The sequence below is a fragment of the Vulpes vulpes genome, chromosome 2 (genome assembly GCF_048418805.1).
Source record: "Vulpes vulpes isolate BD-2025 chromosome 2, VulVul3, whole genome shotgun sequence".
Taxonomy (NCBI): Eukaryota; Metazoa; Chordata; class Mammalia; order Carnivora; family Canidae; genus Vulpes; species Vulpes vulpes.
In genome coordinates this window covers 6,087,695-6,150,726 of record NC_132781.1, presented here as the reverse complement: position 1 = coordinate 6,150,726, position 63,032 = coordinate 6,087,695, and the positions used below count along the sequence as shown (strand labels likewise).

Below are 63,032 nucleotides of genomic sequence, written 5' to 3'. Positions count from 1 at the left end.
GGAAAAAGCAGGCTCCACGCAGGGAGCACGATGTGGGACTCGATCCTGGATCCCGGGATCACACCCTGAGCCAAAGGCAGACGCTCAACCACTGAGCCACCCAGGCATCCCAGATAGCACCTTCTGAGAGAAGTCCTCCTGAACACTGAATCTAAACTTTGCCCCAGGGGCACCTGGGTGGCTCAGTGATTGAGCATCTGCCTTTGGCTCAGGTCATGATCTTGGGGTCCTGGGATCGAGTCCCACATTGGACTCCCCGCAGGGAGCCTGCTTCTCTCTCTGCCTGTGTCTCTGCCTCTCTCTCTGCCTGTGTCTCTGCCTCTCTCTCTCTCTCTCACTAATAAATAAATAAAATCTTTTAAAATAAATACATGAATAAACCTTGCCCCAAACTTGCTCCTAGAACCTTGTTAATTTCCTTCATAGCACGTGTGGCAGGTTGTAATCATTTATTTACTTGTCCCCACTAGAATGAAAGCTGCACAAGGGCAGAGACTGCTTATGTCTCAGCCATAGGTTTATTTTTTTTCTTAAGTAAATTATGTTATTGTAGTATAATATATATTCAAAGAAATGTATATATCCTAAGCATACAAGCTGGGGTGCCTGGTTGGCTCAGTCAGTACAGCATGTGACTCTTGATCTCTGGGTCATGAGTTCAAGCCCCAAATTGGGCGTGGAGCCTACGTAATAAATAAATAAATAAATAAATAAATAAGTGTGCAGGTCAATGATTGTCACAAATGAACACACCTGTGTAACCAGCACTGAGATCAGGAAATAAAACACTCCCAGTCCCTCAAAGTTCCCCACATGACTTTTTTTTTTCCCCACATGACTTTTGAAAGATAAATACTGTATTGGTCAGATTCATTTTTGCCAGTTTTGAACTTTATATAAATGGAATGATCCCTAATGATGCTTGCATCCTAATCCCCAGAACTTTTAAATATTACTTTGCATAGCAAAGGGGACTTTGCAGATGTAATTGAGTTAAGGACCTTGAGATAGGGAGATTACACTGGGTTATTAGGTGGGCTCAGTGTCATCTTTTAAAAAGCAGAAGTCTTGGGATCCCTGGGTGGCGCAGCGGTTTGGCGTCTGCCTTTGGCCCAGGGCGCGATCCTGGAGACCCAGGATCGAGTCCCACGTCGGGCTCCCGGTGCATGGAGCCTGCTTCTCCCTCTGCCTGTGTCTCTGCCTCTCTCTCTCTGTGTGACTATCATAAATTAAAAAAAAAATTAATTTAAAAAAGCAGAAGTCTTTAAAATCAGAAGAGGGAAGCAGAAAGGTCAGAGTGATGTAGTGTGAGAAAGATTCAACCTGCTTTGATGCTTTAAAGATTGATGGCTTTGAAGATGGAAGAAGGGGGCCACAAGCCGAGGAATGTGGGTGGCCATTAGAAGGTGTGAATAACAAGGAAACTGATTCTTTCCTAGAGCTTCCAGAAAGGAATACAGCCTTGGAGACACTTCTGTTTCAGCCAGCCACTGACAGCCACATTGGACTTCTAACTTACAAAACTATTGGACAGTAAATTTGTGTTGTTTCAAGTCATTAAATTTCAAGTCTATAAACTGTTATAGAAATAATAGGATACTAATAAGATTGCTTTTTATGCCTGGCATCTTTCTTTCATCATTTTATTTGTACTATATGATATTTCATTGCATGCATATACCACATTTTATTCATCAACTATTGATGGGCATTTGGGTTGTTTCCAGTTCGGGCTATTATCAGTTGTGCTGCTATGAACATTCTTGTACATGTCTTTCATTAACATACGTACATATTTCCGTTGTACATATATAGGAACAGGATGGCTGGATTACAGGGTATGCATACATGATGGATGCTGTGACGCATCCCTCACACTCCCTTTCAGAACTGAAGGATTTGTTCACCCACCTGCTGGGAAGCCTGCTAGCTGACAGTCCTCAGCTGCCAGCCCTCTCTAGAAGCTGAAAAGAATTCCTTGGCCCAAGATCATACAGCTTCCCATTCACCACCTGCATCCATTCAATGACTTGTGGAATTGGGGAGGGGTATATAAAGCCCTCCCCCCATTGTCACTTGAAATTGTTTTGATTCAGAGTCCAGAGCTGTCCAGAGTCAGGGGAGGCTTTTGTCAAGGCCACATCTCATCCCAACTCCTCCCTAGGCAAACCCTGTTTCCTTCTCCTCCCCTACAAGTGTTGATGCATCTAAAGAAGTTAAACACTTTGTCACATGTTTGTTGGGTCATTTGGTCACTTGAGAAGTGCCTGGTCAAGTCTTTTATCCACTTTTCTACTGGGCTGTCTTTCTTTTGGATTTGTAGATAGTCTTTCTATATTCCAGATACAAGCCCTTTGTTGGATATATTTTCCATATGTATTCAGAGTTGGATGTATTCAGGATGCCTCAACAGTGTCAGCACATGGTGAGTGATAGTAATAATTAGTTCCATGAATGCTTGAGTTTGATACCTCCTTTAGAGAAAGAATGCTTAGAAGGTGAAATTGTGTACGGCTCTAACTGGTGTAACTAGATATAGGATAAGGAAGGAGAGGGAAGGGGAGGGAAGCAGGAGCTTAAAGGGAAACGTCCAGAATGCAGCGAACACACCTCCTGGCCTGAGGTGTCCGGCCACAGAAATATAAACACTCAACTTCTTAAAGGTAATCGTAAATAAGTATCCATTCATTCAACGAGTATTCATGGAAGGTGCCAATGGAGCAGCCTATTCTAGGCACCGAGGAGTCAGCTGTGAACAAGAGACACAATCTGTGCTTTTAGGAGATCTAGAGGGGGGCAGCCTGGGTGGCTCAGCGGTTTAGTGCTGCCTTCAGCCTGGGGCATGATCCTGGAGACCCGGAATCGAGTCCCACATCGGGCTCCCTGCATGAAGCCTGCTTCTCCCTCTGCCTGTGTCTCTGCTTCTCTCTCTGTGTGTGTCTCTCATAAATAAATAAATAAATAAATAAATAAATAAATAAATAAATGAATAAATAAATAAATGGAGATCTAGAGGGAAAGAGTGGCCACAGCAGGTAAACAGAGTAAAGTGTTATAAATGAATGAATGAATGAATGAATGAATGAATTAATACTTACATACATACATACATACATAAATGGAGATTTAGAGGGAGAGAGTGACCACAGCAGGTAAACAAAGTAAAGTGTCATAAATAAATAAATAAATAAATAAATAAATGGAGATCTAGAGGGAGAGAGTGGCCACAGAAGGTAAACAGAGTAAAGTGTTATAAATGAATGACTGAATGAATGAATGAATGAATCAATGAGTAAATACTTACATACATACATACATACATAAAAGGAGATCTAGAGGGAGAGAATGACCACAGCAGGTAAACAGAGTAAAGTGTCATAAATAAATAAATGAATAAATAAATAAATAAATGGAGATCTAGAGGGAGAGAGTGGCCACAGCAGGTAAACAGAGTAAAGTGTCATAAATAAATAAATGAATAAATAAATAAATAAATAAATAAATAAATAAATAAATAAATAAATAAATAAATAAATAAAAGGAGATCTAGAGGGAGAGAGTGGCCACAGCAGGTAAATAGAGTAAAATCATCTCAGACAGTGATGGATCGTGGGAGGGAGGGTGAGGTTAAAGTAGCAAGAGCCCCGCCAGGGCTCCCGGGAGACCCCGCCCCCGGCCCCGCCTCCATATTTGCATACGTGTCCCGATTGGCCCGCGGCGGCCGGCCCCACCCCCCGGAGCGGGCGGCTAGGGAAGCGCGGGGCGGACCCCGCCAAGATGCAGCGGCGGCTCCGGGTGTCGCCGGGCGGGCGAGGGGCAGCGCGGGCCGCAGCCGGGCATTGGGCGCCCGCCGCGGGCCCCGCGCGCTCCTAGCGCCCCGGACGTGCGGGCGGACTCCGGCCGTCCTTGCCGCCGTCCCGGCCGCCGTCCCCGCCCCCCCACCCTTTGTGCCGCCGCCGCCCGGGGCCCCGGCCCCTCAGGACCCCGGCCGGGCCGGACCTCGGCTGCGCGCCAGCTCCGCGTGGGCGCCGGGGGGCAGCCGATGGCGAGGGGGCGCGGCGCGGGCGGGGGCGCTGCAGCCCGAGTGCGCGACGCGGGAGGCCCGGCCCGCCTCCGCCGCATTGTCCCGGGCCCCGCGCCCCGGCCCTGAGCCGCGCCGCCGCAGCGCCCGCCCGCCGCCCGCCGCCCGCCGCCCGCCGCCCGCCGCCCGCGGGGCCATGCGGAGAGCCGCCGGCATGGAGGACTTCTCCACGGAGGAGGAGGAGCCCTGGTACGACCAGCAGGACCTGGAGCAGGGTGAGCGCGGGGGGCGTGGGTGCGGCGGGAGAGCGGGGCGCGCCCGGCGACCCCTGTCCGCTTCTCCATTGTTGAGCAGTATCACCCCGGGGAGGGCTGGGCTGCACCCGGAGCGCGGCCCCCAAGGGTGATGCGTCCGGAGAATGGGGACCTGGAGAGAGGGAACGCTGCCCGGGGAGACCGGGGCCAGACCCGCGGGGACGTGCAAAAGTGGGGGGAGCGGCCTTTCTCTTTCCCCGAACCGCAGGGGTGTACTTCACCCAGCTCACCCACCCCCTCTTGGAGGCAGGGACCGTCCAGGCGCCCCTGGTATTGTTGGGGGCCTGAGTACTGGCTGGAAATCTTTGAAGGCCGAGAGGTGGCTCCTTGGTTATGTTTTGCTGAGGGGAATGGTGTGTGTGTGTGTGTGTGTGTGTGTGTGTGTGTAGCGGAAAGTTATCCCATTCCAAATCCAGTAGCACCCTTCCCTGCCGGGATTCCTGAGCTCTAAGACTCCCAGAAAGTTTCCCCAACTCCCTTACCCTCTACCCAGGGAGCCTATAGGGGTTTGGGGACCCTGCTGGCTAAGAAGCAGCAAAAACTTGGAGTCTCCAATCTGCCTTCCTAAGGGAAAGGGGGTCCCCTGGCTCTTTTACTCCCAGTCCTCTCCCAGATGACTCATGGTTCAGAGGGAACCAGGTTTGGGATTTCTGAGCAATGCACCACACTAGAGCCTCAGTAAAGTGGGAGCTGCCTCCCCCACTCCCATCTGAGGGTAGAGAGGGTGGCTGGAAGGGGTTTAGAATCTGGTGATGAGGTGGCCAAGGTGACATCACTCCAGGCAGGGGGCGGAGCTGTGGGACAGGAAGGAGGAGGAGACCTAAGAGGGTCAGGGCCAAGGTCTGCTGGAACAGAGTCAAATCCACCCTCGCTTCCCCCAAAGTGCCTCGTTCGTGGATGGTTAGAGCTGGAGTGGCAAGGAAACATGTCCAGGGGAAGTGACCACCGTCACCCAGCAACCCAAGCGAGTGTGGACACAAGTCTGGTTCAGTGTGTACTGACACCCCCTGCTCTGCGTCGGCATCCACGGGGGCCCCGGATGCCTAGCTTTGCCCTCTTGTGAGACATCTACCCAGATCCTGGAGTCTTTGTGTCCTGGCCCTGACCCACATCCCCACGTGGCCAGATTTGTTGGTAGATGGGACTGTCCTTATACTCAGAAGCGTGGGTTAATCAGAGCCTCTGGGGGCCAGTATGGGACTGGGGGTGCTGGGCTGAACTCTGTCATACTCTGGAGTCTACCCTCGGCCTCCCTGCTGGAGTGTGATGTCCAGGACTGGCTGTGACACTTTCCTCCCCCATCCTGGGCACCTCTCCCTCTCAATTTTGCATCCCACAAACACCTGTCAGGCTGACACTTAAGTGTCCAACACCATCCTGGGAGCTGGGAATAGTTTCAGCCCTGGCTTCCTGGGTGCACCCAGGCAGGTGGAGGTGGGCCTCTAACCGAGTGTGGGTGTTAGGATGCCGTGAGAGGGCTTCATGGAAGAGGCAGGCCTAGATGGAAAAATTCGAAGCTGAGCGCCTGGGAAGATGGCTTCCCCGGAGGCTGATGCTGATATTGCTGCTGTCTCATTTCATTCCTGCACCCCTAACAAAGTCTCTGGCACGGTGCCCGGCCCAGATGTGGGAGGAAGGAGCCAAAGAGTAGGGGTGGGAGACGACGTGCTGCTTCCGGAGAGCAAGAAGTGTCGAGATTCCAGCTGCGCTGGGCAGCCATGCTCTGGGGCCAACTTAGGGGATGGCCTCATTGGTCTGCGGCAGCCAGCCTTGTCTTGTGGCCCCAATCGTAGCCAGGACCTGGGAACAAGGAGGGAAACCAGAAATGAGGCAGTGTCGGGAGAAATTGGACTTTTTGACCAAAAACAAATGCCCACTCACCCTGGGCGAGGGCAGAAGGCCCTCTTTCTGCAGTGAGAGCAGAGACAGAGGGCCTTCTGCTAGCAAATTCAAAAAGGTTTATGAAAAGGTCCCTCTGAGCTGGAGGGCGGATAGGGGCTGCTTGAGCATTTTAGGTGGAAAGGATGCTAAACCAAGGTACAGAGCAACGTGAGAAGACCACACACAGCTAGAAAGTAGGAGCTATCTAGAGTGGCAGGGGTGGGTTCAGGGGAAGTCTCAGGCATAGCTACTGTAGCACCACCTCCTGGAGCCCGGCACAGAGAGCCAAAGGCACAGAGAGCCAAATGGCGGGGTGAAGCGTGAGCCGGAGACCGGCTACATTGGGGATCAGGTGCCTGTTGCATCCCACTTCTCTGTACAATCCCCAAATTCTCCCTTGCCCAGCTGCTCCCGGGTTTCCTCCAAGTGGCTCAGGAGGTGTTTTGCTCAGCCAGCCTGGTCTCCCCTCATATTTGTTTCCCCTTGTCCTGTGGGCAGGTCCCAATTCTACTTTCCAGAAGCTTGTCCTTCCAGATGCTATTTGACTTGCACGATGTTCTGTCCCAATAGAGGGAAGCGGTTGGGACAAGCAAGGTCCTAGATCCTCACTGTGTTCCTTCTACCCCCTGACACTAGCACCTGTAAAGATAGAAAATGCCATTGATTGTTAGGCACAGGCTCTCGCTCTCTCTCTCTCTCTCTCTTTCTGCCCACCTCCCTTCTTGACCTTGGACCAGGCATGGCTGGCCCTGTGGTATGTCTTTCCAGGCTGAGAGAAGGCTGCTGAGTCACAGATTTCAAGTCCTGGATGCCTGACCTTGAGTCTCAGCCTTGGGCAAGAGCTCTGACATGGCAAGGGGAGGGAGGTGCCCGAACCCCAATTGTGGGAACCCAGAGTTCCTGAGTTCGGGCCCTAAAGGTAAGCAGGAGCCCTGCAGCCCTGCCAGGTGGTAGATTGCCTCCTCCCAGCTGTTTTACCTTTGTCTCCATCCCCTCCCCGCTCCTGTCCCCTGTCCCTTTTCCACCTCTCTGCTCCAGAGTCTGTGGGGCTCCACCCTACCCCAACCAGTGGGGACAGTGGAGTTTCAAGGTTTTTTTTTTTTTTTTCAAAGACATCCCCTTGCCTCCCAGCCATTCCCTGTCAGGCCTCCAGGGCAGCAATGCACATTAGCAGATGCTTAGAGGACAAAACTGCTATAGCCCACTACAGGAGACCCAGAAAACTCCAGGATCTATGCAGGGGAGGTGCCCATTCAGACTTAGTACCTCCCCCGAGCTTGGTCCAGTGTGACCATTAATCTTGCCATGACAGGCAGTTTATTACTCCAGCTTCTACTTCCTGCTTAGCCAGCTCCCCCAGGCCTCCCCTATCCTTGGTCCAGGGGGAGGTGCACCCCCCGGGAACCCAGAACTATCACCAGCCCTTTTCTAGCCTATGTACTTTCCCCAGCATTTGGCTCCAGGCAGTCCCCTGCTCTGCAGCTTCTAGACTTCTCCTGTGATCCCTCCTGGCAGCTTTGACCAGCTTAGCTTGCATTGTGATCCAGTTTCCCTGAGAAGGTCTCTAAGATTCTCCCCCACCCCAAACAGCTTCTATTGTGTTCCTTTCCTCTCCACCCCTGAGTCACTGGGTGGCCTGGTTACATTCACTGCCTTCACAGTGCAAGCTTCTATGTCCCTGGTTTATAGTGACTTGCAGCTGCCCCATCCTGACGGTAGGAATACACACGCAGCTCAGGTGCTCACCTGGAAGGAAGAGCATAACATGCAGTTGTTCTTGCCCTTTCCTCAGCTTGGAACCTGAGGTCTTGAGCTCTAGGTTAAGCTACAGAAACTCCAAGCAGGTGACCCCTGGAGCTTGTCCCCCAGTGCCAACACTGGCGGTGGCATCAGTAGCAATGGCCTCTTCACAGTCCACCTGACAGTTCCCAAAGGAGAAAATCCTGATGACTGTGGCCCTCTGTTCTTTCTCATTTATACCTGAGTTATTTGATACTGTTTGGGGATGAGTCCAACGTTCACCATCTTATTACAGAGAACAGGAAGATGGTATGGCTCCCTCGTCACAAAGTAGGGGATGTCTTGCTGGGCTCCCGAATTTCCACCAACCACTAAACATTACATAGGGCTGCAGTTCTATGATGCTCACATCAAACTTCACACTTTATAGACGGACACCTCTGGAAGCCTTCACACTTTTTAGACATTTGCCAAGCTTATAGTTAATAAATTCATATATATCCCCCTTAGTGGTCTGTATCAGGTAACCAGTTTTTCTTGCCATCATCATCATCAGAAGTGAATTGCTCAAAGCTGAAGGTTTTTGTCTGAGATTTATATGATTATTTCTTTTAAGATTTTATTTATTTCAGAGACTGAGGGGAGGAGAAGAGGGAGAAGAATAGAGACAAGTAGACTCCACCCTGAGTGCTAACCCCGTTGTGGGGCTTGATCTCATGACCCTGAGATCAAGACCTGAGCCAAAACCAAGAGTCGGATGCTCGACTGACTGAACCACCTACACACTCCTGATTTTTTTTTAATGGATGTTTAGGAAAGTAGCTTTTGTTTTCTCTGGCTAAGTTATTGCAGCCTTGCTCCAGGATAGCAGCTTTGCACTCCACCAGGAAACATCTTCGGGTGACATCCGGGCACAGGGCGCCACTCATAGCATAGGCCCAACCTGGAGACTCCACTCTGGCTGTTTGAAAACCTTACCTTTATGTGTGGGAGCAGACTCCAGGCTTGTTCTTGACAGGCAGCTTGGCCTTTTGTCCAGGCCCCATGGCTAGCCAGGCCTTCTAGTTTCCATCAGGTGATGTCAGTCCCATCCCCAGCCTGGCTGAAAAAGAGCCCGAGACTCTGCTCCTATGCCCACTGAGAGTCACTGCTCTCCTGGGCTCTTCTAAGAAGAAAAGCCCCTTCCCCAGACCTGGCTGGTGCCAAGCTAGGGGCTCAGCTGAAACAACTGTATTTATGAAATTCACTGGGGGGGGGGGGGGGGGGGGGCTAGAGAGACCCTCCATGCCCTGGGGAGTCTAGAAGGATCACTGTCTGGACAGGGAAAGCATTAAAAACCTGAATCCCTGGGCCACATCGGCCCCAGCAGAGTTGCCTTTACACATCTTGATCTGGATTTATACCATCAGCCTAGATCGAGGGCTGTTTTAATGAACAACCTCACGGGGCAGCCCTGGTGGCGCAGCCCCGGTGGCGCAGCGGTTTAGCGCCGCCTGCAGCCCAGGGACCGAGTCCCGTGTTGGGCTCTCTGTATGACGCCTGCTTCTCCCTCTGCCTGTGTCTCTGCCTCTCTCTCTCTGTCTCTATGAATAAATAAATAAAATCTGAAAGAAAGAAAGAAAGAAAGAAAGAAAGAAAGAAAGAAAGAAAGAAAGAAAGAAAGAAAGAAAGAAAGAAAAGAAAGAAAGAAAGAAAGAGAAAAGAAGAGAAAAGAAACAACCTCACGATGGGAAAAAGACAGCATTTTTTGGCAGAATGATTCAAATAGGTCTACTCTGTGTCCCGGTGATTCTGTTTCTGGGAAAGTATCTTCAGGATGTAGGCAGTGATGTGCACCAAGATCTATGTACTATAAGTTTTAGTACAGTTTCTTTTTTTTTTTTTTTAAGATTTTATTTGTTTATTTGAGAGAGAGAAAAAGCACAAGCAGGAGGTGGGGGAGAGAAGGAGAGGGAGAAGCAGACTCTGCACTGAGCAAGGAGCCACCATGGGGGTCAATCCCAGGACCCAGAGATCATGACCTGAGCTGAAGGCAGAGGCTTAACTGACTGAGCCACCCAGGCTCTTTTCTTTTTTTCTTTTTCTTTTTTTTTTAAACAGCTTTACTGAGATATAATTTATACACCAGGTAACTCACTTACTTGAAGTGCACAGCAATACAACAGTCTCCACATATTCACAGTGAGGTCATCCCTACTGTCTGCTTTAGAATATTTTCATCATTCTGCTTAACTCTTCTTAGAAATAAAAGAAATAATAAATTTTCCCTTGATAGTAATAATATGCTATTCCCTTTGTTTCTAAGAAGAGTGAGGCGTATATTTGGAGGTATATCTACCCCAAATGTCTAGGTACCTCATACAACTCCAGACCTACTAGAGAGAATTCTTAGGGATTCCTCACCTGCCACTTCCTCTTAACCCTTCCTCCTCCCCACCACACAGCCCCCCTAAGAACAGGCTAGATCCCCTCCCAGCCTCTCTGACAGTGTTCTTTTACCTTCTGCTGGGATGGGGAAGAGTAGGTTCCAATCCTGTAGGGTACAAGAATCATGGCTGCTTGGGGGAAGACGATGATGGTTTTGCTGCCCAGGGAAAGGAAGTTTCTGAGAGGGGCATATGTCACCAGAACCAAACGGTACCCAGCCAGAGCCAGGAGACCTGAATTCTGCTTCCAACATGGCTATAACCTTGAGCAGGTCATTCTTCCCTCTCCCTCTCCAGCCTGTCAAATACCACTCACACGCACACGCACATGCACACACACCACAAAATCTAATACCCGGCAAGCCTTTCTGCTCCTTTCTGCTCCCTTTCTATCTCAGCAAGATCCTAGTCACCCTTCCAAACCCAGCTTGCAATGCCCATTTCCAGAGGCTCCCCCTGACCCCAGGAAGAGTGATCTCTCTTACCTATCATCCCAGGGCACTTACCCCATGTCTGTTGATTCTCTTAGCTCACTCATTCTTTCTTTCAAAGATTATTTGTTTATTTATTCATTTATTTGAGAGAGAGAAAGGGAGGGGGAGAACATGAGCTGGTGGGAGGGGCAGAGGGAGAAGGAGGCTCCCCGACGTGGGGCTCGATCCCAGGACCCTGAGATCATGACCTGAGCCAAAGGCAGATGCTTAACCGACTGAGCCACCCCTCGCTTATTCTTTCAGAAAATATTTACTATGCACCTGCTCTATGCCGAGTACTGTTCTAGGTCTTGGGATATCAGTGAACAAAAAGGGCAAAACCTCTGCCCTGTGAATTTACAGTTAGTCGGGGGGAGATGAATGAGAAAAATGAGCAAATGGCTTGGTAAGTTAGATGGTGGTATGTGCTGAGGACAAAAATGAAGCAGAGAGGGAGTGGGAGGTGGGGTGATGGTGTGATTTCAAATCAGTGGTTGGGGAGGGTCTCCTGGAGAAGGTGACAGTTAAGCACAGATTTGAAGATGGAGAGGGATGAACCCTGGGAGTGTCTGGGGAGAGGACATTTCAGACAGAAGCGACAGTGCAAAGTCGAAGCTCCTGGCTTGCATCCCCTCCCAGGCCTGGAGGCTCCCTCGGGGCAGCTCTATGTCCCAGGTTATCTTGGGGTCCGCAAAGCATAGCCCACAGTGAATGCTCAGAACATTTATGGAAGTCCTCTGAGCTCGTTCAACTGTTCACTGTTATTCTCACCCTCTCCACTAGACTTGCACTTGGCCGCGGAGCTGGGAAAGACACTGCTGGAGAGAAACAAGGAGCTGGAGGAGTCTCTGCAGCAGATGTACTCCACCAATGAGGAGCAAGTGCAGGAGATTGAGGTGAGGGGCCACATAGGCCCTGCCTGTGCTCCCCCACCCATTAAGGACCCCTTGGCCCACGGTGCCTTTGTTCAACTTAGAGAAAGATGCTCTCTTAGCAGACACAGCTTTGGCCCAATAAATAGCCTTGTGCAGTTCACAACTTGTACAACTATCCCAGGCACCCCTATCACACCACCATCTTTACTCCCCACTCTGCAGCAGACAACTTCCCTAAAGCAAACGTGTTCCCAGAGGTGGGAAGAGGTCCAGGTGAACACATTTCCCCAACCCTGTTCTGAAAGGGTACTCAATCTTCTCCCCTCCAGTACCTAACCAAGCAGCTGGACACGCTACGGCACATGAATGAGCAGCATGCCAAAGTGTACGAGCAGCTGGACCTGACAGCCCGAGACCTGGAGCTGACCAACCAGAAGCTGGTGCTGGAGAGTAAGGCTGCCCAGCAGAAGATCCATGGGTGAGGGCCGGGTGGCAGGCTGGGGGGCGAACGAGGGAGAGGTCAGGTCGGGTTGCATGTGGGCATATGATCCAGTGGGTGTGACTCGTGCTCTTTCTCCCAGAAGCGCAGGCCTGGGGACCTGGGATGGTAGTGAGATTGCCCTTGTCACTTTTGGGCAGTTTCACATTCAGGCCACAATCCCTCTTAAAGTGCCAGCTCCACACCAGGCTCTGTTTAGGCGATGGGGATACAAAGAGACTGCCCCACCCCCTGGAAGCTCACAGCCCAGGAGGGAAGGCAGGCATGTAAATATTTCATCGTGGTGCAGCATGATAAGTGCTTAAAGGGTGGAGGAGGGACCAAGGTGACACAGAGGAGAATGGTCAGCTCAGCCTGGGAGGCGTGGGAGAAGGGCGTGTCCTTGGGCACACAGGGAATTCTTGTCTGACCTCAGCACCAGGCAGCAGGGTTGCCCATCTGTCCCCAACTCCAAGTCCCTCCGGGGGCACTGCAGTAAGGAAGACTGGCCCCGTCCCCTTAAAGCCCCTCCCATGTGTGTCCCCCACCAACTCACCCCACCCTCCCAGGCTGACAGAGACCATCGAGCGCCTGCAAGCCCAAGTGGAGGAGCTACAGGCCCAGGTGGAACAGCTGCGGGGTTTGGAGCAGCTGCGAGTGCGACGGGAGAAGCGGGAACGCAGACGCACCATCCATACATTCCCCTGCCTCAAGGAGCTGTGTACCAGCCCGCGGTAGGTGAGGGTGCCGTGGGGTAGGGGGGCAGTCTGGACCCTGCACCATGTCCCCAAGTCCCAGAGGAAGGAGAGGGTGGGCACGAGGCAGCAGGTGGGAATGAGCTGATGCATCGTCAGGCTATTGGAGGGATGGTCCTATTGCCAAAAACTGTCAGCAGCTGGCATTTACTTGAATCCTGGCTGCACGCCCACTGCTTTTAGTGATTTCACTCCGTGGCAACACAGTGAGATATGTTTTATCATCCTCACTGCTCAGATGAGGAAACGGAAGCTCAGAGGTTAGGTGAGCTTATCCAAGGTCACCCCATTAATAAGCTAGAATTTTAACTCGGGAGAAGTTAACACCACACCTTTCAGTTCCCATTAAATCTTTTTTTCTTTTCTTTAGAGAGGAAAATGGGGAGGAGGGACAGAGAGAGAGAGGGAAAGAGAATCTTATGCAGGCTCCATGGGGGCTAACCAACTGAGCCACTCAGGCACCCCCAGTGGCTCAGTCGGTTGGGTGTCTGACTCTTGGTTTCAGCTCAGGTGATGATCTCATGAGTCTCATGGGTGGGTCCTAGATGGAGCCCACGATGGGCCCCACGCTCAGCAGGGAGTCTGCTGGAAGATTCCCTCTGCCACTCCCCTCCCTGCCCCGCCCCACCCCGCCCCGCCCCACTCATGCACACATATTCTTTCTCCCAAATAGGTAAATGAATCTTTAAAAAAAATTTTTTTTCAAATACATACTCTGTACTTAGTGAGTGTTTCAATAAAGGTCCTGGCAGGAGGCAGCTCCTTGCAGAGTAACCCCTGAGAAGCGATTAGTGAAGAGGTGTGGATAAAAGTGTAGGGAAACAACAGGGACACTGCAGTACCCCAGGGCTGCAACAGCAAGAGGCTGTTACCATCCCCAGGCCTGAAGGGGCCAAGGGGAGGGAGGTTACTGGAGGCCAGGAGGTGCTGTGTGGCCGGCACTAACCAGGGAAGGAGCCTGGGGAAGACCTTCCCCGACCTCCCTCTGCTCTTACCCTCTGACTCCTGGTGCCTCTGGCTGGTTGAGCTCAGGAGAGAGCAGAAACCTTGGCTGAAGCAGTTCACTGTGGTCAGCCGGCCAGAGCAGAGAGCAGGGAGAGAAAGGGCAGAGAGTGGATCTAGAGGGAATAGTTTCCCCAGAGGCGGGGAGAGATGTTAAGCATGGGGAGCTACCCAGGACCTTGGCCTTGACCTTGACCTGGTGTCTGGTGGCCCCCTCCCAGGTGTGAGGATGCCTTCCGCCTGCACAGTTCCTCCTTGGAGCTGGGTCCACGACCCCTGGAGCAGGAGAACGAGCGGCTGCAGACCTTGGTGGGTGTGCTGCGTTCCCAGGTGAGCCAGGAGCGGCAGCGCAAGGAGCGGGCGGAGCGCGAGTACGCGGCGGTGCTGCAGGAGTACTCGGAGCTGGAGCGGCAGCTGTGCGAGATGGAGGGCTGCCGCCTCCGCGTGCAGGAGCTGGAGGCCGAGCTGCTGGAGCTGCAGCAGATGAAGCAGGCCAAGACCTACCTGCTGGGCCGGGAGGACCACCTGGCCGAGGCCCTGCTCGCGCCCCTCACCCAGGCCCCCGAGGCTGATGACCCCCAGCCCGGCAGCGGGGACGACTCTGCTGCCCAGGACGGCGTCTCCTCTCCGGCCGCCTCCCCGGGCCACTCGGTTCGCAAGAGCTGCAGCGACACCGCGCTCAATGCCATCGTGGCCAAAGACCCAGCCAGCCGGCACGCGGGCAACCTCACGCTGCATGCCAACAGCGTGCGCAAGCGGGGCATGTCCATCCTGCGGGAGGTGGATGAGCAGTACCACGCCCTGCTCGAGAAGTATGAGGAGCTGCTGAGCAAGTGCCGGCAGCACGGCGCTGGGGTGCGGCATGCTGGCGTGCAGACCTCACGGCCCATCTCCCGAGACAGCTCGTGGAGAGACCTTCGTGGGGGTGAGGAGGGCCAGGGGGAGGCCAGGGCAGGTGAGAAGAGCCTGAGCCAGCACGTGGAGGCCGTGGACAAGCGGCTGGAGCAGAGCCAGCCAGAGTACAAGGCGCTTTTCAAAGAGATCTTTTCCAGGATCCAGAAGACCAAGGCCGACATCAATGCCACCAAAGTCAAGACGCACAGCAGCAAGTGACCCCTTTCCCGGCCTGCAGCCTCCCCCAGGGTCAGGCCATTGGGCTCCTCATGCCTGGGCCACGCAGCCTCTGGTGAGTGAGGGAGCCCACCAGCAGCAATATAGCCTAGTGGAGGCTGCGCTCTGGCCCAGGGAGCATGTGGGGGACGTAGCTTGTTCTCTGTTCACTTGGGAGGTGGTCAAGGACCTCCACCATCCTGCGTCAGCCTAAAGACGCAGCTAAGAGTTTCAAAGCCAAACATTCCCACTCCCATGGGGATTCCCAGCTCCCCAGCCCTTGGCTTCCCGACCCTGGGCCTTGCTCGCAGATTTGTGGCCAGGCTTCTCTGAAAGCCATTCTGGACCACTTGGCTTTTTTTTTTTTTTTTTTTCAAGGTTCAGTTTTTTTGAGAGATTTGCAATGCAAGGTCTCCCTGACCCCTTGCCACAACTGGAAACACTTGAAGGGGGATCCCAGAGCCAGCTGTTGCAGGTTCCAGGGGTCTCCTGGACCACCCACTGCTTCTCCCCAGCTGCGACACGCTGTCATTCCTTAGCATCAGCTAAAGGGTTCTGACCAGGTCAGGGACAGCCCCTGCCATGCAGAGCAGAACACCTCAGCCAGGCCCCGAGTGCCCCCCACTCCAGCCACTCCAGCCCTGGTGAGGCGGGCTTCTCCCTGGGGACCCTCAGCCCACTGCAGATCTGTAGCCAATCAGAGGAGGGGAACAGGGAGCCCCTCGGCAGCCATACATGAACAGTACACCCTGCTTCCCTCAGAGCCAGCCTCCTCGGGTTCCAGCCCTGGAAATGCCTTCCGGCCATTAAGCCTTCCAGGAATCTGGGCAGTAGGGAGCCCCCATCTCTGCACGCCACCTCTGACTTGCCAAGCTTGGCCTCTGCCTGCCCCCATCTCAGGGACCATGATGTGTCTCATTCACTCCCATGCTCCCCACAGGCCGACCCCCGACCCCTCCTTAGATCATGCCTGCTGCCCCCAGAATGTCCCAGGCATATGCCACCAGCCAGTGCTCCCAGCATCTGCCCCTGCCCGTCCCCACTGGGGACTGCCCAATTCCCACCCTATACTGAACAGTATTGAAATGGGACCTGGTAGGGAATGTGTCTCCTCTCTCCCATAAAATGCTGTTCTTAAACCTCCCATCTTTTTTTGAGGGGTGGGGGTTTTAAGGACCCAGCTGGCTCACAGGTTAAACCTTTTGTTAAGGCTTCAGAAAGTCCAGCTTCAACTAAGAGATGTCCAGGCCCCCAGCTTGCCCTGAGCATTTCTCCAGGGTTTCCGGTTCCTTCTGCCACCCACCCTGAGATCCTAGAAATCAGAGGAGCCACACAGCCCAGTGGAAGGCAGCAGCCCTGGCCTCTGTGCTGGGAACCCAGCAGGGACCTTCATGCCTTACCTGTTTCTAAGGGGTAAAGGGGTTTTCTTAACAAGCATGCCCGACCTCCCTGGAGGCGCTTACCCTGCTCTCTGGGCGGCACTGTGATGAGCGCTGTCGGCTGGTCCTTCCGTTCACACATCTTGGAACCCTTTGTCCTTTGGAGCTGGGCAGCTCCCAGCCCTCCGTGTGTCTCTGTCATCTAGGGTGGAGGGGGTAGGGTGGGGAAAGGGCTCCTGCCTGTTTGCTCCCCAGTTCTGTAGCGGCCGACCAGCGTCACCTTTGAAGTATACCCGAGAGAAATATATTTACAAATGCTTTATTCTCTTCTTTAATAAAAAATGCACCAGTATTCTAAAAGCAGAAGTGGCCCTGGAGCCATGGTCCTGTCTTTGTGCATCTCACATACCCACTGTACATCATCACACAGCTCTGGGGATTGAGGGCAGAGGGGAAGTCCCAAGCTTCACTCCCTTGGGATTTGCAGCCAAACAGCCCAATTATTGAGGGTGTTATCAGGGAACTGGGCAGATAAGGGGTGGTGGTGAAGGAAGTAGATTCCAGGAAGAAGGGGTAGATTTGCCCACTCACTCTGCCTGTCTGCTCAGCCCTTCAGGGAGGAAGGAAGATGGGTCTGGAATAGAATTAGTAAAACTGGATTTCCCACCCCAGTGCTGCAGTGAAAAAAATAAAAGCCACCCAATCCCCGAAAGTAAAAGAAGTTCCTTATCATCCCTTTGCAGCAGCTAACTTTTGTTGTCTGTTGACTTCGTTCCAGACAGAGTCAACCGTGGGAGGCAGCTATAAAATCTCTGTTCTACTGATGGAGTTTCTGAGGCTTAGGGTTAAGTCAGGAATTCAAAGTCACATAGAAATATTCAAACCCCGAACTGACCAATTCCACTCTGCAATACTGCGCATTCCCTATCTCTTTGTAATATTTAGTTTTAGAGCCAGTTGGACCCCGGGCCTTCCAGAAAAGGAGAAAGGAAAATCCTGTGCGTCCTCTAATTCACAGCCCATAGGGAAGGACTGGTGCCTGCAAGCTCTTCAGGTGCCAGGACTGGCTTGGTGATGCTTTGTCTCTTCTTCCTTTCTTTCTTCTTGCCACTGAATGTCCCCTTCTTGAAGCACCATCTTAGCCTGTGGAGGACCAAGGGGAGGAAGGAAAAGGCTGGCCTCTGCCTTTAGTGCCCACCTTTTGAAGGGAACAGGTGGCACCTCTCAGGCCTGTTTCTTCCAGAAGGGCCTCTATTCTGGATGGTTCACCACAGCAGCAGGTGAGAGGAGCTTGCCAGCTGCTCTTCTCTCCACCCCAGGGTAGCTTGTCTCACTCCTCTACACCCCCCCGCCCCCTTCCAGAATCCAGGCCACCAGATGGCCTGAGCAGGCTGTGTTTATTTGAGGCCATGGAAACCTACAGCTCCTTTTTTCTATTACTCTGGGTCAGGAGCAGGGCTGGAGCCCAATAATGCCATGGAATGATGCTGACTTTATTATTCATAATCCCTGAGCTGTTGACCTGAGTCCCTGGCTTTGCTCCCTGGAGCAGCTTATTCCTGTCTCCATAGAGATGCCTCAGTTCCCTCTGAGGTTTTGGGACTAAGATGCGGAGGGACCCAGGAGATTCCCCTTACAGCCTAGAGCCTGAAAGGCAAGTGAGTGTCAATCGCCATTCCCTTCCTAGTTTGCATATACAAAGCCAGGGCCTGGGAAGTAGTTTATTCCTCCCTAGGGGCATATTTTGCTAGGTAATTGTGCTTTCGCTAAAAATAAAACACTTGGGACAAATGGGTGGGTCAAAGGTTGAGCGGTTGAGCGTCTGCCTCTGGCTCAGGTCGTGATCCCGGGATCTGGAATCGAGTCTCACATTGGGCTCCTTGCATGGAGCCTGCTTCTCCCTCCACCTGGGTCTCTGCCTCTCTTTCTGTGTCTCTCATGAATAAATAAATAAATAAAATATTTTTAAAAATAAATAAAAATAAAACTTCATTACAAATAACTAGGATGATTAATCACAAATTGAGCTGTTTTCATTAACCACACTGCCTCTCAACAAAGTAACTTCGTCAACAACTCTTTACAAACACTGCTTGCTCTACTTTGAACATTTCTCAGAGTTAGAACTCCTCAGTTTTGAAGTTCATGTCTTAAGAACCCTGCACAAGGGCTCTGCATAGCCTGTCTTTGGCTGCCCGAATCTCCACTCACCTCCCCAGCATTCCTTTATCTCCTGGCTAGGAGAAACTGTCATCATGCCCACAAAGCTGTTTCTTCTGCGAAGGGGTGTGGATCCGCTTTTAAAAAACATTGCTTTCTCCACCTGCCTGCTTCTCCTCCCATCTGGTATTTGCCTTGTGGAGACTTCACACACCTGCTCAACCAGGATTTGCTTAGACTGCCTTGTGAATGAACCTGAAGTTACTAAAACAGCTCTAGCAGACTTCACCTTTCAAAAACACACTCCCAAAGAACTCACCTTTTTTTTAAAAAAAAAATATATTTTTAGGGACATCAGGGTGGCTCAGTGGTTGAACGCCTGCCCCTGGCTCAGGGCGTGATCCTGCAGTCTGGGGATTGAGTCCCGCATCAGGCTCCCTGCATGGAGCCTGCTTCTCCCTCTGCCTGGAAATCTTTAAATTAAAAAAATATATATATATATATAATATATTTATAAATATATATATTATATATATTATATATATATATTTTTTATATATTTATATATATTTTATATATATTATATATATATATTTTTTATTATGTGTTTATTTGACAGAGTGTGAGAAGGAATACAAGTAGGGGAGAGGGGGAGAGGGAGAAGCAGACTCCCTGCTGAGCAGGGAGCCCCAGGTGGGACCCAATCCCAGGGCCTGGGGATCATGACCTGAATGCAAGACAGACGTTCAACTGAGCTACCCAGACACCCCCAAATAGCTCATCTTACAAATATTTATTGAGTACGTATCATGTGCCAGGTTCTGGGTGCTGCAGACCCAGCAGCGAGCCAGTGCCCTCCTGGAGCTTGTTATATTCTGATTGGGGTCAGGCAATAAACTAAAAATAATAATAAGATTGAGTGACGTGAAAGGAAAAAAAGGAGATAAAGCAGCGCAGAGTCAGAGAAAAGGGGATGGAGCCGCACTAGGCCAGGCGGGCGGGCCTCGATGATGGAGAGCGGTCCTGGAGAAGGGCGCAGCCCCAGAAGAGGAGAGAAGTGGTGTTTCAGGGGGACACGGATTCCGGGGGTTCTTCTTGAGAGCTCTCTGCTGGACAACGTGTTTCCCTCCGCCGCGGCGGGCCTCCGCGCTCCCACCCTGCCTCCCGGAGGAGATGCCCGGGGCAGCGGCCCGGGGGCGCGGCTCGCCGCCTCTCTGCGACCCGGGCGGGAACTAACAGCCGCGCGGAACTCAAGTCCCGAGGGAAACAGGCTCGGCGGGACGCGGAAGGAAGCGCCCACCGGAAGTGGCCCGCAGACCCGAACATGGCGGCCGCCGCGTCCCTGCGCTGGGGCCTGAGACGAGCCGGGGCCTGGCTGCTCCCGTGGCCCGTGCGCTGCCCCCGGCGGGCTCTGCACAAGCAGACGGACGGCCCCGAGTTCCAGAGCATCTACAGCCTGGACAAGCTCTACCCGGAATCCCGGGGCTCGGACACCGCCTGGAGGCTCCCGGTGAGCGAGGAGGGCGGGGAGGAAGGAGAGGAAGGGGCGTTTCCCCGCCGCTGCCGGGGACGTCAGCTTGCCGGGGCCGCTTTGGCCGGGCGGGAGCAAACTGGAGCCGCGGGCAGGACGGGGCGGGCGGCGGGAGCGAGCGGGGCGGGGGCCGCGGGACGGGTCCTGCCCCCAGCCCCGCCCCCTGGAGGCCCGGGAGCACTCAGGGTTTCCAAGAGCATCACCCGCTTTTCCGCGTTCGTTCCCGGGCCTCCAAAGCGGACGCGAAATCCAGAGGCTGCCAAAAAGTTTGGAACCATTTGGGAAGTTACATGGTCCGTAGCTTCTAGGAACCCCAGCGCGCCTGAGGAAACTGGGCTTCTCTTCAAGACGCTTTTATTTCCAGCCCGCTGGGTACAGGCTCTTCGTCAGGCCCCGGGCAGGAGAGCGAGAGAGAGGACCTAGCCAGTTCTGGTCGCGTTTCCATCTGCAGGACTGAAAGACAGCATGCATTTATTCACTCACCCATTCAACAAACTTCAAATGAAAACATGTTTGTGTGCACTATGCTGGACATGGAGATAGGGAAGTGGGAAAAAAAAAAACACACAACCACAATCTGAGTGTTTGTGGAGCTGATCTTCTAATGGAGGGAGACAATAAATAAAATCAGAAATACAGAGTGTGTGAGATGGTCGTTAAGTACTTTGGAGAGAACAAAGCCTGGAAGGAACAAGTGCTAAAGAAGAGGGAAGGATTGTTGTTTTAAGTAGGATGGGAAGATGGCATTTGAGTAAGGACCTGGAAGAAGCAAGGCAGTGAGCCATGGGAATAGTGGGGAGATGAACATCCCTGCAGCCACCTCCAAGTGGTAGGTAGCATGCTCCACCTGTTCAAGGAACAGCAAGCAGGGAGGTGTGGCTGAGCAGGGGAGTCAGAGCAGGTGAAGCTGAAGAGGAGAGGGATGGGATGGGGCAAGGCTTGTTCACAGGGTTAAAAGGCCTTTAGCTTTACTCTGAATGCCATGGAATCTATGGAGGATTTGAGGCAAAGGAGTGGAAAGGTCCAGCTTAGTTTTACAAGGATCACTCTTGGGCTCAGTTGGTGGAGCGTGCAACTTGGGGTTGTGAGTTCAAGCCCCATGTTGGGTGTAGAGGGTACTTAAAATTAAAAAAGAAAAGTAAAGAAACAAGGATCACTTTCATAGAGCCTTACAGAGTGGACTGTAGAATGGCAAGAACAAGAAGGCCACTTACAAGATCGCAGTAACACAGCCAAGAGATGATAAGCAGAGAGGAGGCACTAGGACTCATAAGAATTGGTCAGGTGTTAGGTATATTCTGAAACAAAAGCCTGTAGGATTTGCTGATGTATTTTCTATAAGAAGTGAGAATAAGGGGGATCCCTGGGTGGCTCGGCGGTTTAGCGCATGCCTTTGACCCAGGGCATGATCCTGGAGTCCCAGGATCAAGTCCCACGTCGGGCTCCCTGCATGAAGCCTGCTTCTCCCTCTGCCTGTGTCTCTGCCTCTCTCTCTCTCTCTCTCTCTCTCTGTCTCTCATGAATAAATAAATCTTAAAAAAAAAAAAGTGAGAATAAGAGAAGAATTGAAGTCTGAGGTGGAAGAATTGAGTTGCCATTAGTGGAGATGAGAAAGTTGTTTGTTCTTTCTCATTCAACAAAAAGTTTATTGTGTACCTACTTGGTCAGGCACTGTTTGAAGCATTGCAGATAAAACAGAGGCCTTGCTTCCTGGAGGTGATGTTCTAATGGAAGGAGCAGACAGTAAAGAAATGAGGAAGACACATCGGGTAGCGAGGAGAAATAATGACAGACCAGGGTGCTGCCAGAGAGTTTGAACCAGGAAATTGGAAGTGATGAACATAGACGATATTTTCATCAACACAGATGCAGTGCTCTAGGGAAAGGAGTAGGATAGAGAAGAGAAAGGCTTCCAGGGGCATGTCAGTGTTTAAAAGTTGCAAAAGGCAAGCAAAAGAGCATGGGAAAGTCATAGGGAGGTAAGAAGGAAGCTGGTGAGGACAGTTCAGGAGGAAGAGGGAGAACAGGCCCTGAGGAAGCTGGAGCCTGGAGTCTTCCGTGCTGCAGAGAGTGCAGAGGGATGAGGATTTCACTCCCAAGTCATTCTAGGATGAAAAGGGATGAAGTGGGGGGATGGGGACGAGACAGGTGAGCATACCATGAGTTTGGGTGGCCAGAAGAGCCTCAGAGGGCTGTGGACATGGGGCTCACAGACATTACTACTCAGAAACACCACAGGAGAGACACGGAGGTGAGAAGTCCTGAAGTGAGTAGTTCCATTTGACACAAACCGTCTAGGCAGATGGCCTCTCACGTGAGCCCCTGTGGCCCAGGAAGGAACAAGGTGGCCCACCAGGTTTGTTGCTCTGGGTTAGTAGAGCGTGTTCCTTTTGGAGTCTGTCTGAGGCACATGTACTGTGGAGCCTGCCTTGCTTCCAAGAAGCCAGGCCCCTGATGGTTGGTGCCCGATGCTAGCTAGCTAAGGCTGGAGATGTCAGTTCCAGTTTCCCAGAAGAGTGTTTCAGAGGTGATACCTCTGGAGTCTGGGGAAACTTTTTCTGTCATCTTGATATGATTTTGCTGGGGACCTGAAAATATTTGTATTACATTTGCATTGTGGCTTTACGTCCTTTCTTTGATTGCCCTGGACCAGTTAGGAGTCACAGAGCAGGTGATGTTAATTTGACACTGTGTATGTTACATTGCAGGATGATGCAAAGCAAGCCAATAATGACATTCCACTAGGTAAGTAATTTTATTTTATAAAGAATCAGTCACTTCCCCCACTCCTCAACATTCCCTCCAGATCTTTCCAGCTTAACAAAAATAAACTGTCTTTTGGTGTGCAAAAGCAGAATCCTCTCAGTGCTGTTTAGAAGGCCAAAAAATGGTGGTACAGCCACTCTAGAGTGTTGTATAGTGTACGTGTGCAAGCTCTTGATGATCTTGTGGCATGGGCCAGTCTCTACAGTAGATGAGTGGATGGTTATTTGGAAGAAGTTAAGCTGCAGGGACGCCTGGGTGGCTCAGTGGTTGGGCGCCTGCCTTTGGCTCAGGTCATGATCCCCGGATCTGGGATCGAGTCCCGCATTGGGCTCCATGTGAGGAGCCTGCTTCTCCCTCTGCCTGTGTCTCTGCCTCTCTCTGTGTCTTTCATGAATAAATAAATAAAATCTTAAAAAAAAGAAATTGGATATGAGGACTGGCTTGAGAAATGGCAAAGAAAGGGCAGACTTGGTGGCTGGGGAACAGGAGGGTGGGACTTCTCCCTGTAAACTGTTTGCATAACTTTAGAATTGTGTGCAATACAAGGCAAGGCCTGACAGGCAGAGCCTGGGAAACAACAAGCCTTTTTTAGAATCAGAGAGTTTGTGACATCCACAGACAGTGAAAGGAGTAATAGCCATAGGTGCCGGCTCCTTGTGGCTCTTGTTCAGGGTGACACAGAAACAAAGAGGCTAGTTAACTGAGACACAAAGAAGAGGCCACTCTGTGGCCTAGGAGCTGGTGCCTTGCTGCAACTAGCAGTTTGGTCGCCATCAGCTATGCCTTGAGGAGTACATGTGGCTGGAGGTGGCAAGAAAGCCCGTCTCATCAGAACCAAAGGCAAAAAGATTGTCTCCTGACAGCCTCCAGGGAGATAGGTGGGAACCAGCCATGTTGCAGCTCCTCACCTGCCCCAGGTGCTCTTGTGTTGGGGGGCCTCACAGACCTTTTTGAAAGACAGACCCTGCCCTGGCAGCCTCTGTGGATACAGGCAAGGTTGCCGACACGGTGCTGGAACTGTCCCCCCTCAGTACCACGCATTCCTCACCTTTGCAGAGAAATGAATTGATTTGATTTTTCAAGAGGAAGGAGGTCTCTAGGGGCACCTCAGTCAGTTAAGTGTCCAGCTCTTGATCTCAGTTCAGGTCTCGAGCTCAGGGTTGTGAATTCAAGCCCCACATTGGGCTCTGTGCTACGCATGGAGCTTACATTAAAAAAAAGGAGTAGGGGATGCCTGGGTGGCTCAGTGGTTTAGCGCCTGCCTTTGGCCTGGGGCGTGGTCCTGGAGTCCCACATCCGGCTCCCTGCATGGAGCTTGCTTCTCCCTCTGCCTGTGTCTCTGCCTCTCTCTCTATTTCTCTGTGTCTCTCATGAATGAATAAATAGAATCTTTAAGAAAAAATATAGATGGGCGCCTGGGTGGCTCATCTGCCTTCAGCTCAGGTCATGATCCCAGGGTCCTGGGATGGAGCCCTCCATCGGGCTTCTTGCTCAGCTGGAAGTCTGCTTCTTCTTCTCCCCTCTGCCTCTCCTGCTGCTTGTGCTCTCTCTGTCTCTCAAATGAATAAATAAAATCTTTTTAAAAACGGAACAAAGTCTCAGAAGCAGTCCTGAGATGGGCCACCACTGCCCATCAAGGCCTGCTCTCCACTGCCTTGGGGCCAGTTCTTTGCCACCCATACCTCTTGCAGCTCCATCCAGTCTTCTGAAATCTTCCCACTACCATCTTCCCCACTTTCCTCAGACACTGTGAGTCTGCTTTCCACGAATTACAAAAACAGAAGGAAGGAACCTCATTTTACATTTTACAGACAAACAAACCTGAGGCCCAGAGAAGCAGAGGGACTTTGCCAAGATCATAGTGATAGAAGCAAGGTTCCCAGCTCCAGTTCAAGTACACTTTCATCCAGCAGATGTTTCTACACGCTGACGGGGCACTGGACCACACACTGAATATCTGTCCCCTTGCAGCTTACGGTCTGTGGGGATCCCACATCCACCACATTTTGAAATAAACAACAGTAAACTAAGTTTGTCCCTTAGTTTGAGCTTTTGAGTCTTTGCTTTAAAACAAACAAATGGTGGGGCACCTGGGTGGCTCAGTGGTTAAGCATCTGCCTTTGGCTCAGGTCAGGATCCCAGGGTCCTGGGATCGAGTCCCACATCAGGTTCCCCACAGGGAGCCTGCTTCTCCCTCTGCCTATGTGTCTGCCTCTCTCTGTCTCATGAATAAAAAAATCTTAAGAGGGGCAGCGCCGGTGGCGCAGCGGTTTAGCGCTGCCTGCAGCTCCAGGCGTGATCCTGGAGACCCGGGATCGAGTCCCACATCAGGCTCCCTGCATGGAGCCTGCTCCTCCCTCTGCCTGTGTCTCTGCCTCTCTCTAGCTGTGTCTCTATGAATAAATAAATAAAATCTTAAAAAAAAAAAAATCTTAAGGAAAAAAAAAGGCAAAAAGCTTGGGGCAGCTGGATCTAGTGAGATGGACTAGACCAGAAGCAGACAACCCAGGTCATGATTTTACAGCCTCTACTGTGATCCTGGGAAGGACACTTACTCTTGATTTTAGTTTTGACATCTGTGAATAATCTCTGACTTTACTGCTCTGAATGTTACATTAGTATATGTAAAAGCCATTGAAAGAGGGGTGTAATGGGGATAGTGATGTTGATAATAAATTAACAGTTTGTGCATTTTGCCATGGAATAATCTTTTTCTTTTTGGTGTGTGTTCTGTTTTTATAGATCGTTTGACGATATCTTATTGTCGGAGTAGCGGTCCTGGGGGCCAGAATGTTAACAAAGGTACAAGGCACCTTGTTTTCTTTCATTTTAAAACTTGGCTGGGAGATGTACTTGAGTTCTGTGCTTAATTCATATGGAATAAAGGGATTTTTTTTAGCAGAAGCTCAAATACCACCAGTTTATAATAATCCTCTTTATTCTTTTGAATGTGGTCTGATCCTTAGACTCTCAGCTGTGGGTTGCTAGGACCAGGGTTGGCTTGTGGGCCTAAACAAAGGGAAATCACAGTGTGAGTTGGCAGCCAGCTCAGAGAACAGGTTTCCTTCCTTCTCATGGAACCCATCCCCCCATTCTTTTCAGACCCACTAAACTGTAAGAGAAGCACTGAGCATTTAGTTCCTGGAAGTTACTTTTTGTCCAGAAGTGCCTCGCTATGTTTGCAGGCTCATTCCATCACTAACTTTGCATTCCCAAGTTGACACAGGACAGAAACGTCCTTGGCTGGATGTCTTGTCTCCCTGTTTCAGGATCATCACCAGCCACAGGGTGCAGAGCCTACTTGAGAGTCTCAGTGACCCATGCTCTCTCGTCCCTTTATTCACAGTGAATTCCAAGGCTGAAGTCAGGTTCCATTTGGCAACCGCCGAGTGGATCGCAGAGCCCGTGCGGCAGAAGATAGCCATCACGGTAACCACAGACTCCTTTTTCTGTAATCCCTCAGTTGCATTTAAATCTTTACTCTGTAGAACTCAGGTTTTGCTTTTGTTCTCTGCAGCATAGAAATAAGATCAACAAGTCAGGAGAATTGATACTCACCTCTGAATGCAGCCGCTACCAGTTCCGAAATCTGGCAGATTGTCTTCAGAAAATTCGAGACATGATTGCTAAGGCCAGCCAGACAGCTAAGGAGCCATCCAAAGAAGATGCTTTATTACATAGGCTCAGGTGCCAGAAAGTGCCCCAAGCTCCTCTCAGCTGATTCTTGGCCGGGGGGTTGAGGGGTCGCTGCACAGAGGAGACAAGAGGTAGGGGGAGGGCACGACTTCCCAGCAGAAGGTGGGGAAGCTCTGGGAGTGAGAGAGGCCTCCTACCCGAGTGGGGCCCCCACAGTGCTGATCTGCTGCTCTGCTTCCCACCCAGCTGCTAGCAACTGTCATCACTTTGAAAAGCATCGATGGGGCATCTGGGCCTAATTGCAGTCTTTTTGTTTTCAGGATAGAAAACATGAATCGGGAGAGGCTGAGAAAAAAGCGAATAAATTCTGCCATAAAAACAGGCAGGAGGGTGGACATGGACTGAAGTCCCCTCCAGAGTCACTCGGCCCTCTCTGGGGGTCCAGGCTGCAGCAGCCCAGAGCCTGACACCGGCAGGAGACCCTGAGAATGTTCATTTGGAAAGGGGGATGCAGGCCTGAGTTGCAAAGGTCTTCATAGGCAATCACGTGTTATCGAACCTTAATTATCCATTTCATGTATTAGCTGCAGTAAAACTCTGCAATAAATGCGATAGGCTTCACCTCATGCAGAATGCTTCAGAACAGAATTCCAACCTTTTCTGTCCATTGAAATCTGCCTCACAATTGTGGAGCGCACTGGTCAGCGGGGGGGAAACATCAATGAGCTGCGGTGTCTGCACTCAGGGAACATACCTGGGGTGGGAGGGCTGAGACAGGTTAGCAGACCTCTGAGGCTGAGGGGGCTTGAAAAGGGAATAGAATCTTAGTAGAGGTGGGGAGGGACATGCCAGTTGGAGGGAACAGCATGAATATGGGAAAAGAAAAGGCTGGGGTGGAGAACCCAAGGAAGCTATCTGAATGATGGATTCGAGCCAGGGGGTTGTGGGAGGTGAGTCTCGAAAGGGAGACAGAAGCTCTGTGGAGACTCAAATTCAAGTTCAAGAGTTTAGATTTTAAGAAATGTAGGTGACAGGGAGGGGCGCCTGGGTGGCTCAGTCAGTTAAGCATCCAACTCTTCGTTTTGGCTCAGATCAAGATCTCAGGGTCATGCACTCAGCAGTGAGTCTGCTGGTGCCTCCTCCTGCTTGAGCACACATGTGCATGCTCCTGTGCACGTTCTCTCTCTCTCTCCCTCTCCCTCAAATAAATAAAATCTTTTAAAAAAGAAATGTAGGTGAAGGGGAACTGCTGAGATTCTCAAGTGGGAAGGAGTACCACGTGTTAGGTACTGTCACATGCTGTGGGGTTTTAGAGGCAAGAAAAGAACGAGTTGGAACTGAAAATAGGTTTTTGCAATCCTCTGGGTATGGGAAGCACCCAGGCCAGCATAACTATAGCAGCTCACTCTGGTGTGTATTAATTTATTAGAATGTTCTCTATAATTTTGACCTAGTTCACTCGTTCAGCAGATACTCCGTTGTGATGCTCTAAATGCCAGACAATTAGCTGTAGTAGTATATACACTTGATGTGAGCAGGGCCCTCATCATTCATGTGAGTGTAAACAAAGGGTTAAAAACTTACTGATAAATGACTAGCAAGAGTCCCCTCAATAGACTCAGGGCCCAGGAGGGGATGAAGCTCCTATGCAAGACGGTGCAACGTTGATTTGTTTATTCGTTAACAAATAGTGAAAGCCAGGCACTGGTGAAGTCCCAGGGACTCAGCAATGAACAAAAGGAGTCCTTTCTGAGGCACCTGAGTGGCTCTGTCAGTTAAGCGTCTGCCTTCAGGTCATGATCCTGGGGTCCTGGGATCGAGCTGCGCATCGGGCTCCCTGCTCAGCAGAGAGTCTGTTTCTCCATCTCTCTCTGCTGTTCCCCCTGCTTGTGCTCTCTGGCTCGCTCTATCAAATAATTTTTTTTTTTTTTTTTAAAAAAAGCTCTTTCTTCCAGACAATTTGCATTCGGTCAGGTGATGATAAAAGCTGAGAAGAAAAATGGATTCCTGTTATGGTAACAACCTAAAACGTGGTAAATAATTTGTCTGAATAGGCTCTGGGAACCAGAGAAGCAACTAGTTCCAGCTTGAAGGTCAGAGAAAATAAACTTGCTTGAGATGGGGAGGAAGGAGGGGAGGGGCCAGTCATGCAAACAAGGTAAGAGCTTAAAATGTGACCCCTAGGACATTTAGACTACCTCTGCAGAGGCTGTCGGGAAGGTATCTGTGAATGGACAAGGAGAGTGAAGGGAGATGAGCATAGGCTGGCGGACTGACCCATGTAGAAGGCAGGGACCCATCCTTGGAACTGGGGCAGTGGCAACAAGAAAGGAGAGCCACTAGCAGGTGCAAAAGGGTGATGGAGACAGAAGATGGCCCCAGGTGGAGCATGGAGCAGGTGTGTGTCACACGGGTGATGCGTATGGAGACGGGAGGCACAAAGGGTGCAGCCTCGGGAGGATGCTGGGATGGAGGATGGGGGATGAGAATGGCTTCGCCTGTGAGGAGCTGACTCGTGCGGCCTGAGGAGGAAGGCTCTGAGGTGATGCCCAGGAGAGAGGGTGGAGGCCTGGGGCCGCGAGTGAGGGTGCGGTTGGAGGATGCAGGATGGAGCGCAGAAGCAGTGTTGGGGATGGTAAGAGCCATGGAGGATGAGCAGCGCAGAACCTGGGGACATGCTGGGTTAGATGGTGGCAGCAGGGGAACCAGGAAAAGCATCCCTGTGGGCTGACCCTGGAGCACAGTGCTGGACCCGAGGGGCCCCCAGAAAACACTGGTGACACGGGAAGGGACCTGGAAAGGCATTCGGGACACACTGGAGGGGATGAAAAGATAACAGGCTGGGGGACAGAGTAGAGCACAGGGATAGGATCCATCCTTCAAAAGGGCGGGGGGCTGGGCTGCCTGGCTGACTCCGGTAGAGCATGTGACTCTCGGGTCCTCAGTCTGAGCCCCACTTCGGCAGTGGAGCCTACTAATAAAACAATTGTTTTTTAAAAAGGCAGAGGACCGCAGAATGGACACAGGTGACTGCCCCAGCCAATGGCTCCGTGGGGTCCTAGTTGAAAGCAACGTAGAACTGCTTGCCGGTGAGGAAAGGATTTAGCGGGAGGAGGGGGGGGCTGAGCGGAGGCGGCACGAGGAGCCTCCTGGAGGGACTTTGGTTCAGGTAAAGGGGCGCAGGTCAAGGCAGGGCACTGGAGCCAGGTGGGCCCAACCCCCCCCCCCCCTCTTGCTGAGCTTAGGGGAGGAAGAGGTGAGTTTCTGCAGACTTTCCACCTGTCGGAGAGAGAAAAACAAACAAGAAGGTGTCCACACCCCCTGTGCCCTGGGTGCTTGGAGACGGGAGAGGCAGGTTCTGGACGCAGGCACGACGGGGACAAACAGCTGCCTCGGCCGAAGCTTCTGCGGGAAGGGCGGGGAGCTTGAGGGGACCCTAACCCTAAACGGGGGTGCCGTTTGCACATGAGCTCGCTCTTTCCTCGTGTTACGTTTTGTAAACTGTCCTGAAGGAACGGCCTATTGGGGCGAAGGATCGATGTGGCTCCACATAGATTTTAGATCTGATGCGTGTCTGTGACCGGAAAGATTTGTCCCTCCGGGTCCGTGCACTGCCTCGCGATGCTGAAGATCCTATGCTCCGGCTCCCCGCCTGCACTGGTGGCCCTCACGCTCCTGGAGCCCGTCGGTCCTGCACAGGGGACACCGCGGCTGGGGCTCCCGGGGCTCCCTGGGCTCCCTCCCCGCTGCTGACGCCCCGGCGCGGGCGGCCGAGACTAGAGGCCCGGAAGGCGCCACCTCGACCCGCAGGCCCCAGTGGCCTAATGGATAAGGCACTGGCCTCCTAAGCCAGGGATTGTGGGTTCGAGTCCCACCTGGGGTAAGGGCGTCTTTTTGGCGCCGAGCCCCGGCCGCGTTGAAGAGCCCGAAGATGACCGCTCACAACTTTTGCGGGTTCCGCAGGCCGAGACCTCGGAGGCCGGACTCGCCCCGGAGGCTTAAAGGAGCTGCGTGTCCCCAGGGACCGCGGGGACACCTGGGCTAGAGCGGGGAGAGCAGACCGTGCTGACCCCACGGCCCCCGGCACCAAAAGTTCCCGCGGGGAGAGGCCGCCCGCGCCACCCCAGGTGGGACTCGAACCCACAATCCCTGGCTTAGGAGGCCAGTGCCTTATCCATTAGGCCACTGGGGCGCGACAACACGCGGCGCCCACGTGGTCGGTGGTAACGCGCAGCCGCACGCGCGCGGCGCTCCCGCGGGGCTGGACCGCGCCCCCGGACCCGAGCGGCCGCCGGGGGCCGAGGCTCGGCGACGAAGCCGCGTCCCGCGGGGACCACGCGGTGCTGGCGGCGCGCAGGTGCACGGAGAGGAGCGCGCTTCCCGGAAGGCGAGTGCCGAGCGGCCTCGGGGACCCGGCAGGGGACGAGGAGGGAAGCAGACGAACCGCAGACGAGGCCGCCGAAGGGCAGGCGCCCCGCACCCAAAAGGAAGCCGACCACGAAGGGACTCGAACCCTCAATCTTCTGATCCGAAGTCAGACGCCTTATCCGTTAGGCCACGCGGCCGCGACGCCCAGGGGGCCGGCGTGCGCGGGCCAGGTGCAGCCCCCTCGGCGGTGGCGGCGCGGGCGGCGCGGGCGGGACCTCAGGCTGCGTCGTAGGCGCGGCGGGGCCGGAGCCCGGTGCGGCTCCCGCGGCAGCGTCAGTGCTAGTGCAGCCCCAGGTCACTAAATAGGTGTCCCGGCAGCAAAGCCTGCGTGAGGGGACCGCGTGGCCTAATGGATAAGGCGTCTGACTTCGGATCAGAAGATTGAGGGTTCGAGTCCCTTCGTGGTCGAAATGTTTTAATCCTGAAGAGAAAGACATAAAAAAAAATAATCTTGAAGAGAGACCAGCACAACCTCTACTGCGGCTGAATCCCCGGCTCTACCCTAGTTTTAGACACAGTCGGGCCTCCGTACCCCTTCCTGACCGCAGGCCCCCTCACCTGAGGCGGATTGTGACGGCTCCCGGCCAATCCAATTTTGCACCTGGGAGCTCCCGGACCTGACGTCATTACGCCGCCACTGGGCATCACAGTTTAAGAGACATGTGATCGGGCGCCGCTTGCGTGAAGCCCCAGTGGCCTAATGGATAAGGCACTGGCCTCCTAAGCCAGGGATTGTGGGTTCGAGTCCCATCTGGGGTGAGGCGGTCTGGTTGTGGGAGTGGCTTTTTCAAATTACCTGCAGTAAAGTAAAACTTAAATACCACACGGCGAAATCAAATCCTCTTTCTCATTTTCTTTTTCTTTTTTTTTTTTTTTTAAGCGTGTGGATGTCTCGGTTGTCGGTAATTTGCCTTTTCTTTTTGATCTAGCTCGACCGCACTTTGAAAGATAAACCCATGGGAGGGCAAACGCGGCCCCACGCGGTATGTACGCAAACACACCTCGTGAAAGTGCTCTGCAGGATGAGACCCACGCATGAGTGAGGCGCGCGTATTCGGTGTGAGTCCATCACTATCAAGTTAAAAGCGGTGCAGGTGGCAGCCCCCTGCCCCTCAAGCCCCGGAGGACAGGGGCAGGCGGAGCGGGGGTGCTGCCCCCCGCCGCCCTCGGCTCCCTGTGCGCTCGGTCCCATGCAAACGGCAGCCACCGCCCATGGCCCGGCTAGGACGAGGAGACCCCTAGGGCAGCACGGATGTGCACGCGCAGTGGACACCAGCCTCCGGTATCAGCCCAGGCCCGCAGGAGGAAGGTGGCACGGCAGTGTTTCCAAAGGGACTGCCAGAGAGAGGGATCTTGTTTACAATTTACACTTTCATATGTTTATAATCCTTTTGCAAAATGCTTAATTGAGAAAAATATATTATTTGGGGTAGTTTTTTTTTTTTTTTTTTTTTTTTTTTTGCCACTTTGGAGCACACAGCTCCAGGGGAGTTGTGTGGTTGGGCTTTCCAGGCTGACCGTCTCAAACGCGTGCCCCTCGGAGATTCTATGTTTACTCTGGGGGAGGATGAACTGTTCATCACTTTCCTAAGTCTTTATCCCCAAAAGTTTATAAACCACTGTCTGGGGCACCTGGGTGGCTCAGCAGTTGAGCGTCTGCCTTGGGCTCAGGGCGGAACCCCAGGGTCCCAGAATCGAGTTCCGCATCGGGCTCCCTGCATGGAGTCTGCTTCAACCTCTCTGCCTGTGTCTCTGCCTCTCTCTCTGTCTCTCATGAATAAATAAAATCTTAAAAAACAAAAACAAAAACAAAAACAGTGTCCTTGTACTTTTTGTAAAAGAAACAACCCAAACTAGAAGTACAGAATTCTCCTCTCCCTTCTCCAGCATCATCCAGAATTGTTCCTGCTCTCTCTACTCCAGACCAGACATCAAGTTTTATGGATGCTAAGGCCACGTCTGGCTCCCAAGTCCTGCCATGTGGCTGCAGCATCATGGCCCTGGCCTGTCCCACTGGAGCTTCTGCGGGTTTCCCGCTTCAGATATTCTAAAACCATCCGCTGGTTTAGTGAGCTCGGCAGGCAGGCGGTAAAACAAGCAAATTGATGAATAGGATGATTTCAAAATAAAGAGGGTGATGGGGAGCCACTGGCTGAGTACTCCGAGGAGGCCTCAGGGTAAACAGCAACAGCATCATTGGCAATCCTGTCACCTTCAGAGGACTTCCTTAATGTTCTGACCCATTCGCCAGCTACCTCAGAGGGTTGTTGTGGAGTAAATACAATGATTTTCACATCAAGGGAGTAGAACAATGCCTGGAACACAGTATGAGCCCATCATATTTGCTAAGACTAGTTTGCCCCATTATTCAAGGTTTATATGTGGTATTATCCCAGCTAGATGTGAATGCCTGAAGGCTCAAATTTCTTTTCTTTTCCATCAATTCATTATGAATGCTTATTAAGATTCTTCTGGATGAATAAAAAAAAAAAGATTCTTCTGGATCCTGAGCACAGTGCTAAACCCTGGGGAATATAAATATGACTAAGATATGCTGGCACTCAACAAAAAATCTTCCAGAACCCTCTAGATCTTTCTACTCCTTTAGGATTGATTGCATTACTTTTGTCTTCCAAGCATTCTGCATTTACTTGATTTCTCAATGAAATTCATGAGAACAAGGAGTTTCCAAGTGCCTGCATTTTTGTATTGTGTTGTGTTATTGTAATTTATACTTTGTCTATTGTTGGTTTTATGTAACATTTGTTCTGGGATCAGTTGATGTGTCCTTTTTTTTTTTTTTTTTTTGAAGCTTTCTTTATAAAGCCTAACATTATCAGTTCCTAGTATTCTGTTTATATGACACAGAATTTACTATATAACCTATTAAGTGAGCCTTTTTATTATAGTTTGCTATAGTCTCAGTTTTGCAAATGCCAAAAATGAGTTAAAATCTTTGCAACTGTTGTTTCTAGCATTTTTAAACTTTTTTGCTTTATGTATTTTGATGCTTTATATATTTTATTTTTTTCAGCACATCAAGGTTCCAATAATTTTTTCATGTTGGTTATTCCCTTTATTAAGAATTATATTTGACCCATTTCATGTTTTTGTCTTGAATTCTACTTTGCTAGATAGTGACTCTACATTGTTGCCCATCCTTTAAAAATGTGTTACAAAAATTTTCAAACATACACAAAAACAGAAAATAGTGAATGAACCAACCTAGATTTACCAGCAGGATTTTTTCACATTTGCTCCATTAATCCCTTTATCCTTTTTTTCTGACATTTTATTTTTTTTAAGATTTTATTTGACAGCGAGAGAGCACAAGCAGGTGAAGCAGTAGGAGAGGGAGAGGCAGACTCCTCGCTGAGTGGAGAGCCAGAGCAGGGGAGGATGGGGCTCATCCCAGGACTCTCGGATCATGACCTTGAGGTGAAGGCAGACACAACCGACTGAGCCAGCCACCCAGGTGCCCCTTCTGAAGTTCTTTTTTTTTTTTTTTTTTTGAAGTTTTTAAAGTAATCCCAGACATCGTATCATTTCACCCCAGAATACAATCACATACTTCAGTATTCATCTCTTAATTATCTTTTTACAGTTGATTGCTGCAAATCATAATCCAATTAAAGTCACACACAAGATTTGGATGTTGGGTCTTTTCAGCCTCTTTAGGTTATAAAGCTGCCCTGCTTTCCCCTCTTACCTTACCCTGCACCACTGACTTGTTAAAAAACAAAGGTCAAATGTCCCATATTTTGAATTTATCTTTACTTCATAGTGTCATTTAACTTGTTCTTCTATCCCAGGTATTTCCTCTAAACTGGAAGTTAGTTTCAATGCATCAAAGTCAGGTTCAACTTTCTGACAAAAACAAAAACAAAAAACAAAAAACAAAAAACAAAAAACACAAAACACAAAAACAAAAACAAAAACACCTTCCAAACAGTGCTGTGTTTAATTTAGTGTATCAGAAAGTACAGGAGATAGGCTTGGCATCAGGAACGGATAGCCTGCTCACGGTCAAGTTCCTCAACCTTTCATGTAATGGTTTCACCCAGTGAGGAGCTTGGCCTAAAAAAAACTATTTCATTAGGAATTACAAAATAGTGACTTTTCTGATGTTACTTTTTTCCACATTTATTGGCTTGAATACTTTGTGAAGAACTTTAATTATGTCTATTAGTTGAAATAGTTTATTTTTTAAATATTTTGCAAGAGCAAATAAATAATAAATAGATTTTGAGAGAGCAAGTAAGCACACAAGCAGGAGTGGCCGGCAGAGGGAGAGGGAGAAGCAGGATCCCCACTGAGGAAGGAGCCCAATGCGGGGCAGAACTCTGGGATCATGACCTCAGCCGAAGGCAGGTGCTTAACCAACTGAGCCACCCAGGTGCCTGAAATAGTTTTTTTTTTTTCTTAAGATTTTTATTTATTTATTCATGAAAGACAGAGAGAGAGAGAGAGAGAGAGAGAGAGAGAAGAGAGAGAGAGGCAGAGAGAAGCAGGCTCCATGCAGGGAGCCTGATGTGGGACTCAATCACAGGACCCCGGGATCACGCCCTGGGCTGAAGGTAGGCACTCAACTGCTGAGCCACCCAGGCATCCCAATACGGTAGTTCAAAAAGGCAGGATAAATGCATATTTTTTTTCCTTCAGTGCATTTTTTGAATGAATTGGAACCCTTGATACCTTTTTTTTTTAAGGATAGACAGCTTGTGATTGGATTTTGGGTTCACTCAATGCTTTCTAATAGGGGGTCTTTACTAATTCATAATTATCTTAAGTATGTTTGGTTCTGTATTTACGCTACTTTGCTGATTTCTATCTTTAACTCTTGGTATATAGGATGCATTTTTCTCTAGTAATTTTAAAAGCATAGTCCCATTTTACTAGTGATTTTTAATATTTTAAGTTAGCTCTACACCCAACATGGGGCTTGAACTCACAACCCTGAGATCAAGAGTCACACACTCCACTAATGGAGCCAGGCAGGCATCCCACTAGTAATTATTTTCAACATAAAATCAATGCATGCTCAATGCAAAAATTTCAAAGCACTCAGGAGACTATGCAATTTAAAAGTGTCCCAATTCTACCCAAATGTCCTGGATAGACAGCATTTTCAGTTGTTCACTGGTATCTCTTCCATTAAGTCTTCCAAAGGGTCTCCCTCCAATGCTAGGGACTCTTGTTATCAAACTTCCCAGGGACGGCTGTTGGGTCCTTCCTTGAATGGGAGTTCTAACCACACTCCAAAAGCAAACTGAATGTTTTATTAGATTCCTCATGTTTCACTTGTCTGAATCCTTCAATCTTCAGAGAGATGGCTCAGTGCCAATTAATTCACAGTGGAGAGGGAATGTGTGGTATTTAATTCTGTTTTGTGCATTAAAGGCACACCTGCATCAGACTGTTGTAACTAAAGCACCTCTCCATGGAACACATCTTGGCCCTCAACCACATTTTACCTTTAGCATAGTGCCTGCCTGTATGATCAGGGGTGATGGGGCCCAGGCTCTCCTCTGCTTATGTCCTGTAAGACCACACAGCTTTCTAGGCGCTATCAGCCATCATTGCTCTTCTCCATTAGTCCATCTGCCATCTTTGTTAGCAATGTCAAAAGACTGTTGGGTCTGTGCATGCTGCCCTTCCTCTTGCAGGTTTTTCCTACAGGATGTAAGCCTTATCAGGTCAGATGCCTCTGCTCAGAACTCCTGCTCACTTAGAACCTTCCCGGGTTACCACATTTAATTTTCATTATGATCCTGAGGTTTGTGAATGAGAAAAAGCAAGTCCTAAAACAGTAAACAAGTAGTCTAAAACAAGCAATTAAATGCTCAAAAAGAGAAACTAATGACATAGTATGGCTAATTAGCTTAAATTTAAAAAATTTTTAAATGCTAAGAGTAAAGTGGGAGGCAGACCAGATCCTCTGACTTCAAGGGCAATAGAATGCTTTCTACCATCTCACCTTACTTTGTCTTTTTTTTTTTTTTTTTTAAAGTCATCTTTACACCAAACGTGGGCCTCAAACTCATGACCCCAAGATCAGGAGTCACGGTGCTCTACCAACTGAGCCAGCCAGATCAATAGTATGAACATTTTTAAACAAAATGATGATATTGAAATAATTTTCAATGTTCGAATACAAAACTGTAATGTTTTAACTCTGCAACAAAATGTCCTTTCATACCACATTTATGCGAGGAACTGAAGCACAGAAAAGGAGATCCCTGCTTGCTACTCACCCTGCTGTTACATCTGCAAGTTGGACCATCTGTCTGTCCTTGTGTTGTGACTTACTTAGAGACAAGTACAAGGAAGCAGTGCTTAGAAACCAGTGGTTTGAAAGCAAAGAGGAAGCTCAAGAGAGTAGAGGATTCCTTTTTAACATAGTTCAGTGAAATGCACTGTCATCAGCCCTATTGTTGTTAAGATATAAGCAGCCCTGAGGGCTAACTGGCTCCTACATACCCTAACCATTAGGTAACTACACCAGCACATACCTGTAGGCTCATCTTTCCATTTTAACAAAAAGTCCACTTCTAGTGAGGGCATCTCAGAGTTGTAATTATCTCAACTGCAAAGGAGCCTCGAGACACACAACACCGTATCATTATTTTTAATGTCCAATGTTTACAATATGAGGGCCGGGGCTGCTTTCTCCTCAACTCAAGTTTATAAATTTTCAATTGGCTTGTGAGGCCAATAGGGATACTTCTTCTTGTCTAATTTGGTTTCTGGGAAGACTTCATTCAGGTCCTCAATAGTCATCTGATCAAATGGAATTATGTTCTTCATCTTCTCCAGCTGGAAAGAAGGGAATTGTGTCAAGGTAAAATAGGGCCACAGAAATGCAAAAAAAAGAATCCGAGGTAGGTTACTGCTGCTAGGTGAAAGATGGGTGGCCATGAAAGAGAGAAATCATATTACATGCAAAGGCCAAGGCTGATCCTTACCTCTTTTTCATATTCTTCAATCCTGGCCTTTGAGAGGGACAAAAACTCAGCACAGCTTTTCACCTTGAAGAGAAGGGAGATACTGTTTTGAAACCAAATTGTACTGTCCTGACTCTGAGGCTCCCAAGACAAAAGTCCCAGAGCCCCACACTCTTGCTTTCCCACTCTGTATGCAGAATATGTGGCTGCTCTGACTCCAGGGGGAATGCTGGCTTTGAGAAGCAAACTACAGCTTTTCCTAAATGCACGAAGAAGCCCATACAGGAGAACCAGCTTACTCTAGCAGGACTAAGGATCATCAGCAAGTTACTTACCCAGGCAACCTACAGAGTGCCCCTGTTTCACAGACTAAATGTCAGGACAAGCCGCCTAATCACCTAGCCGGATTTCTCTTTTGGTGGAGCCACCTGGGTTCCCACATTTGACTTGGCTTTCTCTCTCTCTTTTTTTTTAAGATTTTATTTATTTATTCACGAGAGACACAGAGAGAGAGAGAGAGAGAGAGAGAGGGAGAGAGGGAGAGAGGCAGAGACACAGGCAGAGGGAGAAGCAGGCTCCATGCAGGGAGCCTCACATGGGACTCGATCCTGGGTCTCCAGGATCACACCCTGGGCTGAAGGCGGTGCTAAACAGTTGAGCCACCTGGGCTGCTCTCTTTTTTTTTTTTTTTTAAGACTTATTTATTCATGAGAGACACATAGAGGCAAAGACATAGGCCGAGGGAGAAGCAGGCTCCCTATAAGGAGCCCGATGTGGGACTTGATCCCAGGACCCCAGGATCATGACCTGAGCCAAAGGCAGATGCTCAACAACTGAGCCACCCAGGCGGCCCCCACATTTGGTTTTCATACTTTCAAGCAAATAGTTAGGTATTTGAATACTACCTTGGATAATTTCCCTACCCAATTCTAACTTCTTGTTTCTAACAGCTTTGTGGAAGTATAACTGGCAAACAATAAAACGCACATACTGCAAGAAGGCTACTTGAGAAGTCCTGATATATGTATCCACCTGTGAAACCATGACCACAATCAAGACAGTGAACGAATTTATCAGCCCCCTCCCTCCCAGTCCCAGGCAACTACTGAAGCACTGTCACCATAGAGTACTTGCATTTTCTACAGTTTATTTTACTGCTTTTATTTTTTTTTTATTTTATTTTTATTTATTTTTATTTTTTTATTTATTTTATTTTATTTTTTTAATTTTTTTATTTATTTATTTTTATTTATTTTTTATTTTTTTTATTTTACTGCTTTTAATTCACTCTACCTTAACCTAACTTCCAATGTAAGAAAACTTTAGAATAAATAGAGTCCAGACTACTTACATCTTCTTTTTCCTCAGCATCCACCTGGACAGTGTATTTATCCTCTGGCACAGGAACCTTCAGGGCATTAAACTACAAACACAGGGACAGTTGTTATTTTTTTAAAGATTTTACTTATTTATTCATGAGAGACACACAGAGAGAGGCAGAGATACAGGCAGAGGGAGAAGCAGGCTCCCCGATTCAGGATCGATCCCAGGACCCAGGGATCATGACCTGAGCCAAAGGCAGTAGCTCAACCAGTGAACCACCCAGGTGCCCCAGGGGCAGTCGTTATTAATACACCGGGGAATCCAAAGAAAGGGCTCAAAGCCACCAATCCTTATAAATAAAAACACATTCTCCATTCCAAGAGGAAACCAGTATGCATCTAGCTAGCATGCTGTAGTAGGAGTATTACCCTGAAAACAGGAACTCAACGTTCTGAGTCCTGTCACTAACTGGATAATTATTATGATGAGCTTCAGTTTCTTCATCTGAAAAGGACAGTTGGATTTTGATGACCTCAAAAATGGCCTCCTAGAACCTTGTACTCCTGAAGAAACTCTGACTTCTCTTTCAAATGAAACCCTAATGGACTGACTGGCAGAAGTAATGTTTATTTACCCCATGGTGATGACGACAGTCTTCTTAGAAAACTGCTTAGTCCTATAGCCCACAATGAACACTGTACCTGGCAGAAAGCAGTTGTTTGAAAAGCTCTGCCAAATGAATAAACAAATAAAATCTGGATACTGAGGTTTAACATGTAAATGTCAGAAGACGTTCAGTGGATGAGACATTAAGTCAAAAAAGAGCAGAAAAAGGAGGAAAATAGTGAAAGGGTAGAAAAGATGTTAGGGAGACAGGTGAGGGGCTAAAAAATAATTGAGAAGACCTGGGATGGAAACTTTTAACTCCACAGCCCTCTGGCTCCCTGATTAAGGCTATACTGGACTGTTTCTTTGGGTAAGAAACTTGTTGCATGAAGACGTTGAATTCTCTGCACATATTTACCATATAAATCTACTACCTCCAGACTTTTGATCACACCCATCTTTCCTGAGCTTCCTTTGGGATCTGACTGTTAACAGCACCCTTGTTTCCATGCTGTCATCCTGCATGTGTAATTACCTACTGTTTTGCTCCGCACCCACAAGCCACACTACAAGACCAGTGCATTGGCCACCTGAAGTCTCTCACCTTCTTCTCAAAGTCATCTACCAAGCCAGCCTTTGCCACATTGGCCTTGTAGTAAGCCCAGTCGATAGCAGGTGGTTTCTCAGGAAGAGTAGCCAACCTGCTCACATGGAAAAGCAGATGTTAATATTGTTCTATGAGCAAGAGAAAATTCACACAGTACTTTCCCTGTTATCCCTATGGCCTAGAGCTATCATCACACTTTTCTCTAGGAGGAAGATCATAGAATGTCAAAAAACTACTTTCACTTGGAAAAATGCATGCATTTTTTAAAAAGATTCATTTATTTAGAGAGAGCTCGTGTGCTTGAGTGGGGGGAAGGGGCAGAGGGAGAGAATCTCAAACAGATGCCCTGCTAAGCAGGGAGCCTGACATGGGTCTTGATCTCATAACCCATGAGATTATGACCTGAGCCAAAACCAAAGTCGGAAGCTTAACTGAGCCATCCAAGTGCCTCTATGCGTGGATTTCCATAAGGAATTCATATGTAATTCCAAATCACTGTTTTGCTTCCACATTCAGTAGCAAGGAGGTCCCTCTCAGAATGGTACTGACCTGGAGGTAAGCATCTCATTCCAGGATTTCAGGGAGTTGGCAATGGCCTTCTGGTTTCGGGGTATGATCTCCCCAAAAGCTACCCAGTCAATGGTTTTTAGAGCAAGTTTTCGCCCAGCCATCTTGAGATCCTGGAAAATAAAACAGGTCAGATCACAACAGGGCTCTTACTGAGAATCCTCTAAATGGCACCTTAAAAACATGCAAATCTTTAGAAAGTTGATCAGCATTCTAAGAGCTTGAGGAGTATATTTATAAACTAAAAGGATCGGGATCAGGATTACTAAATAAGGAGGAAAGTTTAGCTTTTCAAATTCAAGGGATGCAACCTGGCATATAACCACATCATTTCCCCCGAGGCTGTCCCCCTCTATTCTCCAACTCCTACTCAACTGTAAAAGCCCAGGTCTCTAGTGTCTTGCTCTTCATGTACCTTTGGAAATACTTCTAGTTGTACGCACTGCATAAAAGTGATCATTTAAATACATTTCCAGTCTGATTGCATGTGTTTTACTCACATTACCCAGTGCACAGAACCTAAACATATATGTAAGTTTCAGCAAAGCTTAAATAGAACAGAACCTAAGCCAGAATTTCCTCACCTGAAAAACTGAGATAAAATCAGCCCTTCTTACCTCAGAAGGTTGTTAAAAGTACCAAGTGAAATTGTGCACATCAATCTGCCCTACAGTCTTACCAAGTTTCAGGGGCTCTCCACCCACTCCCTACCTGAATGGTAACACCTTCGCTTTCTTATTTATTTCTGATTATCCTCTGCAGCACTAGCACATAACCCTGTTTGTTTTTTTTTTCCTACCAATACCCTTAACAGAGGTATTCAGTACATATGTGAATGTGAAAGAAAACGGAAAGTAGTTACAGCCATTTTTTTAAAACTAAGAAAATCAGAAAATAGACTAAAGTTAAGATCAGCGTCAGACAGTGGGAGAAAGACTGAAATGTCAAAGGCCTTTACAAACCATGGGGTGGATCCCAAAGGAGGTGGAAGAAATTCTCAGGATCTTAAAAAAGGAACTGGTCCAGCACCTGCCCCTTGCTCCCCTTCCCTCTCAGCAATAGCCGGTTTCCAGGAATGGAGGTGATGGGCAGATGACTTTTAAGTAACCTCTACAACCAAGGTGGGTTTCGAACTTAACAACCCAGAGGTCAAGAGTCGTATGCTCCACCCACTGAGCCAGCCAGACACCCCAGCAGGTGCCTTGTAAAGACGCCAGAAGAATAAGCGCCCTTACAAGACTTTTCCAAGCACCAGTGCAGGTAGGCTTCGTAGATGATGGGATTTTTCTCCTTTATTTATTGCTGAATCCCCAGCGCCCAGAACGACAGCCAGGCAGGCGCACAGGAGGTGCTGAGTATCTGTCGAAAGGATACGCGGACCCTGCATTCGAGGAGCCCCGAGCGCTTCGCACGCTCCAAAGTTGGAAGCCTCAGGAGAAGACCGAGTGTCCCCTCAACAAGTTAACATCATCTCGGGGTCACGTTTCCCCCAGACCCCGCACCGGAATGCCGATGTCGGCCGCGCTGGGGACGGACTGAACGACACAAGCTGTGCGGAACGAGACCCGGGTTGGAGGAGGTCAGAGGAGGCAGGGTCACAGCCCGGCGCCGCGACCGCGCGCGGGGGAGGGGAGAGGACGGGAGAGCGCAGCAGAGCGGCGGTGGCGGAGGCAGCTACACCCGGGCGCTCTGCCAGCCGGACGACCGCAGGGCCCGGCCTCCTCGCCGGGAGTGCGACAATGGTCGACGCGAGGACTGCAGGGGGCAAAACAGAGCTGCCCGCCGGTGTCCGGGACCTGCGCCCCGAACTCCACTCACCTTCACCGACCCCGGCAGCCCACAGTCCACAGCAGCAAGGGACGGAAGTGGGTCACCGGAAAGCGTCCCTGAGCCAATCCCAAAGCTGAAGGGGCGGGCCTTGCTGCTCAAGTCAGCCCGTAGAAATGGAGACTGGCTCCGGAAGTCCCGCCCCCGAGGGCGGGCGCAGCGCCTCCCCCTCACGGGTCCCCGGGCGCTGGTTGGGGGCGCTCCCGTCCCTCTCCCCCAGCCCCACCCCCGCCGATGGGCCGGCCCGGCTCTCCCTGCCGAGAGATGGGCCGGCCCGGCGGCGCGCGGGCAGCGGCGGCGGCGGCGGCCCAAGATGGCGGAGCTGCAGCTGGACCCGGCGATGGCGGGGCTGGGAGGGGGTGGCGGGAGCGGGCTGGGCGATGGGGGCGGCCCGGGTCGCGGGCCCCCCAGCCCTCGCCCCGCCGGCCCCACGCCCCGCGGGCACGGCCGCCAGCCCGCCGCCGCCGCGCCGCCGCTGGAGCCGGGTCCGGGACCGCCAGAGCGGGCAGGGGGCGGCGGTGCGGCCCGCTGGGTCCGGCTGAACGTGGGCGGCACCTACTTCGTGACCACCAGACAGACCCTAGGCCGGGAGCCCAAGTCTTTCCTGTGTCGCCTCTGCTGCCAGGAGGACCCGGAGCTGGACTCGGACAAGGTGCGCCCCGCCCTCGGGCGCGCCCCCGGCCTTCGGAGCCCCCTCGTGCCTCCGAGCTCGTCCCCGAATTCCTGCGACACGCTCCTCATCACCGGCGGGCTTTCCGGGCCGGGACCCCCCTCCCCCCACCCCCCGCCAGGCTGGCCCTGGGGGCTGTTCTCCCCATCCTAGTCGCACCCCGGCTTTCCCTCTGACCCCGCCCTTCGCTCTCAGCGACTCTTTCCCCACGCAGTGCCCACCCGCTCCTACGGGAACCCGCTCCACACCCCTTCTCCGTATCCCTCTCTACACCTCTCATGCCCGCCCCTCGGATCTCCACGAGTGTTCCCCTGGCTCCTCGTCAGCCCCTCACTGCCTGTGCCAGATGCGTCCAGAACTGGGTCAGGGTTGAGCGAAGGCATCTTCGTAGCTTTCTCAGACTTCCTCTCGGACCCCTCTGCCAAGTTGGGTGAAAGCCTGGGTCTGACAGCTGCAGGAAGTGCTTCTCGTGATAGCACACTTCTCTCCTGTGGTCCTGGGCCCTGAGCTCATACGTATCTGGTAACAGTGTTTTAGGACCAAATTAGAGCTCAGATACATGCCTCGGAAAGAGATTTGCACAGTTGCCAGTGCAAACCTAAGCTGACTGGTTAAGGCCATCGGGAAATGAAAACTGAAGAATGCTGTTGAGCAAGATGCATGGCTGCTAACCAAAAGTTGAGAGGTGACGGAGACACTTCCAACCCGTTTCCAGTTTGAGGTGTTGTTTATTAACACATTCATCATTTAGTTGCCAACTTAAAGACATTGACCATAGCTTACACCACCTTCTGTCCTGTATAGTACTCAGCCGGTTATATTGAAACAGAGTAGGGTTTGGGTAGAGATTGGCTGATGTTATTTTTTTCACCCTCTGCCTCTCTGATTGATCTCAGATCGATGGAGACCTGTCCTGCCCTAACTTTAAAGAAATTCCAAAACCTTTGCTTATAAAGGAATTATTTTTATCTACCCTAAATCTCTCTCGTTGCAATAGAAGCCAGTTTCTTCTTGTTCCTTTTACTGTAAAGATGAGTAGGATTAAAGCTGCTCAGTGCCAAGTCCTGGCAGTGCCAAGCTTCCTCTGGGCACAGAACTGGGGTGTGTGAGTTACAGCTGGCAATGCAGACTCCCACTGATGCTGGCTTGAGTTCAGTATTGCCAACCATACAGAGGTTTTCTTAGAATTAAGAATGTGATTCGGGGGCAGTAGACAAGCGTGAATGTCCATCTCAAGCAAAGATTTAAATGATCAAACTATGGCATTTTCTTCCACTTTCTTTATAACAGATATCCCCGAGAATAATGGTGGTAATTGTGTCCAAGCAGAGATTTGGAAGTTCAAGGAAACACATAGATGATTTGACTAGACATCTGTAACACCCCACCTGAAATGATCTCAGAGCGCAAGATACAAGATACATAAACCTAGCCTTCTTGCCAGTAGTTTGTGATAAGCAGCGTCTAACGAAACTGCCCTCTCACCAAGGAATTGTGACAGAGAGGCTGAAACCCTGCCCCAACTTCGTCTGAACGCTCCAAAGTGATACCTTTGTGTTTGGTTGGCAGGACGAGACAGGGGCCTATCTGATTGACAGGGACCCCACCTACTTTGGTCCTATCCTAAACTACCTCCGCCATGGGAAACTCATCATTACAAAGGAGTTGGCAGAAGAAGGTAAGAACAATGTCTGAACTGGGCATTTTCAAAATTCAGGGCATATCTTTAAACCTTTGAATTTTTTATTTTTTATTTCTTTTCTTTTTTTTTTTTTTTTTTTTTTTTGAGATTTTCACCGAGTTCATGTGCAGATGTAGTAAAGGTTTATAAAAGTGAGCCAGGAGTCTCTAGTTACCTAGTCTTATCTTAGGAAGTCCTGCTTAAGGGATCCCCACTGGACTCCGTTAAGCCTCCTTAATGAGAAGGGAAATAGTTAACTCAGTTTTGCAGATAGCTTTGGGAGCATTCTCCAAACCTACAGAATGTCAGAATCCCTTTTTACTTTTACTTATATGCTTGTTAGTGTGAATGTCCGTAGCCTGAAGCATCACATCTCTGACATTAATTATTTATATTTTCAATTTCAGTTTGAACTTGCTGCTATAAAAAATAATAAGGACTTGGCCTCATTTCTTTTAAGACTGGTCTCATGCTTCCTTGTAAAGTCTTGCAGCTGACCTAATTCATTCTCCAGTCCATTGTCAGGTGTATCATCGGTTGCCTCATCTTTTTGGTTTTTAGGGCATCCAGACCATAAGTGGGTCTAGACATCTTTCCAAAAGGCTTGATGTGGTCTCACCAAAAGCATTCAGTTGAAGATTGGGGCCTGTCCCTAAATCCAGGGCATCCTGACCTGGAAGCTTTAGCTCTGAGTAAGAAAGCTGTAATGGCTGTGCTAGTTAATGAAGTGGCCGTGAAACACATCTGTTTCAGCCAATAAAAAGAGGACTCTGTGTGCACTCTTTTTTTAACATTCCAAATGCATACAAAAAATAGTGAAAATATTACAGTAAATTCCATACACTTACCATCCAGCTTTAATAATTACCACCTCACAGATAATCTTGTTTCTTGAAAAGAAGAATCTTCAGCATCTTTCTAAAAACTTAAAAAAAATTGTTTTCTATTTTGAAATATTTTCAAACTCAGAGAAAAGGGCAAGAATAGCACAAAGAACTCCCAGATTCACCAGCTTTTAACATTTTTTGTCATATTTGTGTTATCATCCATTCTCTTTCCCTCCTCCTGCCCCTCATCCCTCCCCATCATAGTTTTTATTTCTGAACTATTTGAGTCTAAATTACAGATTCACCTCTTAATACTTGAGTGTATTGGGATCCCTGGGTGGCACAGCGGCTTGGCGCCTGCCTTTGGCCCAGGGCGCGATCTTGGAGACCCGGGATCGGGCTCCCGGTGCATGGACCCTGCTTATGTCTCTGCCTCTCTCTCTCTCTCTCTCTCTCTCTCTCTGTGACTATCGTAAATAAAATAAATAAAAATTAAAAAAAAAAAAAAGATTAGTTCAGGTTTAAAAAAAAAAATACTTGAGTGTATTTTCCAAGAACAAGGATATAGTATACTTTTCGAGTATAGGAAATTTAATATTGATAAATATTTTTATCTACAGCTTATATTCCAATTTTATTAGTTCCAGTAATGTTCTTCATAGCAAGTGTTTTTTTCTGATATCAGATCACATCCCACTTGGTTGTCCTGTCCAAGGCCTTTGATTTTATTTAGTACAGCATTCTTTCGGTGCCTGCCTTTTATGTCGTTCAAATAATAAGCACCTTATTAAATTTGGTCCACATAAATTTATACACATACAGCCACCCCTGGTCATTTTTAGGAGAAACTGGGTAAGCATTGCAAGTTCAGGAGTTCTCCAATCTGACCAGTTCCAGGAACTAAGTGACATATGGGAAAGGTATCCTGCAGCTAATGGGCAGGTACAGGGAGAGTCTGGGAAGGTGCCAAGTGGGAAACCACAGGGATGAAACAGAGTGAACAGAGCAGACCCAGAGCTTGACTCACTCACTCTGGGGAGAAGGAAATGGGTATATTCTGAACAGCAAAGAATGTTTCCTAGGCTGGAGGAGAGAGACTAGGCTTCCATTTGAAAAATGCAGTTCTTAGCAAGCATGTAAACTTCAGCCTCTTCTTGCTGTATTCTGGGGAATGCACACATCTCTAACTGCAGTTTGGTCTCTGTCCTAGGTGTGCTGGAAGAAGCGGAGTTTTACAACATTGCATCTCTTGTGCGGCTGGTTAAGGAACGGATACGGGACAATGAGAATAGAACTTCTCAGGTAATGGGTTTTGAACTTTTTTTTTTTTTTAATAAGATTTTTAATCTCCCACACCCAGCCATGGGGCTCAAACTCATGACCCCGAGATCAAGATTCACATGTTCCACAGACTGATCGAGCCAGGTGTCCCATGGGTTTTGAATTCTCTTTTTTTTGGGGGGCGGGTTTTGAATTCTTAAAGGGAAAAGGTCTCAGTGGCTCTCTTAGTCACTGTGTCTGAGTGGGATTTGAAAAGGATGATGTCTAATCAGGCAAGAGCTACGTCTCCCTTAAAACTGGAGGTCTGTGTGGAACACGGTCCATCTACCAGGCAGGTAGCACTTTCATCACCAGACTTGGTCAGAACAAGGAAATAGAGAAGAAAAAGTAACAAAACTAAACAGCCACTCTATCCCTTTAGAAGAATGAGAGATTGTGGCTGTTGACCATGTGGCAGCAGGAGGAGCCCATGGCACCTTAGATCCAGAACCTGTTTCTGCAGATAGAGTGTCTTTCTCCCTCCACATAAAGGCCCAGCAAGCTCTTGCTTCCACCTGTTGGCCACTCTTTATTAGGACCAGCCTTTAAAGTGTAACCGTTGTCACATTCAGCTCCTGATAGCCAGTCTTGTGAAACCAGTCTAGACTTTAGAGCTGCTTGTGAATCATGCTTCTGAAGAAATAATCTCAAGCTTCTCTGTTTATTATGAAGTCTGGGTTTTTATATTAACTCAATAGATAGAGTAACAAAAAGAAACATACGGTCTGCCACCTAGTTTGAGAAGGGAAGACAATAGGGCACACAGAGCTGATTTCCCATCACATGTCTCAAGTGGCATCTTTTAGGCTCTTGAGATTCTCTGCCTCCTAGGAGAGGATCTGTGCCCTCTAGAAGCTTGAAGTCTAGCAGGGAAAACAGACGCTCCCTTTCCTGTGTAGGCTCTATTTTAAGAAAGTACAACTGTGATGACAGAGGGCAGCATTGGACTCCACTGTGACCATCTGTCTTGTAGCATGACTTCTTATCCCATCAGATCCTGGTGATGGATGCTTCCCTAAGATTCATCTATTGCAATGTAGAATTTTCCTGTGATTAAAAAGGCAATATGTTTCTTTTCAAAAGTCAAAACGAAACAACACAAAAAGTGAAAAAAAAAATAGTTCCTTGCTCTTTCTGTGTTACAGTTTATGTTTTCTGGCTCTAAATGGAATTATCTGGTTGGTAACTGACACCTATAATAAAAAGTGACCTCTCTTGCTCACTTTATCTCTAGTAGTTTGCAAAAATGAAAAGAAGCTTATTTAGTTTTCCTCTTGACTAATGGCTGAAAGCCTTCTCTTTAATGTTCAAAGATGAATTTATAGTTGGTTTTCAGTTTACCATATGAATTTTGTCTCATATTTTACGTATGTGGCATCTTTCTCTATTGTAGATACTTAATAGCAGGACATTCTGGAAATCTAACTTTATCCTCAATTTTCCACATTCCAAAAAAATTTCTGATTGCTTAGTGTAAATTTTGATAGTACCATGAATTATGTAATTTGAAGCCATTCAACCCTGAATGTTCTCGGTTCTTCGCCATTAGCTAAGTCCTTGAGAGCATTGTAAGATTTGTTTGATGACAGCGATTAAGTTAATTAGTCCTCTAGGTTCTGAAGGCTTGTGGTTATAGTCCCAGTTGGAAGCTCTTTCTGTTCTAGGGATGTCAGGGCCTTTTTGATGTTAATTGATCTTTCCATCTGTCCTTTTTATTTAGTGAAACTCTGAGCAGTGGATTTGAGGTTGTTCAAAAACAGCCTCTTTTGCATGTGTCACCCATGGCCCTAAGACAGAGTTGGCCATGTGTGTATTCTTGTGGTTGTCCCTTCAAACACATTATCTCCTTTAACTTGTCTATTTTCTATAAAGATTTTATTTTTAAGTAACCTCTACACTCAACGTAGGGCTGGAACTCATAATCCTGAAATTAGGAGCCACATACTCCTTTGATCCAGCCAGGCACCCCTAACTTGCCTATGTTTTAAGGAGACACATCTTGACAGGTAAAAGCCCAAGATGTGGGTGTCCTACCTCACCTTCTTTTAGTATCTTCTCTTGTCTCCTAGGGGTGTCACCACTCTACTACTTTACTGTCTCTGATAATATTTTTTGTTAGGTCATTAATCTTAGTGCATTTGAGAACACTTATGGGTTACTTTGGAAGAGAAAAACTTAAAAGAGGTAATACATACATCTTAAATACCTGGCACTTGGACAGTTTGTGGCCAGTATCATAGATCTTTCATGATACTCTGAGTTTTGTAACATAAAACACTTGGTTTTTCCAAAATGTGTGATTAAAGCCAATTGAAATCTTTCGGAGATTAGTTCTATGTTTTATGTGAAGTGAATGTTCTTGGCATCTCGTGTAATGATAGTCGCACTCAGTCTGGAAGGGGAGAGCATGGGAGAAAGAGTGCAGTGTTGAGGGCAGACCAACCCAAGCCCTGGCGCTGCCTCCAACCCAACGAGCACTGCCTTACGTGGGCAAGTCCAGTGACAGCAGTGTCCCACAGAAGACAGGAGATGGGACTAACACTCAAGGCTCGTAGCACTCCATAATCCAGAGCTGCTTTTGCTGAGCCAGGCTTTCCCCAGCAATGAATTCTTCCAAAATGATTTTCCAGGGTAGCCCTGGTGGCGCAGCGGTTTGGCGCCGCCTGCAGCCCGGGGCGTGATCCTGGAGACCCTGGATCGAGTCCCACGTAGGGCTCTCTGCATGGAGCCTGCTTCTCTCTCTGCCTATGTCTCTGCCTCTCTCTCTGTCTCTATGAATAAATAAATAAAATCTTTAAAAAAAAATGATTTTCCAGATAACTGAAGCCCATTCATCCTTTTGGAAAAGTACGAAAGCCAAGTTTCCATCATTCTTGAGGAAACAGTCCCTATTTTCTTAAAATCGTGTGAATATAACCAATCTGTCTGTGATGGAACATTATTGTTCCGAGCTTTCATTGCTGTTTGTGCTCTAACAAATGCCTCATGTCCTTTGGGACATGCAGCTGTTGGACCCAACACCGAAGGGTCCACGACTGACAAGTCCTGAACCTCCCTGTGTGCCACCGATGCTCCTCCTATGAACAGGAGCTTTCATCTGGTGAGCATGCCTCCTGCAGCAACCCTTGCCCTCACTGGACTCTGCCTTTTAATCCCTTGTGGGCTAAGTTCTAAATGTGAGGGGTTCTGCTGTGGATAAAGTGTAGGGGCCTTGGTGCTACAACTTTGGGGCATCTGGCCTTCTCACTTCTGGTTCTAACTTCTGCTCCAGAGTTGAATGGGCTAGTAAATGACTTCTGTCTGAATCTCTGACACGGACTGGGTGTCCAGTCTGTCCTGTCCTGACACTAACTGACATGTAGTAACTATTTCTACAGATTTCAGGGCTCAATCCAAGACTGCGCTTAGCTCAGACAGCAGTGCCAAGTCCCAGGTACCCAGGCTACTTGCGCTTCTGTCCACCTTGGGCATAAATTGAAGGGTTCCTATGACATCCCCCTTTGGGTTCAGTAATTTACTAGAACAGCTCCTAGAACTCAGGAGAATGCTCTTACTATTATAGTTTATCTCTAGGAGACAAAGGAACAGCCAGGTGGAGAGAGACATGGGGCTGGATCTGAGTGCAGGAACCTCCATGTCTGTGCAGTTGGGATGCCACACTTGCCCAGCACCTGCTTGTGTTTGCCAACTTGGAAGCTCCCTGAACCCCAATGTTGGGGGTTTTTAAGGATGCTTCATTATGTAAGCACAACTAAGTAGGTTAAATCCTTGGCTTTTGGTGATCGAATTCAGCCTTCACCCCCTCTCCCTCACACCAAGGTCAGCAGGTAGAACTGGATGTTCTAACCCTGTAATGGTGCTTGGTTTTTCTAGGGACAGGTTGTTAACACAAAAAAGGCACTTATATTGATCAAGAAATTCCAATGTTTTAGGAATTCTGTGCTAGAAACCAGGAACAAAGACCAAATACTCTTAGTGAGCACTTTTGTAATAGGAATGCTACCATGTAACACGGAAACACTTTCAGGTACTGTCAGCAGAGGGAAAAGTAGTTTGAACATTGGTATATTGTGGGATTCCTATTTAATATATTATTCCCATAATAAGGTATCACTCTGGTAAACCAAATACAGTCTACATCTTCAGCATATATGTCAGATATGAATAACTTAAGAAGATGCTTTCTTGTCCAAAGTAAAATTACTTTGTTTTCTACTCCAGGAAATAGATGAAATCTAAACGCATAATTCATTTTTGTGAACTTCAGAATTATTTTACCTACTAATTCATAGCCTTGAGCCTGCCTTTCTGTGTTTGTATAAGTTTATGTTGAAAAATGACATTGCTGCTTATAAGAGGGGCTTGTGTGTGGCTGTCTAGGAAAAAAGTCCAAGCAAACTCCTTTTCAGTGTTCATTCTTGGAAAGAGCCACACCAGGGCAACTGTAAACTGTTGTGTCCTTGAAATCATTCTTCAAAGTCTGTTGGTTGTCACAGGGCCCTGTGAAGCATGTGTACAGAGTCCTGCAGTGCCAAGAGGAGGAGCTGACACAGATGGTCTCCACTATGTCTGATGGTTGGAAATTCGAACAGGTATGTTTCCGAAGTGGCAGCCACCATGGCGCCTCAGCGCAGGAGGCCACATGCCTCAAATCATCACCACCTGTAGACAGCTAATAACCCCAGGGGTTCATAGGGCCAGGTGTGAACCTGTTCAGAAACATGGGAAAGAGCCACTTGGCGTGGATTATTTGCTCAGTTGTACAGATTGAGTTGGGGAGAATTCGGAATAGTATCATGTCTCCCGACTTCCCATCCAAGTTTCAATTTGATTATTGTACCCAGAGGGAGCCAGCCAGCATGCCTAGGCTTGAAAGTGCCTCTCTGGTTTTTTTTTTCTCCTTCAGAGGGATTCCTTTCAAAAGCACCCAGTTGACAGATTCCAGAATAAGCACCTAAAGAGGGCTAGGATTCAGCAACAGTCCTTCCTTTCCTTCCCCCAGGGTGAGGATGCTAACATATACATAACCCATCCCAAAAAACATGAACAGATGTAATGCGAAAGGAGTCAGACGTGATGAGAAGTGTGGCTTGGCCGTTTCCCATCAGTCTGTGCATTTCTGTTTCTTGAGCTTTGTGCTGTGGCAGAAGTATCCAAACAAAGCCACACAGTCAGAATCGTAATGTTTTCTTCCATTAGGTGGCAGAATTGTGTTTGCCACGGGGAGGCTGGACTTGAACAGAATGAGTATGTTACAGTTTTGTGTGGATCATGCCTCTTTTTATGCAGAGTTGAAGTTATGCAGAGTTGAAGAGTCTGTTGAATAGTCCCCATAAACTCATCTTCTCAAATAGCCACTGTGCTTCCCGTTAAGAGCATTGTGCTAAAGATTGAACATACCAGTGTCTGTCTTCAGAGCCAGTACAGGATCATCACACTTACCTGCACTGCCAACTCCATTCAGCCTGTGTATGCCACCCTAGTTCTTAGGTGGGGACTGCAAAAAGTTGCCATGCTTCCACTCCATAAGTATTTTCCCCAACATGTCTTTTTTTGCCCCCCAGAGATTTTAAGTAATCTCTAGGCCCAATATGGGGCTTAAATTCATGACTCCAAAATCAAGAGTTGCGCGCTCCTCCTGCTGACTGAGCCAGCCAGGCATCCCTCCCTGATATAAATCTTAAGCAAAGAATTTTTTTTTTTAAAGATTTTATTTATTTATTTATGAGAGACACAGAGAGAGAGAGAGAGAGAGAGAGAGAGAGGCAGAGACACAGGCAGAGGGAGAAGCAGGCTCCATGCAGGGAGCCTGATGTGGGACTCCATCCCAGAACTCCAGGATCATGCCCTGGGCCTAAGGCAGGCGCTAAACCGCTGAGCCACCCAGAAATCCCCCGCAAAGAATATTATTTAAATATTTAAAAATCCCCCGCAAAGAATATTACTTAAATATTAAAAAATTAAAATTTTAAAGTATTTTTTATGAAACCAGTGAATAATTTTGGATTTTTTTCTCATTTTGTTAATGTTCTGGGGGTGGGCAAGGCACATCCATACTAGCTCTTTTTTTTTTTTTTAAAGATTTATTTATTCATGAGAGACACAGAGAGAGAGGGGCAGAGACACAGGCAGAGGGAGAAGCAGGCTCCAATGTGGAACTCAATCCCGGATCCTGGGTTCACGCCCTGAGCCAAAGGCAGATGCTCAGCCACTGAGCCACCCAGGCGTCTCCATACTAGCTCTGTTATATAGATGAGGAAGGAAAAGGCACAGGGAGGCAGAGGGGCCCAAAGCCCATTCACAGAGCACGTCAGTCATGTTCTTCTGACTTGACGCCCTGTTGTGCTTACCCAGATGACTTTACCCTTGGGCTCCGTTTTTCCCTGTGCATGTATATTTCCAATTTAGAACTTTAAAATGTTTTTTTAATTTTTTTAATTAATTAATTTTTTTTAGTATTTTATTTATTCATTCATGAGACACACACAGAGAGAAGGGCAGAGACACAGGCAGAGGGTGAAGCAGGCTCCATGCAGGGAGCCCGATGCAGGACTCTATCCCAGAACCCCAGGATCACACCCTGGGATGAAGGCGGCACTAAACCTCTGAGCCACCCAGGGATCCCCTAGGATTTTTTTTTTTTTTAATTTTTTGTTTATTTTTGCGAGAGAGTGCACATGAGCCAGGGGAGGGGCAGAGGGAGAAGCCATCTCCCTGTTGAGCAGGGAGCTCGATACAGGATTCAATTCCAGGACCCCGAGATCATGACCGAGCCACAGGCAGATGCTTAACTAACTGAGCCACCCAGGTGCCCCTCCTATTTAGAATTAAATCCTGGATTCAATTTCAGCAAATTGAAAGACTCAGCAGCATATGGCTTATGGTAACTCTCCAGTGATTCACTCGGTGCTTTCCAGAGCCTTCTGAGTACCAGTCTCCCATCTAGGACTTCTGCCTAAAGATGAGCCAGCTCCATGTAGGTGTTTGGCTGCAGCCAGTGTCCGTTCTCATTCACAGAAACACTCCCTTTCACCTCAGCGTTTTGCTAGCAGGAATATGATCATGTTAATCCTAGCTGCTGCCTTTGGGATTGTTTCAAGTGCTTGGGTGCGGAGACCATGACAGAGCCCAGACTTTGCTTCTCTGGGGAAGGCTTGTTGAGGACGCCCTGGCAAGTGACTGAGATCCCGTGGTCCCCTGGGGCCACAATGGTCCCAGAGTGTCATCATCCATGAGAAGCAAAACTACAGATTGGGTCAGGAGGAGGGGTGGGTTTGGTGGCGCTTCAGTCAGTACCGGAAAGCGACTGTTGATCATGTTTTTGTTCTGTCAGCTAATCAGCATTGGCTCTTCCTATAACTATGGAAATGAGGATCAGGCCGAATTCCTTTGTGTCGTCTCTAGAGAACTAAATAACTCTACCAATGGCATCGTCATAGAGCCCAGTGAGAAGGCAAAGGTAAGGAAGCACCTCACCGTCGGCCTGTTGCAGAGTAAGGGCGGCCTGTTGCAGAGTAAGGGCGACAGCATGAGGGCCTCCTAACTCTGGGAAACGGACAAGGGGAGGTGGTTGGGGGGTTGGGGCAGCCAGGTGACAGGCACTGAGGGGGGCACTAGATGGGATGAGCACTGGGTGATACAAAATATTGTCTGTTGTAAAATATTGTATGTTGGCAAATCAAACTCCAATTAAAAAAAAAAGATCAAACAAACAAACAAAAAAAAGCGCCTCACCAGAATTAGGTCTCCATCCCGTTTGTTCCCCGCCCCTCAGGGAGCTTTGCCTGAACTGTTTGATTTGTTGCTCATGGTTTCCTCCCTTTCCTTCTAAAGCTAGCTTTCCATTTTGCCTTCGTTTTGGTCTTTGTTGTCATTTACTTCAGGATTTATGGAGCAGAGACAGGAGGCAGGCGCTGAAATAGCATAGACTTTACCTACCCTGTCAAATCCACGAAACAATCATATTGCCACTAATTCCTCCAACATGAGAATCCTGAAACTCAAAATTGGAAAATATTTTATGTTTATCCTTTGAAACCGTTCTTTTTTTTTTTTTCTGCCTCCAGAGAAAAGGTATTGGGTTACCTTTGTGACCTCCCCACCCTAAGTTACCAGGAAATCGTACACTGTTACCTCTCACACACACTCCCAAGTCAGCAGCACATTGTGTGTCTGAACCGTTTCCTTTACTGTGGGAGAAGTGGTCCAACAGCATGTAAACTTGGGGCCCCACGGTGTTTAGCAAGAGTCTTTTACAACTGAAGGGCTTCGGGGGAGGTCAGGGCTGCAGCCCTGCCTTGCCTCCTGGGATAACGAGGATTGTGCTGCTTGCCGGGGTCCCTCGGGAAGCAGCCTCAGCCTAAAAGCAAGTCTGCTCCAAAGTCCGAGCCTCAGCCCTCTCCCCAATCTTCCACTTGCAGATTCTTCAGGAGAGAGGATCTCGGATGTAAAGGGCAGATCCTTAACCATCAGGAGAGCAACCCGCAGAGCACCTCGTGAAGTTAAATCTTGCTCCTGTACAGTAACCGAGCTACTGCAAAGCAAAGCTGAGCCTGGCCCCCCAGTGGAGAAGTGTTCTGGTCAAAACCAAAGGAACCCCTGCCCCCACCCACAGGAACCTGAAGACAGAGGCAACTTCTGGCTGCGAATACCTTTTCAGAAACCTGCTTTTGTTTTTTAGCCAGTGTTATGAATCTTTACAGCTGCAGCTGGGCTGGGTTCCCGGTGGGAGCCCTTATGGGCATCTGGGGGAAGGGAAGAGGAAGGCCTAGCTCCTCATACATGCCCTCACTTCAGAGGAGCTGGAGCACGTGTAAGAGGATCATCCCTAAGCTGTGCCATGTTTTTGCCTGAGCGCCACGTTGGACGTTGGCAGCTGCTCTGTAACACTATGTTTCCCCTCCTTCTGTGCACCCCAAATTAATGTGCAGCAGATGCCAAGGATGGTAGCTTCAGTCTGTCAGACCGAATTGGGGTTTTGATAAAGGATGGAGTTGCCAGGATACCCCCACTCCTGCAAACAAAACCTCTGAGGAAGGGGACGATGGCATGTCCTTGGTTGTGGGTGGAGGTTGGGGATCCTGCTCTGGGTTTGGGGCACTCAGCTGCTCCCATGTTCATCCTTGCCTCATTTGCCTCCAGCAGCCCAGACCCTCCAGTAGCTTGCTTTCTCCCCAAGAGGAGGTTTGAGGCAGGCAGCCTCCTGCCCTTGGCCACACAGACAGATGGGAGCTTCAGGTAGTTGGTCCGCAGCCTTCACTCCACCTCCGTCGGCCCATCTTCCTTCTCTGACTTTTTAAACTGGACCTAAGACTAAAGGGACTTGGGATCCTCTGATGGCTTGGGGTGGGGACAGCATTTCTTTGAAAGTTGCCAAATGTGTTATGTTGTAGTATCCAAAAGTGTTGTTATCTCTGTGATTGTCTCTTGGAAATGCCTTGACTGGACATTCAGTATTTGTTTGTGTCTCTTCTTGGTTCCTAACCTTGGCAGATTTGCCCGGCAGGTGTGTCAGTGACCCCACACCATCCCCAGTAGAGTGTGTTTGCTGGGCAGTCTGAGGACAACCCTCACCCCTTAGCATCACTTCCTTCTTCAGAGTGCCATGTCATCGAGAATCAAACGCTTATTTGACTGAGGGGGAAGTCAAGCCCTCCTCTGGGCTGGGCCCACAGAGCTTGTGTCTGGATCGTCTGAACTTTTGAGTGTTGGTGAGCAGTCATTGAATGCAAAGGGCCAGAGAATCCTTATTTTTCCCTAGATGACTTTCCTAGTATGGGCAAATGGCCCAGAGAAGGGGAAGGTGCCATGGTACACTCCATCTGTAACAGCCACTCATGCCAGTCACTCCTGGTTTCCTTCACAGCTGAGGTTCTTTCTGCTTTACAGCTCAGCTGCTTACTAGGTGGGTCTGGGGTTGTAATTTTTGGAAATGACTTACAGACTGTGCCAAATGTCCTCCGAGCTTGTGACCTGCCCGTGTGCAGATGGTGTGACTCTTCTCCAGGATTCTCACTTTGACCTTCTCTCTCTATGCATACAGCAGGATAGAAATGTGTGTAGGGATGTCTGCTGATAACGTGTGTATGTACACACCAACAAAAGCACATGTGTTGACGCTGGCACCTCAACTACGGCCCATGCCCATGATTTCTACAACTATAAAATGATAGAGGAACTTCAACCTGCAATAAAAGCGGTCACCTTTCAAAAAGGTCCTAGGCATCATCCTGTCCTCTTTCAGAAAAAAACAAGATTGAGCATGTCAAGGAAAAGCTACTCTGACCAGAATAGGACAGAGGACTCTAGAAGAGGGGCTCCTTGGCCAGTTCAAAAAAGTGACGTTTGACTCAGAGGAGGGAAAGCAGCTTCATTTGGGGCCTGGAGCCCAATCAGATTTGCTTGTCCAGGGCATGCCTGACGATCGGCCTGTGCTCCCAAATCTGCACGAAGGAGTGAAGCAAGGTGGGCCAGAGGGTGGAGGAGGGCGAGCCCCTCAGAAACACATGGTTACTCATTTCTCTTTTCAGAGCCCCACAGTGGATCCTATAGAAAGACTGTGAGCCCCTGACTGAGCGCTCTGAGAAACAAACAGAAGTGACATTTCTGTTCTAGAGGGCTGGCTTTACTGAGGATTCCCTCCTCATGGCAACCCAATGACGATTGTTCCAGTGCTCCTGAATCTGAGGATGATTCATTTCTTAAGGTTTCTGGAAAAGTATTCACCCCAGCCCTTTATGAACCGAGTCAGTATTTTTTCCTGAAAGCCCTCTCCCCTTGGGAGAGTCTGGCTGATGACTTCGGAGAGAGGTCTGGCCATCGATTTGGGGGTGTCACATGGCCGGTGACCCACATTCTCTCCAACTGCCCACTGCTGCCAGAAGAGTGTCTTCCTTCTTTGTTCTGTGCCCAGGCCTGAGGCCGCAGGCGATACAGGCCCAGCTCACGAAGCAGCCTGGCCTCTCCTAGGAGAGGCCACAATAGTGCGCTTCTGTCTTTCCCTCAGAACCTGCTTTCTCCTTGGCAGCAAGGCATGGCCCAACCTCCTCTAGAGTGACTTCGTTTCTGCAGTCTTAACTGATCTCAGGGGTGTCAGCGAGGTGTAGGGGAGGTAGGAACAGAGATGCTGGGGGGGGTAAGGCCAAGAGGACACCCACACCCTCCAGCATGGCCTTTGACCCAGAGGTGAGGGACCATGCCTGTCACTTGTGGGTGCCGTTTGTTATTGTTTGTGTATTTAACTAAAGTCTGAAATGCTGTGACTTTTTTTTTGTCAATAAAGACATGAAACAAACTTCTGAATCTCCTTGGTTTCCCATCACTACTGATGATTCTCCAACTCTTCTCAGGAGATGAATTTTTCTACCAGGGCTTCTTATAAAGTTCTCATTTCTCCTGCTGAAGCTGCCTGAGAGGGTGCTGGGCCTTCCTCCTCAGGACCAGGAAAATGGTGAGAAACAGGAGGTGGGGACAGATGGGCTACCCACCAGGGAGCTGGGATGGGAAAGGGAAAAAGAGGATGAGGCCATTTTTAAGGGAAAAGAGGTCTTCCTGGAAGAATGTGGCCAGGAGCCCGTTTTCTCTGCATGGTAGAGAAAGGAATAAACGTGAGACAAGTAACCAGCAAGCTAAGCATCGGTCACTTGGACCAGGCAGGGTGTGGGACCCTCGGAAGGTGTTAGATCGTCCCCTCCCGTGGGCTGCTTACAGTGAGGAGACACTACACACAAAGGTAGCAAATAGGGATCCCTGGGTGGCGCAGCGGTTTGGTGCCTGCCTTTGGTCCAGGGCGCGATCCTGGAGACCCGGGATCAAGTCCCACATCAGGCTCCCGGTGCATGGAGCCTGCTTCTCCCTCTGCCTGTGTCTCTGCCTCTCTCTCTCTCTCTCTCTGTGACTATCATAAATAAAAATTAAAAATTAAAAAAAAAATTTAGAAAACTACACATAAAAAAAAAAAGGTAGCAAACAAGGTATGTGTTTTTTAAAGATTTTATTCATTTATTCATGAGAGACAGAGAGAGAGAGAGGCGGAGACACGAGGGAGAAGCAGAAGCAGGTTCCACGCAGGGAGCCCAACGTGGGACTAGATCCCGGATTCCCAGGATCACGCCCTGGGCTGAAGGTGGTGCTAAACCACTGAGCCACCCGGGCTGCCCAGGTATGTGTATCATCGGCAGGGTCCGGTGGCAGACAGACCACAGCAGTTGTTAACGGGTGGTAAGAGGAGGGAAGGGCTCTGAGGGACACAGATGTCACAGACATAGTGTTCTTGTGCCGGATGGACGTAGTTCTTGCTCCTGGGGCAGGAGAGCTAAGAGAAGAGGTCAGGACTATTAAAATGTAGAGGTTGGGAGCGCCTGGGTGGCTCAGTGGTTGAGCATCTGCCTTTGACTCAGGTCGTGATCCTGGGGTCCTAGGATCGAGTCCCACGTGGGGCTCCTTGTGGGGAGCCTGCTTCTCCCTCCATCTCTGTCTCTGCTTCTCTCTGTGTGTCTCTCATGAATAAATAAGATCTTAAAGTGTAGAGGCTTGGAGGAGGGGCCTTGTGCAGAAGATGTGCCATCTCTGGGGGCTCAGTGAGGCTGCCTCTAGGACCACACTTCTGGGACCAGGCTATCGCTGTCAGCGAGAAGCTGTGTTGCTGTGGTTCTCTAGTAACAGGAAGGAGCATGTCCCTTCTTTTTTGCCTCTGGCCTTACAGTCTCCCTCTCATGTTTCCCCACAAGTGAACCTGCCCAGGGATGGGCTGGTGAAAGTGAACTGCACTTGGCACCTTCGCAGCTCCAGCAGCACAGGGCAGAGTCCAGAGGATGGGTTGGGGCTGGAGGTAATAACAGCCAGCTCTCCCACCTTGACTGCTCAGCACCCATACATGAGCTTCTACGCATATTTGAACGTACAACAGTAAAAAAGCTTTATGCTTCTACATAACACGATAAAAGCTACTCTACACAGAGGTGATCTTGCCCTCTCCCCAGAGTGAAATACGTGCCAACAGACTGTTCCCAGGTCACATCTATTTCTGGGCTGGGTTAACTACTCCTCAAGTTGGCTTGATGGTGAGACAACACCTAGCTTGTGACTGGCAGTTCAGGCCACATGATCACTTGACAGCCCATGGTTAGTTAGGTACCTGGTTCTCAAAAGGAGACAAGTTAGCTGCAAAAGAAGGCATGGATATTTTCCCAAACCCTGGAGTTCGGCATGGCAATTCTCTAGTCAGGGCTAGCCGGAGGCTCCATACAGCGTCAGCATTTGCAATAGATCATTTGAGTATTGCCTGAATCTGCTCAGTCATAAAGCCCAGATGATAGCCCAGAACGAAATATTTATTTTTTTTTAAGATTTTATTTATTCATGAGAGACACAGAGAGAGGCAGAGACACAGGCAGAGGGAGAAGCAGGCTCCATGCAGGGAGCCTGACGTGGGACTCGGTCCTGGGTCTCCAGGATCACACCCCGGGCTGAAGGCAGCACTAAACCACTGGGCCACCGGGGCTGCCCTGAACGAAATGTTTAATAAGAATAACACCACACAGGGACACCTGGGTCGCTCAGCGGTTTGGCGCCTGCCTTTGGCCCAGGGTGTGATCCTGGAGTCTCGGGATTGAATCCCATGTCGGGCTCCTTCCATGGAGCCTACTTCTCCCTCTGCCTGTGTCTCTGCCTGTGTGTGTGTGTGTGTGTGTGTGTGTGTGTGTGTGTGTGTGATGAATGAATAAATAAAATCTTAAAAAAAAAAAAAAGAATAGTACCACACAGGGACACTCCTGGATTCCCGGATGGAGTCCCACGTCGGGCTCCTTGCGTGAAGCCTGGTTCTCCTCCCTCTGCCTGTGTGTCTTTACCTCTCTTTCTATGTCTCTCATGAATAAATAAATAAAATCTTTATTCCAAAAAAAAAAAAAAAAAAAGAATCACACCACACATATTTTCATCACTAAAGCTTTCCCTTAGAATGAACTATAACTCCATTAAGCCAGTTTAATTCCTTGATGAGTTTTCTATACAGTGCAATTAAATTGCTTCTCTGTTTTCTATTTTCATTTTCATTTTTACTTTAAAATATTTTTATTAAGATCATTGTTTTCCATGAAATTTTATGGTGGAAATTTAACTCAGTCCAACAAATTCTAGTTCTTGCCCTTGCAAGCTGTAGCTTTTGTCCTTGTGGGCTTTCTTTTGTGGCTATTACCTCATCTGTGTTTATCTTCCCCAAGTCAAACTTGACAGTTCAGAATCTAAGTCTCATATCTAAATGTGTATATCTTCAGCTGATGTCATTTTTCTGTTAATGATTTCTAACAATATACAACATGGAGAGAAGATTGTGTGTGTGTGTGAGTTAAGATTATATTTATTTGAGAGAGAACAAGCAGAAGAGAGAAGGAGAGACAAGCAGACTCCCCAAAGAGTGGGAATTCCCTCATGGGGCTCAACCCCAGGACCCTGAGATCATGACCTGAGCCAAAGTCAGATGCTTAACCAACTGAGCCACCCAGGTGCCCCCCACCCTTTTAAAGCGGAATTTATCAAAAGGCTTTTTTTTTTTTAAAGCAACTCTATGTGCAAGGTGGGACTTGAACTCATGACCCTGAGATCAAGAGTTGCATGCTCTACTGACTGAATCAGCCAGGCATCCCAGATTGTGTGTATGTCTTAGCTTCCCTAGAAAGAAATTGTGACCAAGTACCCTTACATTTTTCTGGATCATTCCTTATGTGCAAGGCCAGGCTTTTGCTTCTACTCACATTTCATTCTGATAACTTTGCACATGCACCATCTACACAATTGGCAAATCAAAGAGCACAACATCCTCAAAATATGTCCTGCTTTGTTCAATTGTGATGGATAGCTGATAAGTACATATTTGAAAAAGGAGGATTAGAAGTCTTCAGAGAGTTCTTAGACCCTGAGGTTGGAGAAGGTGCAGGAAGTTGGTTGGCAGAATGATGGTTAGCCTATCACCTACAGCTAGTACTGCTCAGGTCTATCACCTCTATCACAGGGATAGAGTAGACATCCACTTATTTTCTGTGATTTGCTGCACAACCACTGCATGCCCAGAACTGCAGTAGGCACTGATGACCAAAGCTGAGTCATGGAGGCCTGCAGAACACTGAGTGGGAGAGGAAACTGCTGGAGGCAGGAGGGATATAGCCAAGCAGTTGCTCTAATGGCCAGGGAATCTTTAGAACCTGGACAGAGGCAGAGGGATGAAAATCTCCAGCTGGAATCAAGCCCCATTGAGATACTTAGAAAGCATCCTCATATTCAAGAATCACTACAAATCCTGGGGCACAGGATACCTGTGTGGCTCAGTGGTTGAGCATCTGCCTTCAGCTCAGGGCATGATCCCAGAATCCCAGGATAGAGTCCTGCACTGGGCTCCCTGCATGGACCCTGCTTCTCCCTCTGTGTCTCTGCCTCTCTCTGTGTGTCTCTCATGAATAAATAAATAAAATCTTAAAAAAAAAATCCCAGGGCATCTGAGTGGCTCAGTTGGTTAAGCATCTGACTCTTGATCTCAGTTCAGGTCTTGATCTCAGGGTCATGAGTTCAAGCCCTGAATTGGGCTCCACACTGGGCATGGAGCCTACCTAGAAAAAAAAAAAAAAAAAAAAAAGAATCACAAATCCTAAGCAGGAGAAATAAAACACACATATTATAATAAAACTGATGA

At 48.9% G+C, this 63,032-nt stretch overlaps 4 protein-coding genes and 5 non-coding genes across 11 annotated transcripts; 6 read left to right on the top strand and 3 right to left on the bottom strand.

Moving 5' to 3' along the window:
* The first annotated feature begins 3,794 nt into the window (after positions 1 to 3,794).
* CDR2L (cerebellar degeneration related protein 2 like) lies at positions 3,795 to 16,817 on the top strand. Of its 3 annotated transcripts, XM_072746663.1 has the most exons (6): positions 4,151 to 4,296; positions 6,985 to 7,135; positions 11,639 to 11,751; positions 12,060 to 12,208; positions 12,778 to 12,942; positions 14,187 to 16,817. In XM_072746663.1, exons 2-6 carry the CDS (start codon positions 7,066 to 7,068, stop codon positions 15,076 to 15,078), a joined length of 1,389 nt encoding a protein of 462 aa, XP_072602764.1. In that variant the 5' UTR covers positions 4,151 to 4,296; positions 6,985 to 7,065; the 3' UTR covers positions 15,079 to 16,817. The 3 variants fall into 3 exon arrangements, with proteins under 3 accessions (XP_072602765.1, XP_072602764.1, XP_025855495.2); XM_072746664.1 differs by lacking the exon at positions 6,985 to 7,135 and having other exon boundaries at positions 3,795 to 4,296; XM_025999710.2 differs by lacking the exon at positions 4,151 to 4,296 and having other exon boundaries at positions 4,691 to 7,135.
* Positions 16,818 to 19,568: 2,751 nt separating this feature from the next.
* MRPL58 (mitochondrial ribosomal protein L58) lies at positions 19,569 to 27,173 on the top strand. The gene is made up of 6 exons (XM_025999711.2): positions 19,569 to 20,124; positions 22,854 to 22,890; positions 25,654 to 25,713; positions 26,258 to 26,340; positions 26,429 to 26,598; positions 26,868 to 27,173. The coding sequence occupies exons 1-6, from the start codon at positions 19,939 to 19,941 to the stop codon at positions 26,950 to 26,952; spliced, it is 621 nt and encodes a 206-aa protein (XP_025855496.1). The 5' UTR covers positions 19,569 to 19,938; the 3' UTR covers positions 26,953 to 27,173.
* A 3,184-nt stretch (positions 27,174 to 30,357) lies between these two features.
* Positions 30,358 to 30,430, top strand: TRNAR-CCU (transfer RNA arginine (anticodon CCU)). The gene has a single exon. It is a non-coding gene; the product is annotated as a tRNA-Arg (tRNA).
* A 236-nt stretch (positions 30,431 to 30,666) lies between these two features.
* On the bottom strand, positions 30,667 to 30,739 carry TRNAR-CCU (transfer RNA arginine (anticodon CCU)). The gene has a single exon. It is a non-coding gene; the product is annotated as a tRNA-Arg (tRNA).
* Positions 30,740 to 31,039: 300 nt separating this feature from the next.
* TRNAR-UCG (transfer RNA arginine (anticodon UCG)) lies at positions 31,040 to 31,112 on the bottom strand. Its single transcript has one exon. It is a non-coding gene; the product is annotated as a tRNA-Arg (tRNA).
* Positions 31,113 to 31,310: 198 nt separating this feature from the next.
* TRNAR-UCG (transfer RNA arginine (anticodon UCG)) lies at positions 31,311 to 31,383 on the top strand. The gene has a single exon. It is a non-coding gene; the product is annotated as a tRNA-Arg (tRNA).
* A 278-nt stretch (positions 31,384 to 31,661) lies between these two features.
* TRNAR-CCU (transfer RNA arginine (anticodon CCU)) lies at positions 31,662 to 31,734 on the top strand. The gene has a single exon. It is a non-coding gene; the product is annotated as a tRNA-Arg (tRNA).
* Positions 31,735 to 37,587: 5,853 nt separating this feature from the next.
* Positions 37,588 to 43,921, bottom strand: ATP5PD (ATP synthase peripheral stalk subunit d). The gene is made up of 6 exons (XM_072746662.1): positions 43,854 to 43,921; positions 41,005 to 41,135; positions 40,453 to 40,549; positions 39,271 to 39,342; positions 37,941 to 38,003; positions 37,588 to 37,791 (listed from the first exon to the last, which is right to left on the bottom strand). The coding sequence occupies exons 2-6, from the start codon at positions 41,124 to 41,126 to the stop codon at positions 37,660 to 37,662; spliced, it is 486 nt and encodes a 161-aa protein (XP_072602763.1). The 5' UTR covers positions 41,127 to 41,135; positions 43,854 to 43,921; the 3' UTR covers positions 37,588 to 37,659.
* On the top strand, positions 43,132 to 58,640 carry KCTD2 (potassium channel tetramerization domain containing 2). The gene is made up of 6 exons (XM_025999473.2): positions 43,132 to 43,501; positions 45,089 to 45,197; positions 47,238 to 47,329; positions 51,844 to 51,939; positions 54,681 to 54,806; positions 55,768 to 58,640. Exons 1-6 carry the CDS (start codon positions 43,163 to 43,165, stop codon positions 55,795 to 55,797), a joined length of 792 nt encoding a protein of 263 aa, XP_025855258.2. The 5' UTR covers positions 43,132 to 43,162; the 3' UTR covers positions 55,798 to 58,640.
* The last annotated feature ends 4,392 nt before the right edge of the window (positions 58,641 to 63,032 follow it).

What these genes read in the sequence shown, in the direction of transcription:
- CDR2L (XM_072746664.1), top strand. Translation starts at nt 4,218, where the DNA reads ATGCGGAGAGCCGCCGGCATGGAGGACTTCTCCACGGAGGAGGAGGAG. An exon ending in CCAGCAGGACCTGGAGCAGG is followed by an intron (nt 4,297 to 11,638) that starts GTGAGCGCGGGG and finishes CCTCTCCACTAG; the next exon opens with ACTTGCACTTGGCCGCGGAG. An exon ending in GAGCTGTGTACCAGCCCGCG is followed by an intron (nt 12,943 to 14,186) that starts GTAGGTGAGGGT and finishes GCCCCCTCCCAG; the next exon opens with GTGTGAGGATGCCTTCCGCC.
- MRPL58 (XM_025999711.2), top strand. Translation starts at nt 19,939, where the DNA reads ATGGCGGCCGCCGCGTCCCTGCGCTGGGGCCTGAGACGAGCCGGGGCC. An exon ending in CAATAATGACATTCCACTAG is followed by an intron (nt 22,891 to 25,653) that starts GTAAGTAATTTT and finishes CTGTTTTTATAG; the next exon opens with ATCGTTTGACGATATCTTAT. An exon ending in GGGCCAGAATGTTAACAAAG is followed by an intron (nt 25,714 to 26,257) that starts GTACAAGGCACC and finishes CTTTATTCACAG; the next exon opens with TGAATTCCAAGGCTGAAGTC.
- ATP5PD (XM_072746662.1), bottom strand. Translation starts at nt 41,126, where the DNA reads ATGGCTGGGCGAAAACTTGCTCTAAAAACCATTGACTGGGTAGCTTTT. An exon ending in AATGAGATGCTTACCTCCAG is followed by an intron (nt 40,550 to 41,004) that starts GTCAGTACCATT and finishes CCATGTGAGCAG; the next exon opens with GTTGGCTACTCTTCCTGAGA. An exon ending in TTGAAGAATATGAAAAAGAG is followed by an intron (nt 37,792 to 37,940) that starts GTAAGGATCAGC and finishes CCTTCTTTCCAG; the next exon opens with CTGGAGAAGATGAAGAACAT.
- KCTD2 (XM_025999473.2), top strand. Translation starts at nt 43,163, where the DNA reads ATGGCGGAGCTGCAGCTGGACCCGGCGATGGCGGGGCTGGGAGGGGGT. An exon ending in AAAGGAGTTGGCAGAAGAAG is followed by an intron (nt 45,198 to 47,237) that starts GTAAGAACAATG and finishes TCTCTGTCCTAG; the next exon opens with GTGTGCTGGAAGAAGCGGAG. An exon ending in AGCCCAGTGAGAAGGCAAAG is followed by an intron (nt 54,807 to 55,767) that starts GTAAGGAAGCAC and finishes TTCCACTTGCAG; the next exon opens with ATTCTTCAGGAGAGAGGATC.